Source organism: Oryx dammah, unplaced genomic scaffold (assembly GCF_014754425.2).
Source record: "Oryx dammah isolate SB20612 unplaced genomic scaffold, SCBI_Odam_1.1 HiC_scaffold_28, whole genome shotgun sequence".
NCBI classification, from domain to species: Eukaryota; Metazoa; Chordata; class Mammalia; order Artiodactyla; family Bovidae; genus Oryx; species Oryx dammah.
In genome coordinates this window covers 3071386-3133010 of record NW_024070212.1, presented here as the reverse complement: position 1 = coordinate 3133010, position 61625 = coordinate 3071386, and the positions used below count along the sequence as shown (strand labels likewise).

The window sequence follows — 61625 nt, the reverse complement described above, 5'->3', positions numbered from 1 at the left end:
AGAGAGAGGACCCTGCGTGCAAGTATCCACCGAGAGAGGACCCTGCGTGCAAGTATCCACCAAGCAAGGACCCTGTGTGCAAGTATCCACTGAGGGAGGACCCTCTGTGCAGTTATCTATCAAGAAAGGCTGATTTAACTGTTCTCATCCTCTAATTACAGGGTTTTCCCACGACAGTACAAAAACAGATGCAGGCCCAGTAACAAGAATCATCCCTCATCTCTTAGCTACTGTGATGATTAATTTTATGTGTCGGTCAGACTGGGCTATATGATGCCCCAATGTGTCTATGAGGGCGTTTCCAGAAGAGATCGGCGTTTGAACTGGTGAACTAATAAGCAAAGCAGATGGCCTTCCCCACTGTGGGTGGGCCTCATCCAATCCATTCAATGCCCCAACCAGAACCCAAAGCCAGAAGGGCGGCAGATCCACCCTCTGCTGGAGCTGAGTGTCCGTCTTCTGCCCTTAGACGCCAGCAGCACTCCTGGTTCTCAGGCCTCAGGACATGGACTGAGTTACACCACTATCTTTCCTGGGTTCCAGCTTGCAGCCAGAAGACTATGGGCCTTCTCTCTCAGCTGCCATAATAATCTCATGAGCCAACTCCTGTAAGAAATCTTTGCTTACACTCACCTGTTCTACTCTTGGTTCTGTTGCTCTGGAGAACCCTAATACTATTAAACCTAAATTACTCCCCTGAAGGATGGTAAGGCAGCAAGGTAGTGATTGCTGCAACAGTCTGAGAAGTCACTGTGAACTGACAGCCCTTCTAAGACAGGCCCTGTTCTTAACACGGAGCCCAGAAGCCTGCGTGGGCCACTGAGAGTTCGTTACAGCAACAGAAGCCTGCCTGTGTGTACTCACTGCAAAGAATGTCAAATCCTCTGTCTTAAACATTTAACTTGGCCTATCCTGTGTCCCCCTATAGCCCTAAGATGTGTTTAGCTTCAAAACACGACACTGAGAGGACTCTCGGTGTGATTTATTTAGTTTCAGTATACTGCAGTGGCATCCAAAGGATCTGTACATTTAAAAGGAAACCTTTCCATCATAAGAGCGCAAGCTGTAACTCAAGGACTGGAGCTGATTCAACCATCACCACCACACGCTGGCTCTGGCCAATCAGCGTCCACGCCCCACTGACCCGCCTGTTAGCCAGGCCCGCTCTCCCGACTATCAGCCTTCTCTGTGGAATGACAAGGGACCATGGACTTAAAAACGCCAAGGAGCAGAAATCTCTTCTGATATGCCCAGGAACCTCTAAAGGCAAGTATTCTTTAAAGCATGCTAAAATGAACCCATAAGTGGGTGGGCTCCATGGAAGCCTGGAGAGCTCCTGGTCCTCCCCCTGTTCTCTGGAAAGTTGTTAGTGATTCTCAAAGATTATTTACAGAAATCTGCCTTGAGGAAAATCAAGCTTTCTTGATTAGCATATAAAAGACACTGAGGCACATTTTCACTTAGGAAACTGACTGAGCCATGCACTGAACCATTTTCTTTTCCTGAATGACCGATATTCTGGGTCTGAACCAGCAGGCGGCTGCACTGCCAGTCTTGACAGCTGGCTCTCGTTATTCACTGGGGTCACTGCGTGTGTTCAAAAAGCAGACTCCACGTCACCCATCTCCACACACACAGTCTTCAGCTGCGAATAGTACTCAACTGTCACCCGGCCGTTCTCTCTGCCGAATCCTGAAAGAGAGAGACAGGGTGAGGATGCATCACGGGCCCGGCAGCCTGCAGAGACGCGCAGGGCCGGCTCCCGGGCTGGGGGAGAGCGCAGCGGCACAGGATCTGGGAGCCAGTCCTCCCCGCAGGCTGTGGCTGTGGAGCCAGACGTGCGGAAAGGGACCCACTGGCCTTCAAGGACAGGGGTGGGGAAACACTTAGGCTTCATTTCTTACCAGGATGAACTTAACTTCTAGTATCTACTCTTCTGGGCTAAGGTCTAAAGTGTTCAGACTTCCTCATCAAACATTAGAGCATTCTCTACAATTATCAACCTGATGCCTTGAAAAGTCAGTGCTAACTTAAAACCTAACTCTACACAGTACACTTAGTAACCTCCTCTTATACTGAATCTTTAGGAGCACCGATTAGACTCTGCCCACTCATGTGGGGAGTGGACGCTATAGGCCCTCAGGCTACTCAAAGCCAAGACACCACCCAATCACTAGTGGATGAGGTTACGTGCTACAAGGACAGCCTTCCTTGTGCTCCTGCCCCAGGCTGAGGCAGGCTCTGCATCCAAAGGCCTAGGCCCAGTCTCCACAACTGCATGTCTCCAGGGAGCACCATCCCAAAGATGACATACTCAAAGGCCGGGTAGGGCCTTCTCTGGCCTTTGTTCCTTTTCAGATCCTGTCTGCATGGAGCTCACTGGGCATGTTAGGCCAGCTTTCTGTCCTCTCATTTCATGTAGAACTATCCATGGGGACTGATGCAAAGATGCAGATTACGGAAGGGAGAGCTGGGTGCAGAGGCCCTACTGAGGCCAAAGCTGCAGATTCCAAGCAAACTGAGGGTTAGGAATGCACAAAACAGAGTCCTGATTCCTACCCTGCATTTGAGTCTGTGTGACGGCTTCTCTGGGTAACCCCACAGGGACAAGAATCTAGAGATGTATGAGTAGAGAACGCCAGGGTGATACCAAACATAATAGCAAATGAAACTGTCAGATTAACACCCACCATCTCACCATCATCTGTCAGTATTTATGTGTTTGCCAACACTGTGACGGCTATAAATACCTGCTGAGAGACTAGGGGTCAGCCTCTTAGAAAGAAAGGTACATCTACAAAGTCCAAACCGATTTTCATATAGTCAAAGTGTTTAGTCGCTCAGTCATGGCTGACTCTTAGCTTCCTCATGGACTGTTGCCCACGAAGTCCCTCTGTCCGTGGAATTCTCCAGGCAAGAATACTGGAGTGGTAGCCATTCCCTTCTCCAGGGGATCCTCCTGACCTAGGGATTAAACCCAGATCTCCTGCACTGCAGGCAGATTCTTTACCATTTAAGCCACCAGGGAAGCCCAATTCACAAAACTGGTGAAATCAGCAACAAGTGCCAAAGAAAAGAACCTCAAAGTAATGGCTATGTTCCTGATGCCTCAAATCTCCCAACAGACTCTTATAAACTTGCTATGGTTAGGACATCTCGAAGTGGTTTTATGCTTACAGCAATTATAGACTGTGAGGGAAAAAGTAATGCTACTGCTCACAAGCCAACTTATACATCAGAACCTTTGGAGAACTTCTGGGAAAAATAAAGATGCTTGGCTTTCCTTCTCATGGATAGTGGGCCTGGGGAGGACGAGGAATTTACATACATTTTGGTAACTCTGATACACATATAAGTTTAGGAACCTGGTCTATTATGACCAGTGTCTCCAGAGACAAGAATTTCCCACAATTCCCAACTCCTCACCTGACTTCTTATATCCACCAAAGGGCAACTCCACTGGACTGACATTATAGTTGTTAATGAAGCACATTCCAGCCTGGAGCTCCGCCACCACTCTGTGGGCACGCTGGATGTCCCTATGAAGAAATAAACTGCATTGGTTAGTCATAGTTTCTTTTGCTGCAACTTTAACAGGAAAAGTGAGACTATCACTTCTAAGAGTTTCAAAACATTGCCAAATTCTTATTTCTTCACAATGTGTCTTAAAATCTTATACCATCCAAGCAAAATAGGTAAGAATTTGAATTTTGTAGTTTCATCCAAAAGCATCTCTAAAATACGTAGCAGCAACAAGGGTGCTAAAACAATTCAATGGGGGAAAATAGTCTTTTCAGCAAACAGTGCTGGAACAACCAGAGGTCCACATGCAAAGGAATGAAGGAAGAGCCAGCCCTTTCTTACACAGTGTACAAAAATTAACTCCAATGGATCACTTAACTAAAATATCAGTCTGAAAACCATAAAACTCTTCGAAGAAAACAGGAATAAATCTCCATGACCTTCCGTTAGACACAACCTTCTCAGACAAGACACCAAAAGTAACAGATTTTAAAAAATAGAATAATTTTGATCTATAAAAATTTTAAAATTTTGTATTGCAAGTGAGATTATCAGAAAAGTAACAAGACAACTCATGGAAATGCAAATCAAAACTACAAAACACTGTTGCATATCCACTAGGATGGCTAAAATCAAAAGAACAGATAATAGCAATTGCTAGTGACGACGTGGAGAAGCTGGAATCCTTAAACACCGCTGATGGCAATCTAAAGCACTGCTGCCACTCTGCAAAACAGTTTGGCATCTCCTCAAAAAGTTAAACAGAGAGTTTCCATATGACCCAGCAATGCTACTCCTGGGTTTATACCAAGCAAAAATGAAACATACACACAAAGAAATTTTCACACAAAGACTCATATATGAATGCTCACTGGAACATTATTCATAATAGCCAAAAAGTAGAAATAGCCCAAATGTCTATCAATATGTGAGTGAATAAACAAAATGTGATCTATCCATACAACAGTATATTACTCAGTATAGAAAAGGGCTTCCCTGGTGACTCAGATGGTAAAGAATCCACCTGCAATGTGGGAGACCTGGGATCCCTGGGTTGGGAAGATCCCCTGGAGAAGGGCATGGCAACCCACTCCAGTATTTTTGCCTGGAGAATCCCATGGAGAGAGAAGCTTGGTGGGCTACAGTCCATTGGGTTGCAAAGAGTCAAACGTAACTGAGAGACTTTCACACACACACAGTAGCAGAAAGGAATAAAGTAGGGATGCAGACTACAACATGAATGAACTCTGAAAAGAAGCTAGTGAATGAACTCAGTGAAAGAAGCCAGTCATGAAAGGTCACATCCTGTATGATTTCATTTATGCAGAATTTTCAAAATATGCAAATTTATAAAGACAGAAAGTAGATTAGTGGTGGCCAGGAGTGGGGGGAGGGGAGAATGCAGAGTAGCTGTTAATGTTCTTGAGATGACAAAAATGTTCTAAAGTTAGATTATAATGATGGTTGTACAATCTATAAATATACTAAAAACTACTGAATTGTACACTTTAAATGAGTGAATTATTTGGTAGGTGAATTATCCTAACAAAGGTGTTTTTTTTAAAAAAAAAAAAAAAGGAGTTACCGTCCTCTATAACCAGCCTTTGTATTTTGGTGGTGCAAAGGAGCAGGAGAGACATAATCCACGCTCTCCTCACATAAACAGAAGCAGCTCCTCAGAGAGGGCTTTTAGGACAGTGAGACTGCCTTATTTGACACGACAGCACTGGGTCCGTGTTATGCATGTGTCCAAACGCACAGAACACACGCCAAGAGTGACCCTCACGTGAACCATGGTCTTTGGGTGATCATGACGTGTTCACGGAGGCTCATCAGTTCTAACAACGGTACCACTCTGGTGGGCGATGCTGATCATAGGGAGGCTGTGTACACGCTGGGCCAGAGAGCCTGGGAAATCTCTGTACTTTCCACTCAATTTTGCGTTGCACCTAAAACTGCTCTAAAAACACAAAGTCGGTTAGAAACAACAACAAAGGAGCGCCTCGTTCTTTCCTTCACAACTCAACTCATCAGGTCCTCAAGGGAGACTTGGGTCTTCCTCTCCAAGTGCCTCATCATGTTAGGACCAAAAGGAAGCCAGGACAGACTCAGGGGGAGGCTAGGCCGGAGAAAAGCTGAGGCTCTGGGAACTCCCGCAGGCAGTGTAGCTCGACCAATCAGAAAAATCCCCATAGCCCCCGCCTGCGCCAGACCCGAGCCAATCCAGATAGGGATGCGAGGTTTAAAAGTCCCGCACGTGCGTATGGTTTAACCAATCAGCTATGCTGTTACAGAAACAAAGAACCGTCTGTATAAAAGTATATGTGATTCAGAGCTCAGGGCCTTTGTCAGATTCCACTGTGCTGGATGAAACCTAGGCCCTGGCTCGAGCTGGTAATAAACCCCTTTATGCTTTTGCATTGCTGTGGACGTCTTATTCCCTCAGTTTTGGGGACTCGGACTCTGGGCATAACAACCACAAAACTACAAAAAAGAAAAACAAACAAACAAAAAAACCCCAAAACTGTGTATCACTAAAGAAACAGCATATTCCCAATTGTAAAGCAATATTAGAAAACAGTCTACTATTGCCAAAAGATGAATCAGAGTTTGTATATAATCAAACAATCTGCAATCATTTTCCAAGAAATTTTAGTCCCAAATCACTGTTTGCTTTTCAGCGGTTTATGTACCAAGACAGTAATCACATTACTTACAATAGTTAAAATTGGAAACAGCACCCTAAATACACAATAGAAGGCCCACATGTGTTACAATGCATCCCAATTTAGGGACTACTAAAAAGCTATTAAAAATCATGTCTTTGCAAACTACTACCAGTATTTATATGCTTACAGGTTTCTAAATTCCTTGACGTGTATTTTTTAATAGGGACCTAACACAATGCTTTACATAGATCAGAAACTTAAATATTTATTCACTGAATGAATGAAGAAAGAACAGGATGTATCAATAAAGCTAACAGCTTAATTTAAACTCAGCAGCAGGGTTCTGGCTGTGCTGCTACGTTGGCATCTTCTGACTCTACCTGAAGCAGATAGAACATGCTGATACAAATGCAATGAGGGCAGACTCCAGGGGAGGGAGAAGATGAATATCTAAGAAGACACAGCAGCCCCATTTCTTCAAAGCTACGTGGAGTGTCCTTCCCCACCTACCTGGTGAAGACACCGGCAGCTAGTCCAAAAGTGGTGTCATTGGCTCTTTCCAGAACCTCAGCTTCAGTGTCAAATGATAAAATGGACATAACTGGTCCAAAGATTTCTTCTTTCACACAGGTCATGTCATCTCGGCAATTAGCTGCAAACATTATTTTGAAAACCAAACATCAGTGAAGGAATTATCTGAATTCCTTGTAACATTCTGGCATGTTAAAATTCCTTGCTCATAGTAAACAGTGAAATACACAGCTTTAGAGAAACGTCAATGCAACATTTCCAGTGTGATTATAAATCAGAGTATCCTTCCTGCATGATAATTAACACCACCTATTAAGGAGTCATGGCCTTTGTGCTCATCCTAAATCTACTTTTTTTTATATTCATCGTAAGGACATAGTTAGGGCTTCCCTGGTGGCTCAGATGGTAAAGAATCTGTCTGCAATACAGGAGCCCCGAGTTCAACCCCTGGGTCGGGATGGTCCCCTGGAGAAGGGAATGGCTCCCCACTCCAGGACTCTTGCCTGGAAAATTCCACGGACAGAGGAGCCTGGTGGGCTACAAGTTCATGGTGTCTCAAAGAGTTGGACACAACTGAGCAACTTTCACTTTTCAAGGACATAGATAATGAGGTGGACAAGGATATATGTACAAGGATTTCCATCACAACACTCCTGTGACAATGAAAACGAGAAGCAACAAATAAGGCATCCAAATAGATGGGATAGTCATGTGAACAAAACACACCCCAGTGATAAACTTCTATGAAACCTCAGAAAGCAATGTTTTTGAAGAAAATTTAATAAGCAAATGCTTATGATGAAAAGTCACTGAAAAAAATACAAACTGTACATATCATCCCAATTTCTGTTAAAATGTCATACAAGATTAACATTTTTTACACTTTTTCACATTTTCTTAAAAACTGTGATGGTAGAAGGAGAAACAGTATTTTTAAAAAGAAAATACAATGTAAAAACATAAACAGAAATAACTGAATGGCTGTTCAGTTAATATGAAAATGTGCTTGTGATTAATTCCCTAAAATGATTACATTCACACTTGACTTTTTAAAACACACATGTATACCTAAAGAAGCTCATATATTTAGGTGTGTAATAGTGAACCCCAGTGACCTTCAAGAGAATGGTGCTTTTATCTCACTGTGGCTGAAAGACAGCTCATCTCAGTGCTGCCAAGGAGTGAGGTACGCGTCCGTTAGGCTGTGTGATATATGTAAATGCTGAGGCAGAAAAACAGCCTTAGAGCCCTACTATAAATACCAGTTGTACACCAGCCAAAGCTAAAAACCAACTACTCACGTATCTACAAAGACGAGGACTCTAAAATCTCCTCAGAGACAGATCAGAGCTTGTCTATACAAAGTAAAAACAGCTCTCTGTTCCTCTGCATGTTACAGTATACTCTGGGGACACTGAAACTATCTACAAAGGTATATTCAATAATTTTAGGTGGTGACTAAGGATAGTTTATTATGATCTAAATCTTTGCAAACTGATAATCCATGCACCATTTTTAGGGAAACTTAGTCAGAATAGCAAATGATTCAAGACAGTTCATTACCCAGCTGTCCCAGAATAGAGTTCGTCTCACGCAGGTTGCTAACAGAGTGTGGTGCTGTGTGCAGTATGCTCTATACCAGAGTCAAGAGATGAGGGGATAAAGCAGCAGCTCATATGTGAGAAAAGGAGAGGTCCCTGCACTGTACTTTAGCCCCAAATCTAGTAAATGAGTTGAAAGATTGAGCCTGTGGAGTCAGTCTCAAACTTAAGTGTGCATAAAAACAAACTGGGAACTTTCTTTCCCTTTTGAACTTTTTATTTTGTATTGGACTATAGCTGATTAACGATGCTGTGCAGTTCCAGGCGGAGCGTGAAAGGACTCAGCCATACATGTACATGTATCCATTCTCCCAAAACGCAGGTCTTGAGGTTCTAGCCCCTCACAGCTACATTTGGGGTCTAGGGCAGAGACCAGAAATCTGCCTCTACTAGTTTTCCAAGTGATACTGACAACTGTGGACCACAAATCAGGCTTTCAGAATCACTAGGATGAAGTGAAGGTAGTTAGCTCCCTGTTCTTTGCATACGTTCACAGCTTAAAAAAAACTTTTTTTCCCTAATTGCAAAATACACATTCTCAATTTGAGTCTGTTGTAGTGAGAAGGATCAACCTGGAAGCTGTTACACAGCGTGAAGTAAGTCAGAAAGAGAAAAACAAGTATCATATATTAATGCATATTTATGGAATCTAGAAAAGGTACTGAGGAGCCTACTTGCAGGGCAGGAACAGAGGCAGTCATCTTTATGATACAGACTTGCGGACACCGTGCGAGGGTCGGCAGGAAGCAGAGGGTGGGACGAGTTGGGAGACTAGCGCTGACACGCCACGTGTGAACAGACAGCAAGAGGAGAGCTGCTGTGCGACACAGTGGCGTGAGCTCGGTGCTCTGTGATGGCCGAGATGGGTGGGGTGGGGGCGGGTGGGAAGGAGGCTCAAGAAGGAAGGGATGTGTCTATACTTATAGCTGATTCACATTGCACAGCAGAAACCAACACAACATTGTAAGGCAACTATCCTCCAACTGAAAATAAGCAAACAAACCTAATCTACAGAATATCTGTAGTGTTCAGCAATGCATGAAGTTTAACAAAAATCATCTTTAATCCAAGCATCTAGAGAAATAAATCCACTGTCAACATTAGGATGCACGTTCTCTGCTCCTTCTTTGTCCCATGCACATATGTGGTTTTTCAGATTTGGGATAATACCACATACACTATTGTTTAACCTATATTTGCTATTTAGAAACATAATGTAAGTTTTCCCTCTTCTTTAACAGTTACAAGCTAATTCATGGTATGGATGCTAAATTCAGTCTTTGAGCCTCAGCAGTTGCTTTTCTAGCAAGGGCTAAAGGTTAAACTGAAACAAATCAAATACCAAGTGTTGAAAAGTGGCATCTCTATCAACCTCAGGGACAAAAATCAGCTGAATCTTTCTTCAAGATAAGGTGTAAGGAATCATACAGCATTATTCCATCTATACATAGTTTTTTAAAGCCAAGAAAACTGGCAGTATTTTTATAGTAGACAGTGACAACACCAACGTCTAAAACCGTCACCCGCAGGCGGGAGGGAAGGAGATGGATGAGAACAGCAGGACGACCATATGCTTGATTGTCCAAACCAGGAGACTGCTCAGACTGAAAGGAAATGCTAAAAAGTATTAAATCAGTTAAGTTTTAATATTAGTATGCTGTCTGACAAATTGGTTTTATTATATTGATGATCTAAAAGTTCAAAGTAAAACACAGTCTTTACCACGTTTCTTGAGAAAAGAAATTCATTACTTAAGTTTTAACCAAACATGAATTTTCATTTTTGGGGGTGCCTTGCTTCTACAATAACAGGTGTGTACCTAAAAGTCCCAGGTAATTGATAACATCATCCAAGAAGAGGAGGGGCAAACAGGAGGCTTCCAAGGCAACAGAGAACTTCTTACATCTGAGTAGAGGGGAACGCACAGTTCCGACCCTTACCTTACACCATATGTACAGTTTATAAATACTTTTTTCTATCTAACATTTAACTCAAACTGTTTAAAAGCAAACAAGAAGAGGACATACTTAACACACAAGGTCTCATGTAATACCCATCCTTTAATTTGGGGTCTTCAGGTACAAAGATGTCTCCACCACATAACACTTTAGCACCCTGCCAAAAAAGAAAAGAAGAATGCATACTTTATGTTGAACATACACCCTCAATGTGCACTCTGGAAATGCTACCCGTGTCCTGAACAAATGGACACTTAGTCACTCTACTGCAAGTACAATGCAGAATACGGCTCCCAGACGGACATGACCACAGCAAAGGGCGCAGAGCAAGTAAACCCAGGAGGAATTACCCTTCCCCTCATCTCTACTTGTTTCTTACCTGCTCCTTTGCCACTTTAACAAACCCAAGGACTCGCTCCAGATGTGGTCGGTTGATGAGGGGACCCATCCTTGTATCTTCCAGAAGGGGATCTCCAATTTTTATCCTTTGGGTCTGTTTCACCACTTCCTCCGTAAATTGATCAAGAATTTCCTTTTGCACAAATACCCTTGTACCGTTACAACAAACCTAAAAACCAGACACAAATTATATGTAAGTAAGGGGTAAAAGGCTTTCCCAGTGGCTCAGCAGTAAAGAATCTGTACGCAATAGGAGACCCAGGAGACATGGATTCAATCCCTGGGTCAGGTCGATCCCCTAGAGAAGGAAATGGCAACTCATTCCAATATTCTTGCCTGGGAAATCCCACGGGCAAAAGAGCCTGGTGGGCTACAGTCCATGCGTCACAAAGAGTCAGACATGACTGAGCATAGCACAAAGGGGGAATAAAGGAAAAGGGAAAAAAATCCAGCAGCTTTAAATTGAAAAGAAACAGGGGACTTCCTGGTGGTCCAGTGGTTAAGGCTCTGTGCTCCCAATTCAGGGACACAAGTTCCATCCCTGGTTGGGGAACTAGATCCCACATGGAGCAGCTAAGACCTGTGCAGCCAAAAAAAAAAAAAAAAAAAAAAATTAAAATTACAGGAACAGTATACTGTCTTTAAAAGTTAGTTCCATTTCTAAAACATTATCACCATACTGAACAGGATCACACATGTAACTGAAGGCATGCTACCCTACACACAAGCTCTCTGCCCCTTGAAATAAAAGTTAAGCCTTCGTTTTTGTTTAAATTTCTTTAAGGCAATTAATAGATCTACATGACTCATAAGACTTCTCCTCTGTTTTCTCACCTCAGGTGCTCAATTTGGTTGTATATTTTAGAACAGGAGGTTAAGAGTAGAAGGAATTGAAGAGTAGAAACAGATCAAGAACTGAGATCCTGAGTCTAATAAAAATCTAGAGCATTTCATAGTCAATGTTTGTCTTTAAAATCACAAATAATGAAGAATTCCTTGGTGGTCCAGTGGTTAGGACCCCATGCTTTCACTGCTGGGTTCCAGGTTCAATCTCTGGTCAGGAAACTAAGTAAGATCCTACATCCTGGGCGGTGCAGCCAAAAAAATAAAATTATAAATTTTAAAATAAGATCTCAATTTAAAATAAAGTGAATATCATAACCATATTGAAGGGGGTGGTGAAAGAAGAACTGACCCATTAATTTCTGAACACAGATTTTAACTATATACCCTTAGGCTAAAACCAAGAAGAACTATAGAAAGAAGGTTGCAAGCTAGTTAGAAGGTTTATTTTTCACAGTAATGCAAGTACAAATCTGAAACTATTATAAACATATTCTAGGACTGAGCAATTACATGTATTGTGAGTAATGGATGCTAAATGTTTCACTATCAGAGAAGGAAATTATGACCATGGAAGGAGGAGGCTAAAATAAACCTTGTAACACTGGAATGACTGGAAATATCTGTATAAACTTATAGCTATTAATATAAACAGATATACACAGATATGTGTGTGCATACATACACATATGCCAAATATCAATATGTATTCCCTGGCTCTGGACTCTGAGAAGACACAGAAGCGATAATACTCCAGCAGAAACAAGTACATCTGGCACCCAGATCTTCGTTTCTAAAAACCGTTTGCCTTCTTAGAGAAATAGCTCATTCCAGAGTTCGACCACAAAATGCACAGATGTGTTTAGAACACCTTGCTATGCCAGGAAGTAAAACAGTGCTCAAAGAACAATGGGGACATATCAAAAAGTCACAGAAAGAGGCTCCCGCCAGCAGAATCTTCAATTATTTGAGCATCAAAATAAATAATAATAGTAATAGTAACTCACAGAATGAGGTAAGAATCCATGGGTTCATGCTGATAAAAGTAAATGAATGGAAAACAAACTAGGAAGGTGGGGGAAAAGTTCTTTCTTACAACAGGCAGTAGACTAAATAAAGTAGAAGGAATAACAGAACTGGAAAATCACCACTTGGTGACCACCAGGAAAAAACGTTCTAGGGGACATCAAAGGGTGCTACAACTAGTAGATCCAAGTTTGACATGGAACAAGGCAGTCTCACTTGATCTCCCACAAGACATTTATTAACCTCAAAGGAGAAAACAGCAACTTCACTAATAAAGACCCAACTGAAGTGGGTGATCAAAGTCAACGACACCACTGTAAAATACCATTTTTTGTGGTGTTTTGCCAAAAATCCATACAACTAAATCCAATTAAAAAAAAAAAAAAACTAAACAGACCCAAAATGAGGAACATTTTACAAAATAAATGGGTTGATTCTTCTAAAATGTCAAGGTACTGAAAGATCAGAATGACTTTAGAACTATTCCAGACTAAATGAAGTTAAAGAGACACCACAAGTAAATGTAACACATCTTCCTGGATTAAATCTTGAACCAGCAAAAAAGAAGCTATTTCTAAAAGGACATTAGTCAAACAAATGCAGAAATCTGAATAAGGGTTATGATTGAATAACAGTACTACATTAACACCAAGTTACAGATTCTACTAACCATATTGTGCTCATTTAAGAGAAGGCAGTAGGCTTCCCTGGTGGCTCAGATGGTAAAGCACCTGTCTGCAATGCAGGAGACCCAGGTTCGATCCCTGCGTTGGGAAGATGCCGGGAGCCAGCGTGAGGAATCCCACCCGTGACAAGGTCATGTGGCAGAGATCTGATAGGCAAGGCGAATCAGATCTCGGGGTGTCCCCCTGGCATTTCCTGAGCATGTACCCCCAAAACCAAAAAACTACCGGCCTTTGTGCTCTGCTTTTCCACTCTTCTGACACACTCTGGAAAAAGTCAACTCAGGGCTTTAGTCTTCTGCATTTGAAAGGGATGTTTCAGTTAAACCCCCTCTGATAACTCTCTAGCTTGCCTAACAGGTTCCCCCAGACCTCTTACAGCTTGTGAATTGCTTACAGCCCCCCAACTAGAGAGGCACAAAGCTTAAAACCATCTTAAAGATACAGAGCCTTTTCTAAAGAGCTAAAAATCATATTGGTGACGGGTTTCCACTGTTGACTCAATGATTGCCGCCAGGCCTCCATATTCTTTATCTTTTAGGCACCTGGGAGGATGTTAATCAATGTAATCGGGATATGGAAAAAGATATATAGTAGTTTTGATGTTAGCAACACTAGACTTTTGAGTTAATTACTTTTCTCTTTGTTATATATCACTGTACTCCTCTTGTGTCCTTGCTATGTAAGAATATAACTTTATTGTTTTCTGAGAGTGGCACCAGACTTTGGGAAGAACAACACAAATAAGTCTTCTGGTTGACAAACCCTTATCAGAAAAAAGGCTGTAAAATGTTAATTGGCCCTTTTGGCCAGAAGATGATGTAAATCACCTAAGACTTGTGTATACAATTAGGTATGCAGAGAGAAAAGCCTGGTTTTGATAAGAGTCTGGGCTGCTAACGCTGCATAACTTTGTATTACCCATTGATCTCTATGTACAATCAAAAAGGTATAAAAGGCCTTTCTAGGCAATAGAGGCCAGGCCAGTCATTGGAAGGACTGGTTTCCCCTGTGTCTCCTCTTTGCTCTAATTTCAGGCTGAATTCCCATCTGGGGCGTGGAGGCTCACCATGTCTACTTACTTGTCCCGGCTTCTAAGATCTGTAAGAGAGAGAGCCCAAGGCGGGGCACTCTCTGATATTCAAGAGGATGCCGGTGGCCTAACGTAGATGGTGCAAGCTTCTTGTCTGGAACTTTATTGGCTTTTCACGTAAACCAAGTTATTCAGCCTCTTTTCTCCACTTAATTTTCCTACTACACTATTTCTTCCTAATCTAATCTTATATTTATAAATAAATAAGTTTATTCCTCGCCAACGCCTTCCCCACTTCAAATTCCCTGGATCCACCGGGACTGGAACCCGGCAGGAAGATCCCCTGGAAAAGGAAACGGCAGCCCACTCCAGTACTCTTGCCTGGAAAATCCCATGGACAGAGGAGCCTGGTAGGCTACAGTGCATGGGGTCACAAAGAGTCAGACACAACTGAGCGACTTCACTTTCACTTTTTCTGAGAAATACACATATGAATGGAGAGGTTACAGATCTTTTGTCTGCAGCTTTCAAACAGTTCAGAAAAATATAGTAACATACATATGCATGCGCAGACAGCAAGTGAAAAGTGAAAGTGTTAGCTACTCAGTCGTGTCCAACTCTTTGCAACCCCAGGGACTGTAGCCCACAGGGATCCTCTGCCATGGCATTCTCCGGGCAAGAACACTGGAGTGGGTTGCCATTCCCTTGTCCAGGGGGTCTTCCCGACCTAGGGATTGAACTCAGGTCTCCTGTATTGCAGGCAGATTCTTGACTGTCTGAGCCATCAGGGAAACCCATGAAAAGACAGACAGAATGGTAAATGTGACAAAATGTTAACACTGAAGAACCTGGTTCAAAGGTATATGGGACTTCTTCGTATTATCCGTGCAACTTTTCTGTAAGTCTGCAATTCTTTCAAAATAACAAGCTTTAAAACAGGCTGTGGGAGGGTCAAAAGGGAGGGGATATATGTATACCTATGGCTGATGCATGTTGAGGTTTGACAGAGAACAACAAAATTCTGTAAAGCAACTATCCTTCAAATTAAAAATAAATAAATAAATAAATAAACAACATGCTGTGACAGGGAAGGTGAAGACTCCCTCTAAACCTCTTTCAGGGTCAGGTACAAACCTCGCCTTGAGTAAGGAAGTTGGCCATCAGTGCCCCCTTTACAGCATTCTTCATGTCACAATCTGAGAAGATGATAAGTGGAGACTTGCCTCCAAGTTCCAGGGTAACAGGCTTGATTCCTTTAGCAGACGTCTCCATGATCTTACAGAAGAACAAAAGCATCGAGAAGTTTAACACCAATGAGATTACAGGCTAGGTTAACTAGACTGGGACCCTGAAAAGTCATGCTGAACTACGTGTGACCTGCAGCCTTGCTCTCCATATACTCTGTCCTTAGTCTGCTTGAAGTAGTCTTTTCCAGAACACTGAAGAGAATCTACAGAACTGCATATTCTTAAGAGGGAGTTCATTTAAGACAACCTGTCAATTCATCTGTCATGGGCGGAAATTCTTTTGAACTGCTGTAACTGTATTCCAGGCTGACAGAACTCAGAGCACAAATTAAGGTCAAAACGATGAATCTGAACAAACTGGTAAAACACCTTTTATTCAGAGGCGGCAGCTACAGGTGAGGGAAGTCAATGAAGAATACAAATTGCAGCCCAGGGTCTGACCTCTCAGACACAGGCAGAAGACGACTCCCGTCCCCAGCGGGCCTAAGACACTGAGCGGCTCTAACTACTCCTTCACACTTCTCAAGTACACTTCAGACCTTGGCCCAATAATAGGTACAGCCTCCCTGCCAATACAAGCTAGGTAAAATCAGAGGCTAAGCCTCCAACACACGCTCTGGGGGGCCTGGCATGGCCGCATCGAGATGTCATAACCAGATGCCCCTACTGTTCACTCTCACCTTTGAGCCAGTGGGCACGCTCCCAGTGAAGGAGACTTTGGCCACATCACGATGCTGACACAGGAACTGGCCTGTGGCAGCCCCTCCTTGCACCACGTTGAAGAGCCCAGGAGGGACTCCAGCCTCAGTATAGATTTCAGCCAGCAGCAACACGGACACGGGCGTGAAGGGAGAAGGCTTAAAGACCATGGCGTTACCTGCATTACCGAGACAAAAACACAGAAAGATTTTTTAAAACTGAAGACCCTCTGAAGACAGGACAAGGAGGACATATCAACAGCAACTCCAGTTGAGAAACACTGTATGACATCCCATACATGTGGAATCTTAAAAGAAATGATGCAAATGAACTTATTTATAAACTAACAGACACAGACTCACAGACTTAGAAAACTAACTTATGGTTGCCAGCGGGGAAGGATGGAGGGAAGGGACAGTTAGGGAGTTTGGGATCAACATGTACACACTGCTGTACTTCAAACTGGTAGCCAACAAGGACCTACTGCAGAGCACACGGAACTCTACTCAATGTTATATGGAGCCTGGATGGGAGGGGAGTTTGGGGTAGAATGGATACATGTATACGTGATTGGCTGAGTCCCTTCACTGTTCACCTAAAACTATCACAACATTGTTAATCAACTATATGCAATATAAAATTAAAAATGAAAAAAAACCAACTCTAATTTGTTTCCTGTTCCCCATCAAAGGCTAGGCCAAAAATTATTATTAAGTAAACCTATCTTGTTCTTCCCTCCTTAGTTTCTCTCATGAAACAGACCAAGCCACACACTTGCAATGTCTCAACCAGTAATACCTTATATATCTACAGCTTTTCACATATATTACCCTCATTTAACATTTGCAACAGTAGTATGAAGTAGGTATGATTAGATCCATTTTATAAAAGCTGAAACTGAAGATAAGTAACGTTAATTATTTTGATGAGAGTCCGCAAGACTAGTAACTTAATTCTATTTCTCCTCTATCACAGAGAAATGTGTAAAACGAACATGAAGCAGCAACAAGAAAAAAGCTGCATTTCAATACAATGTTTTAATACTAGAGCTCTTTCAACCTGAGAGTTTTTTCTAAGACATAATGTCTTCTTTTCCCACAGATTCTTCTCTTTAAATAGTGCAAGAAATCTTTTTGTTAATCAACCAAAGCTTCTCTAATGGAAACCTTGTCTTTCATTTCTCTTAAGACACAAATGAAAAAGTTTATCTTCTGCTTTCTAAATGAAGTCAAACTCCCAAGTGCTACCTGCTACACAGAAATTGATGCTCAGAATTCTTGTCCATAAAGGAAGAGAACTTTCAAGTAGCACAAATCTAATTCATTTGACAGTAAAAAAAATAATAAAAATAAAATCTCCAAGACCAAAATTAACTTTCTTCCTTCCCATAAACAAAAATAAATAAAAATGGGAATAATGTATAACCTCAAAGCTCCCTAGGGGGCAGAGCAGGGGTGAAATTATGCCAGGGAGAAAGAGTAGCTCACAGGCGGAAGAATAAGCCATTCTTACCACAAGCCAGAGCTGGAGCTGACTTCCAGCAGGCAATCTGAAAGGGGTAGTTCCAGGCTCCTATTCCAACACACACCCCTAGTGGTTCTCTTCTGGTGTAACCGAACGATCCACCTGGGAGCTGGATGTGTTCACCTAAGGGGGAAGAGAGGGCAGAGAACAGTGTAGGGCCGCCTGCCCCAAGGGTTCACCAGCGCCTGGACTCACTCTGGACTCTAGCCAGACCACCCACCGCTCAGCCCCCAGCCACTGGGCTCACCGCCTCTGGTCTTTCGTTCATTCTAGTTATTCTCACACTGCTTCTGCATGTTCTCTCCACATAAAGAATGCTTATTATCCTTCAAGCTAAAGTTCATTCAACTCAATACAATCCTCTAAAAATTTACCAAGCATCCACTAATAACTCAGATGAAATGGAGCAGAAATGGGGAGAGACTTGGCGGCTACACAGCCCCAGGACCCTCAACCTCAGCCTTCTCACCCCACTGACCTCCTGGGCCTGGCCAACCCAGCCAACATGTGAACTGATGGACACTTCCTAGACAGTAAAAGAAAATCTGTTGCTGTGTAAGTAAAACTAATAAATATGATGCCCTCACTGACTCTTGCAAGAACTGGTTTTTGCACAACCTTGTCTACACCTCAGCTACAAGATCAGGTGCTTTATATACTGGGCTAGGCAAAACGTTTGTTCAGGTTTTTCCACACAATGTTATGGAAAAACTACAACCCAATATATCATCTCATCTAATCCTTCTAATAAGAGAGGGACAATCTCCCGTTTAAATAAAGTAATTCTCAGTGACACCCAAGCAGAGAGTGTTAAGTCCAAGATTTTAACTCAGGTTTGTCTTAGTTCCAAACTCTGTACCCTACTCCACCAGGCTCTGCTCCCCTGCTTCCTTTAAGCTGGTCACAGAAGGCCAGGTGTGGGCTTACCGGCCATGGATCCCGCCAACCCTGCATAGTACTCCAGGCACTGCCAGGAAGTGTCAATGTCCCAGCGGGCCTCAAAGATGGACTTGCCATTGTTGATAGTCTCCATAGTGGCGATTTCATCCTTCCGTTCCTTTGGGCAAAACAGAGGACTAGACTGAAGACAAATTACCATACACCTCAACATATTCAACAATCAAAACAGAATACATTGCCTAATTTTTAAAAACAGAAACAGCCTGAACTTCCAACAGAAAGGAATGGCTGTGACATCTGGAAGAGATGAAAGTTATTGCTAAATAGCACCCTGTTCTCCCCTTCAAGTAACTCACAGATATAAGACCAACACTTCATTCCAAGATTAGTGAGAAAAGGACTGTTTTGAGAAATATTATATATGTACACCTGCACAAATATGTACAGATATTTGTGCATGAGATTTTCCTGGTGGCTCAGACAGTAAAGAATCTGCCTGCAACGCAGGACACCCGAGTTCGATCCCTGGGTCAGGAAGATCTCCTGGAGAAGCGAACGGAAACCCACTCCAATATTCTTGCCTGGAGAATTCCACGGACAGAGGAACCTGGAGGACTTCAGTCCATGGGATCACAAAGAGTCGGACAAGACTGGGTGATTAACACACTGCATGTACACAGTAAGAACGAAGAGTCCTTAGGAAAACTGTACAAAACAGCCAAATACACAGCAACACAAATGGGTTTAATTCACCCAAAGAAACGCGGCATGCCAAAATCACAAGATAATTATTTTCTAATGCTCACTACTCATCAATTGTCTTTTCAAGTAGTTTACACAACTTAAAGGTACTACAGATGGCCCAAAAATGAACAAAAAGATTTTGGAAATCCGACTTTTAAAATTAAATAATGTCCCCAAAGGAGGTGAAAAACTTGAATATGGGGGTTTCCCTGGTGGCTCAGTGGTTGCTACAAAAGTAATTGCAATTTTGGACCATGCATTTTAAATAATTATAACTAGGCTCAAATACATCTTTATTAATCAAAATAGGAACCATGATAGTCAACACATTTTTGCCAACAAGAAATAAGTTTGTTTATTCTTGTAGCATAAAAATCCATGCTTCAGGATTCAACAAACTCCTGGAAAGCATTTTCTGCTTCCTGCTAGTTGTGAAAGCATTTTCCCTACAAAAAGTTGTCAAGATGCTTGAAGAAGTGGTCGTCATTTGGCAAGAGGTCAGGTGGAATATGGTAGATGAAGCAAAACTTTGTAGCCCAGTTCTCTCAGCTTTTGCAGCTTGTACAGCTTTTGGTTGTACAGTGCGCAGTCGGGCACTGTTGTGGAGAGCTGGGCCCTTTCTGTCGACCAACACCGCTGCAGGCATTGGAGTCTTCAGTGGATCTCATCAGCTTGCTGGGCATACTTCTCAGGTGTAATGGTTTTGCCGGGATTTAGAAAGCTCTAGTGGATGAGGCCAGCAGCAGACCACCTAACAATGACCATGACCTTTGGTGCAAATCTGACTTTGCGAAGTGCTCTGGAGCTTCTTCTTGGTCTCACCACTGTGCTGGTTGTTGCTGGTTGTCATATAAAATCCACTTTTCATCGCACATCACAGCCTGATCAAGAAATGGATTCTTGTTGCACAGAATATGGGAGGACAACACTTCAAAACGACGATTTTTTAAATTTTTGGTCAGCTCATAAGGCACCCACTCATCAAGTGTTTTCACCTTTCCAATTTGCTTCAAACGCCAAATGATCATAGAATGATCAACTTTGAGTTCTTGTGCAATTTCTCGTGTGGTTGTAAGAGGATCAGCTTCGATAATGGCTCTTATTCAGATGGCCAGCCACTATGTTCCTCATCCTCAAGACTCTCATCTGCTTTGCAAAACCTCTTGAGCCACCGCTGCACTGTATATTCATTAGCAGTTCCTGGGACAAACACGTTGTTGCAAGTTGTCTCCACTTTTTTATGACCCATTTTGAACCCTAATAAAAAAGTCACTCGAATTTGCTTGTTGTCTAACATCATTTCTATAGTCTAAAATAAATATAAAATAAACAGCAAGCAATAAGTCATTAGCCAAAAAAAAGAAAAAAACACAGAGAGAAATGTGCATTAAAATGATGTATAACATAACCACATTTAAGAATGTAATCCAGGATCAAATGGCAAAGTTCAACAATGCAAAACTGCAATTACTTTGGCACCCACAGGTGCCACCCTCTCCTAGACACAGGTTCAGTCCCTGATCTGGGAAGACGCCACGTGCCATGACACAACTAAGCCTATGCGCCGCAACTACTGACCTAGGGTCTAGGGCTGGGGAGCTGGGAATACTGTGCCCACATGCCACAGCTGCTGAAGCCCAAGCGCTCTCGAGCCCCCGCTCTGCAGCAAGAGGAGCTACTGACGTGAGAAAACTGCACGCTGCAACGGAGAGCAGCCCCTGCTCACCGCAACTGGGGAAAAGTCCGCGTGGCAACAAAGACGTAGCACAGCCAGAAACAAATAAAATTATTTAGAAAATCTGAGTTTGTAAGAAACAGGTATTTGCTATTACAGATCTGATTTCAATTAAAAAAAAATGTTATCCAAATCTGTACATAAAACATGAATTGACCAATTGACAAGAAAGATGCATCTATTACTAAAACTGACAATCAGTATGGCTGACCAGAAGCAAAATGAAACGGCAACAGAAATTAACACAAGTGTCTAACACAAGAGCTACCAAGTACAGATCTCAGAAAGCATGGAAGGATGAAATACAGGAAACAGCCCTTTGATAATGATAATTGGACATGGTCTATTTCTACAAAGACCAGAGGTATGAAGTGCTTTGATCCGTTCATTCCACATTTGTTGGATTCCAGAAAAGTTGACAGAGTAGGACTTGAGCTCAGCTCCATTCATGAAAACACCAACTAACTGCTTAACAGCCATCAACAAGAAAGAGCCTACCAGAAAAGCTATTCTGCATCCAAAGACAAAGAAGTCACAACAAGATGGTGGGGGGCAGCACACTGCTAATCTAGTCAAATCCCATCCTCACCAGGTAGGTGACCCACAAATTGGAAAATAATTATATTGCAGAGGTTCTCCCACAGGAGTGAGAGTCCTGAGCCCCACATCAAGCACCCCAGCCTGGAAGACTGGCATCAGGAGGAGGAGCCCCCAGAGCATTTGGCTTTGAAGACCAGCGGGTCTTAATTATAGGGACTCCACAGGAGTGGAAGAGATAAAAACTTCACTCTTGGAGGATGCACAGATCATCTCATGCACATCAGAACCCAAGGAAAAAGCAGCGAGTGACTCCATAGGAGTCTGGGTCAGACCTACCTGCTGGTCTTTGAGTGTCTCCTGAGAAGATGGAGGGTGGCTGGCTTTGGTTTACAGTGGGGACAAGGACATCAGTGGCAGAGGAACCACAGAATACTCATTGGCATGAGCTCTCCTGAAGGCTGATATTTTGGCACCAAGACCTGGCTCCCCCAACAGCCTAGAGGCCCCAGTGCTGGGATGCCTCAGGCCAAACAACCAACAGGGCAGAAACACACCCCCATCCACCAGCAGACAGGCTGCCTAAAGTCTTCCTGAGTCTAAAGCCACCTCTAGACACATCGCTTGACACGGCCCTGCCCACCAGAGGGCTAAGACCCAGACCCACCCACCAGTAGGCAGGAACCAGCCCCTCCCTCCAGGAAGCCTGCACAAGCCTCTTAACCAGCCTCATCCATGAGGCGGCAGATACCAGGAACAAGAGGCACAACTCCCCTGTGGCCTGCAGGATGGAGACCGCAAAAAGAGAGTTAGACAGAGGAGACAGCAGAGAAACACGTTCCAGATGAAGTAACAGGAGAAAACCCCAGAACAACAACCAAGTGAAGTGGAGCTAGACAATCATTTCACACTTTGTACTAAGAAAAAGGACAGATCCAGTCTCTTCCTTCAAGGAGCTCACTTCCTAAAAGGGAAGTTAGTAAGTTCTAAACAAATTCTTCAATTATTGAATAGACAAGTTTCTTCAGAAAGGATGATTTGTTTACATCCAAACACAACCTAAATTAAATTGTCTTTCAAACCAACAATTTACCTTCTCTTTCCTGCTTCTCTACTCACCAAAACAACTTTTTAACAATTAATTTGTTTCCCAGTTACTGATACTGGAAAGAGGGTACCTAGGAAAACAACAAGCCATTAGTTCTGATGTAACAGTTCTTTAACCAGGTATGAATCATCCCACTTCTTGGATGTGTTGAGTATGATCAATGTAAAACACATTTTCAAAAGGCATGATCAACCATAAGTAACTTAAACTTCATTTCTAGAATGCAAGAGGGGAACTAGTCCCTGAAGAGGAAGTAGGTCAGTTCAGTTCAGTTCAGTCGCTCAGTTGTGTCCAACTCTTTGCGACCCCATGAATCGCAGCACGCCAGGCCTCCCTGTCCATCACCAACTCCCAGAGTTCACTCAGGCTCACGTCCATCGAGTCCGTGATGCCATCCAGCTATCTCATCCTCTGTCATCCCCTTTTCCTCCTGCCCCCAATCCCTCCCAGCATCACAGTCTTTTCCAATGAGTCAACTCTTCGCATGAGGTGGCCAAAGTACTGGAGCTTCAGCTTTAGCATCATTCCTTCCAAAGAAATCCCAGGGCTGATCTCCTTCAGAATGGTCTGGTTGGATCTCCTTGCAGTCCAACGGACTCTCAAGAGTCTTCTCCAACACCACAGTTCAAAAGCATCAATTCTTCGGCACTCAGCCTTCTTCACAGTCCAACTCTCACATCCATACATGACTACTGGAAAATCCATAGCCTTGACTAGATGGACCTTAGTCGGCAAAGTAATGTCTCTGCTTTTGAATATGCTATCTAGGTTGGTCATAACCTTTCTTCCAAGGAGTAAGCGTCTTTTAATTTCAGTTCACTAATCAGCATAAACACACTGATGAAATCAGTATGTTACACTTCAAACACATGAAGAAATATTAAACTGACAAAAGTGAAATGCTGTTGTCTTCCACATTAATACAAGCGTGGACGGGAATTAATCTATGACTATTGCTGAAAAGCCTTGGAATATTTACTAAGAAAGGAAGTTTCATTAAGATTTTTTTTTTTTTGGTAAAGAATGGACAATTAGTTTTGAGGACTGTTTCAAGGTTTCAACTCAAAGAGAAAATTCACTCTATTGGCTGGTCTTTTGAATTTTTTCTTGTCTTATTCCAGCATCCTCTATCCTCATACAAAAGGTTAATTTCTAAAAAGCCATTGTGGGGCCTTTTGACGTATCTTACAAGGATCATAAAAAAAGACCCTGATGAAAACTATCAAGCAGTCCAAGTGAATCTCTAACACTTAATACTGCATTCAGGGAAATGGGATTTCTTTACCCTCCTGGGATAAGGAGGGCGGAAGGGAAAGGGGAAACAACGTAAGCTTCCTGCCCCTACTAGCTACAAGAGCCACCATAAAACAAAACTGTCCACCCTGACAATGCCCTGCGAGAAGCATCTCTTGGGAAACATGTGCTTCACATCTACCCCTATCCCTCTCTCGGCCACCCCGCTTCTCATGTGACCTGACCACGGGTCCACTGGCTGAAAGGAAAGAAGAAAAGCCCCATCCCCCTCCTTCATTTCAAGCCGCCAAGCAAGCGTAAGTGTCTAGCTTTTTTATAGGAGAACCGCATGAGCAAAGACATGCCTGTTCAACTCTAATAAGCGTGAGCCCCTGCTTGCTTCAAGAGGCAGAGCTGAGCAAAAGAACGGCTGAAGGCAAGTGCATAACCTACACACGCACTCTTTTCTATATGTAAATAGTGGTAAAATACATTATAGTTTTAAAATACATTTCTCTCTCCTTTTAAAGCCAAATGACAGCAACTTTCCTAAGGAGGCTCCAACTTAGAAATGATTGGCACCTACCATTAAGATCTTTATAATTTGATAAAAAGCATCAAAAGATTCAAAGACTAATACACATACAAAAAATTGTTCATTTCACTTAGGAGTCAATGGGCTTCCAGCTAAGGTAGAGTAACAAGGATCAGATTTAGGCTCCATCCTTAAGCAACTAAAAATACCAGACAAAATACACAAAACAACAATTTTTACAAAACAACAATTTTCAGACACTGGACATTGGACAGCTCAGGACAGTGATCCCTGAGAGAAGGAAACAAATGAGGTGAGCCCTACATGTGTTCCTGCCTGCTGCCTGGAAAGAGTCTCTATCAGAGAGCCAGTAAGAGGGCCTTAGGTGGGGCCCAACAGATACTCTGAGTTAAGGAAACAGGTTGGGAGTTTAAAGCCTATGTGATGGCTACAGTATGCACTCTAGGGATAGGAGAGAAGAGAGCTGCACAGAAGATCCCAGAGATCCCCCTTAAGTCTTCATCTGAGAACTGGTCAGTGTGAGGACCCTACCCAAGGCTGGGAAAAAACTAACCAAGAACGTGAACACAAAACAAAACAAATCCCTAGAACTCACACAGGGGCATGAATAGTTCACGTTCCCACCAGCTATGTTAAGAAAAACCTCACTAGTACACAGAGCATCAAGCTAGGTGTTCAGAAGGGTATTCAATAGTGGGGGAAAATTAGCTGTTCTGATCACACCTAACAAAGCACAGAAACAAGTCTTGCAAGGATCAAACTAATTCCAAGTAACTTCACTGTGTCCCAGAACAAAGCTCATTAATGTTTTAAAGTACAAGAATATTCAGCATCCAACACATAAAATTCACAATGTCTAGTGATAACAAATTACTAGACATGCAAAAGATAGGAAAGTTATATAACATTTAACCAGGAGGAAAAAAAAAAACAGTCATGCAAAACAGCAAAGTTATATAACACCTAACCAGGAGGAAAAAGTCAATCCATAGAAACAGACCCAGAACTGGTACACACAATTAGTAGATGGGGATATTAAAAGTTATTATTACTATAGTCCATGTGTTCAAGAAAGTAGAGGAAAACATGAACATGTTAAGGAGCAACATGGAACAATAACAAAAAAGACTCAAGTTGCACTTCTAGAGAAGAAAAATACACCAGACGGGATTAACAGCAGATCAGACACAATGGAAGAAAAGAAAGGGGGGGTGAGCTTTATGCATAACAATGGAATTACCCAAAATGAAACAGAGAGAAAAAATGAGAAAAAATGAACAGATCATTAGTGAGCTGTAGAACAGTTTCAAGTAACCCAAGGTATATGTAATTGGAGGCTCTGAAGAAGAGGAAATAGAAGACTGGGAGCAGAAAAAACATCTAAAGAAATAATAGCCATAATTCTTCCAAATTTAACTATATATGTACAAATTCCAAGAGAAACTCCAAAGAAAAGAAATATAAAGAAAACTGCATCAAAAGACAATGACTTGTTTAAAACTGATGATAAGAAGAAAATCTTAAAAGCAGCCAGAGAGATAAAAAATATTTAATAGAAGGGAACAAAAATAAGAATGACAGCAGACTTCTCTTCTGAAACAAAACAAGCCAGAAGACAGCAATGCAACATCTTTAAAGCACTGGAAGAAAAATCTGTCAATCTAGAATTATTTATCTAGAACTCTTTTTGAAAATGAAAGCAAGGACATCACTGGTGGTCCAGTGGTAAAGAATCTGCCTGCAATTCAGGGGATATTGGTTTGATCGCTGGTCCAGGAAGATTCCATATGCCTCGGGGCAGCTAAGGCCATGCGCCACTCCAGAGCCCACAAGCTTCGAGTACTGAGCCCTAACAACAGCAACCACTGAAGCCTGCAAGCCCCAGAGCCCGTGATTTGCAACACAAGCAACCACAGCAATGAGGAGCCTGTACCCTGCAACTACAGGGCAGCCCCTGCCTGCAGCAGCTCCAAGCCCACCCACAGCAGCGAGGACAGCATGGCCGAAACCAAATAAGGAAAAGTTTAGGACTAATATAAAGGGATAATGAAAGTGAAATGAAGACTTTTCAGACATACAAAAGCTAAAAGAACATCTCTAGCAAATCTGCACTATGAAACATGCTAAGGAAATTTCTTCTAGCAGAAATAAAAATGGTAACATAGAAATCTGGGCCTTCCCAAAGGAATGAAGAACACTAGTTATGTTAAAAATGTGAGTAAATATAAATATTTTTATCTTATAGAAGATAATTGTGCGTAGTTTAAAAATGGAAAGGGCAAGGAACTATAGACCATGATTAACTTGAAAAATCACTGAAAGAAAACAACCAAGGGCTAAACTGTAGGTTGTGGTCAGAGGGTGGGGTCTATTCAGTTATAGAATAATATCAGGTACAGGTAGATCCAGGGATTCCCTGGTGGCTCAGGGCTAAAGCATCTGCCTGCCAGTGCAGGAGATGCAGGTCTGATCATCAGTCCGGCAAGATCCCCTAGAGAAGGAAACGGCAACCCACTCTAGAATTCTTGCCTGGGAAATCCCATGGACAGGGAAGCCTGGAGAGCTAAAGTCCATGGGATTGCAAAAAGCCAGACAGGACTTAGTAACTGAACAAAAACAACAACAGCAAAGGTTGACTCAGGCCATGATTATCAGACAAGAGCTTTCGAGAAAGACAGTAATATATTTTTGACTGTAAAAAAATTATATAAAATATTAAAGAAAACAGAATGAAGAGTTTAAAGGAAAAGAAAATTAACATTAGACAGTTGATTTCAGAGCAAAAAAAAAAAAATAGGTACTACTCAGGATTTTAAAAATAACTTTATAATAATAAAAGAGCCAGTTCTTAAGAAGGTAAAACAAACCAAATGCTTATGCACAAGCAAAAGTGAGAGGCAAATAAGAATAATAAATTATTTTGATAAAAGAAAATACCCTGTTGGGAGAAAATTCTGTGGGAATATCTTGACATTACTGCATGGTGTAGGCTTTCTGCAAAGGCCACTGGCAAGCTGACTGAAAAGCAAAGTCCTTGGAAGGCAGAGACAGCATCTCCCCAAAGACGGAGGTCTCTGAAGAGATGTGGAGATAAAAAGCTCTCTACTTCCTGTTCTTGGAGACATCTGCTTACATTCCAGGATAATAAATCCAGTGATACCTTTCCCCTTAACCTTGGAGATCTGCTCAGTGAGTAACATCTCATTAACCTTAACAAGTAACCTTTCTCCAAAGGAGAGAATGGGCAGATGTACCCCTTATAAGTTGAGTCTCTTAATTTTGGGGTTCCTCTCCTACAGCGCAATCCACTGTATGCAACATCTGGGTCTTACTGCATCACCCCATGGGGACTGGAGCTCAGAAAACTAGTGCTAAAGTATTTTGCTGTGAGTAATAAACTCTCTCTCTCTAACCCAGAAAACTTTGTTTCTTGTCAAAATACCAATATAACCTTGTAAACAGGGTAACTCTCAGACCCCCAGTTTCTGACATACACACTGATAAGGAAAAAAGTCATCACAGTCCTACACTGAGAGACATCCCTGATTTATATTTTGGTGTATGTCCTCTGAATTTTCTAATTTTCTGTAAAGACAATCTAGTACTTTTGCCTTTTAAGACTGTAAAAAACTAAACTTTATTTCATAAGAGGGGAACAGGAATGAATCTATGAAATCTTCTAGGCAACTAAGGCAGAAAATTAACCTGATAAAGAAAAGTGAACTTAAAAGTCATCAGAGGAAAGAGTAATAGGGAACAGGAACAGATAGTTAAAAAGAAAAGGAGACAGGCGACAAAGGATACATTATCATAACAACAAAGAAGGAAACGAAAGCCTGCCCAGGGAGATGTCACAAGGAGCCAAGAGCCAGAAAGAAAATCACTGGAGGAAAGCTTGTTGTATGTATCAGGTGAGCATATGGAAATGTTTTTGGATCTCATCAAAAGGTATCACTTAATAATGTATCAGTCTAATTGCAAATCATCACACACACACACACACAAAAATCACAGAGCAATGCAAGAGGACTTTTCTGGAAGAGATTAAATTAAAACATACCCTTATTATCCTGGCAGCCTCCAAAAGGATTCGGCAACGCTCCATGCCAGATTTTTGACTCCATATTTTAAAGGCAGCCTTTGCATCCTGAACAGCCAAATTTACTTCCTTTTCTCCCGAACATGTGAAAGTAGCTATCACTCTACCTATAAATACAGGGAAACTGAGTGTTAATTTCAAATGTTTGCCACATATTTTAAATAAAGTATTGTGTTTCCATTTTCCTTTTAGTGATCCTCTTCCTGTTTTTAAGTATAGTTTGATTTAGTGACTACCCCTAAACCAACAGCTTATCTTTTAAAGAATCTAATAAAAGTTGAAGACTTGTCTTCAGAAAAATGTACTGACTGTCTCTTGCCTAGCACACCTTGAACTTTGGGGTAAGAACTCCTGCCCTCCTTACACTTGGGTTTACTAAGGTTAACTTCCTATCAATTATTTCACAATGCTCCTTAACAATGTTTCAGAATCTCAGAGGTCTTGCAAAATCAAAGTATTCAGTCTCCTGGGTTATGAACTCTGATTTTAAAACACTGGTCTGTGTTCTTTGTAAGTCATATAATACTACTGATACTTGATGAACATGGTTAATAAATAGAGTATCAAGAAAAGATATTCCTAAAAGCAAGAAAATTTTTTTCCTTACATATGAGGGAAAAAAATCCCAATCTCTCATTTTCTTGTTGTTTTTGTTGTTTAGTTACTAAGTCATGTCTGACTCTTCGTGACCCCATGGACTGTAGCCTGCCAGGCTCCTCTGTCCATGGGATTTTCCAGGCAAGAATATGGAGTGGGTTGCCATTTCCAACTCCAGGGGATCCTCCAGACCTAGGGATCCAACCCTCATCTCCTGCACTGGGCAGGTGCATTCTTTACCACTGGGCCACCTTGGAAGCCCATTTCATTTTCTTACTTCAATCCTATTCCCTACACTGGGCAAAATATGAAATGATCAGTTTTTCTAGACCCAAATCCTAAGGGTTGTGACTGACACTACTAAAAAGAAATCTCTAGGATGTCAGTTAAGGGTCTCCCCTCCCACAAGAACATTTGGGACTCTGCTTTTTCCAGAGATTTCACAAACCTGTATTATAAATTTGAGTAGCCAATTGATAGAGGCAGTGGCTAAGAATCACACAGCACACAGTGTAGGCAGTTAAAATAAAGAGCAATTTTTCTTTCTTTTGTATCAGTATGGGAGTGGGAAATCAAGAGGCCTAAAGGAGAGCCTGATGGTGACTGTGGCCCCTTCCTGCTCTGACAAGTCGCTGCTCTGTGGTTTTCTGTAATTGATCACACCTAGATTCTCCAGTCTCTTGAAATTCAGTTTTATCCGTCTGGGGATATAATATTTGGTTTGCACAAATATTTATATTTCTCTCCTCGCAAACATTAAACCCAGCAAAACAAACAAACAACAACAACAACAACAACAACAACAACTCTTCCTCATTTGCTTTGTGATCTTTGGACTTCCCAAGGCCTGGCACAGTGCTTTGCACACATTAAACACTAGATAAAAGCAGAATTTTTTATTTCCCTTTCCCAGCCCTAGTTCGTGTCCGGAAATACTTTAACACTAGGGGATGGCAACAAAGTAGTCATTCACGCTCATTACAACCATCTGTGCATGCTCCTCCATTTTGGCACAAGTGTTTCTTTTCACCCTGTTCTAGAACTCTTCTAAGCGCACCGTTGAAGACATTACTGAGGTCCTACCTTTAAAATTAATAATTAACACAAAGACACTACCTTACCCACCGGGGCTCTGTGGACTCTGTTCAGGCTGTTGTGAAATTAACCCTGATCCCACCGCGCAACTCACGAGCTGCTCCCCTTTTCTACGACTCCTTCCTGCCCCGGTCCAGAAGCTCTCGTATTTGCGCAGCATCCTTAGCCGCCTACACAGATAACTTTATACTCTACACCATCACTTACCCGTGCTCAATAAACGTCTGTTCAGTGCACTACACGAAGCTTCAGGAAGTTAGAATAGGGTTCACCCCTGGGGCGGAGGAGCGTCAGTCCGCGCCACAGCCTCGCCCCTACCCTGGCCCCCGCAGCGTCCCTCCGACCCCGTTACCGGTTGCTGGCTCGAAAGCCTTCTCGGTGCCGGAGGCATCCACTGGCTCCACGCGGGCCCCGCCACGGTAATTGAGCGGCTGCGACACAACGAAGGTGCCAGTGCTCATGGCGGCGATCGGAGCAGAAGCAAGCCTGAGGGTGCGGGAAAGCGTAGACAGTGCAGCCAGGCCAGCTCGGAGATACATGGGGGGCAGAAGCGGCAGAGAGGGCCAAGCCAGAGGGGCGGGGCCGCGGGAGGACCGGCCCGCGGAGAGGACGGGCCCGCGGAGAGGGGAGGGGCCGCGGGCGGGCGGGGCAAGACGCGGGCTGAGGGAGGGGCGGGCTGAGGGGCGGGGCCGAGGCAAGACGCGGGCTAAGGGAGGGACGCGCCGGGACTAGAGTTGAGGGCCCTGGGGCAGGAGGAGACGGGGTCGACAGAGGATGAGATGGCTGGATGGCATCACTGACTCGATGGACGTGAGTCTGAGTGAACTTCGGGAGTTGGTGATGGACAGGGAGGCCTGGCATGCTGCGATTCATGGGGTCGCAAAGAGTCGGACACGACTGAGCGACTGAACTGAACTGAACTGAAACAAGGGCCGACCTTCCGGGGCGGAGTTTGCAAGACTTTTCCGTGCTAGTTGGCTAGTCAGTGGTCCAGGCCCGCCCCTCGCTTAGCCTAGAGGCTGGGTGGCACACCAGAGTCTTACACATAAACGCACGCACGCACTCGCTTTCTCCCCCTCACTGTCTCGCTTTTCTCGTTCTTCTTCCAGAAAGTGAAAATGAAGTCGCTCAGTCGTGTCCGACTTTTTGTGCGAGCCTCAGTCCATGGAACTTCCCAGGCAAGAGTACTGGAGTGGGTTGCCAGTTCCTTCTCCAGGAGATCTTCCCAACCCAGGAATCGAACCCAGGCCTCCCGCACTGCGGCAAACGCTTTACTGCCGCAGACGCTTTACCGTCTGAGCCACCAGAGAAGCTCAATATATAAAACAAGAGTTTTCAGGGACATCACTACATGTAATCAGCCTAGGGTCTGTCTTCTTCTGATCATTCCGTCTAAGGAAAGGGGAGGATTAGATCCAATGATTAGGACTCCTCGTTTCCACTGCACTAGACACCGTTGAACCCATGATGGAGGAACTAAGATCAAAAGATCACACATGCCATGCCAGGGCCTGTGTGTGTGTGTGTGTAATGAAAGAAAGTGAAAATGTTAGTTGCTCAGTCCTGTGTATGTGTGTGTGTGTGTGTGTGTAATGAAAGAAAGTGAAAATGTTAGTTGCTCAGTCCTGTCTGACTCTTTGCGACCCCGAGGACTGTAGTCCGCCCGGCTCCTCTGTCCATGAAATTTTCCAGGCAAGAATACTGGAGTGGGTAGCCATTCCCTCCTCCAAGGGATCTTCCCAACCCAGGGATGGAACCCAGCTCTCCTAAATTGCAGGCAGATTGTTTAGCGTCTGAGCAACCAGGGAAGTATATATTTATTTATCTATTTATCAATATTTCCTAGCTGAGCATAACTTTCTTAGATTATCTGGTACACATCTCCCAAACCTCAATCTTCATACAGATAATGAGGTTTACATTTCTTTCTTCTTCTAGATCAGTGTTTAAAACAAGAGTTTTAAGTTCAAATAGGTAACACAGACTTTGAAAAGAAAGTTGTTTGTTTTTTTTTTTTTTTTTTTACTTTGGCAGGAAAGCGCAACAGAGAAATCTATTCCATGTGATAAACAACAGAGTTAAATTAACCACACCATAACTAGTCACAAAGTGACTTTGTGAATTAATTTTACTTCTGAATTAATTCTCTTTACCTCTGAATTAATTAGGTATCATGTTTGGTTGGGCTTCCCTGGTGGCACTGGTAAAGAATCTGCCTGCAGTGCAGGAGACCGGAGTTCGATCCCTGGATCAGGAAGATCCCCTGGAGGAGGGCATGGCAACCCACTCCAGTATTCTTGCCTGGAGAATGCCATGGACAGATTCTCCCATGACAAGGAGCAGACTACAGTCCATGGGGTTGCACAGAGTCAGACACGACTGAAGCAACCAAGCAGCAGCAGCAGCAGCAGCGTGCTTCATTGTATTATCGAAGGCAAAGATAGTAGATGCTTATATAAGAAAGACATTTATTTCTCTATCATAGAACATGCTAAAGAGTGCAGCAATAATACAGTGGCCCTAAAGTGTTAGAAAGAGGCCCCCTCGGTTCTTCTGCTCTGACACTCTCACATGTTAATTTCTCCATGTTCTTTCAAAGACCGCTCTCCCTTATCTTCTCGTAGAGGAGCTTCAGACATATGGAGACATAGCTACCATCTTGTATTGTCATAAAAAGCATCCAGACAATTCTCATCCAGGTGACTCATGTAGTCCTCGGACCACACTCAAAACAACTAAGTTTGTTTCCAAATTATGACTCTTGGAACACTGATTTTGCAAGATGTTCCTTATTAAAAAAAAAAAGATTCTATTTAATATAGCCTTCTCCTGGAAATTAACAATAATTATTAGCACATTTAGAGCCCAAGTAAGTGCTGCAGTAAAGAAATCTGTTCAAAACAAGTGAGGGAGATTAAAAGTACAAACTTCCAGTTACAAAATAAAAGAGTCACAGGGGTATAATGTACAACACAGGGAATACAATCAATAATATTGCAATAACTTTGTATGGTAACATATGGTAACCAGTCTTAAAGTGGTGATCATTTTATAATGTAGAGAAATATAGAATCACTCTGTTGTATACCTGAAGCTAATGTAATATTTTAAGTTGATTATACTTCAATATAAAATAATAATAGAAGAAAGAAATTTGTTCAATGTTATAACCTATGATTTCCCTATCTTATTTGAATGCGGCACTGTTTTTTCAAGTGACAACTAATGAACACTTTGGAAAATGTTTTGAAGTCAAGTTGGGAGATGAGACAAAGTTTAGCTAGTAAGGAGTCTTCGAGTGCAATATGTGGTAAGTTGCTTCTGTTGTGTCCGATTCTTTGCAGTCCCATGGACTATAGCGCACAGGCTCCTCTGTCCATAGCGATTCTCCAGGCAAGAATACTGGAGTGGGTTGCCATTCCCTCTTCCAGGGGATATTCCCTACTCAGGGATCAAACCCACGTCTCTTGTGGCTCCTGCATTGTAGGCAGATTATATACTTGTGAGAAGCCCCACATTTTTCTAAATTTTGTGAAAATTATAAATTTTGCAATCCAAGAAGTTCAATCAAGCTCAAACAGAAGAAATACTAACAAAAGTACATCAACACACATCCTAACCAAAATTCTAGGAAACTGTGATAAGTACAAGTTCTAAAATAGGTGTTACAGAGTCCTTCTTCGAGGATTATTCAGCTTTTGCAGCCTTATTTCACAATCAGGGAGCCCAGGGTTTGTTTTAACAAAACTTTTTTAGGCCAGGCTTTCCACAGTTTCTTCAGGATTCTCTCACTTCACAATTTTCAGTTCAGTCACTCAGTCATGTGTGACACTTTGAAATCCCATGGACTGTAGCACACCAGCCTTCCCTGTCCATCACCAATTCCCAGAGCTTGCTCAGAATCATGTCCATCGAGTCAGTGATGCTATCCAACCATGTCATCCTCTGTCATCCCCTTCTCCTCCTGCCTTCAATCTTTCCCAGCATCAGGGTCTTTTTCAATGAGTCTGTTTTTTGCATCAAGTGGCCAAAGTATTGGAGCTTCAGTTCAGCATCAGTCCTTCCAAACAATATTCAGGACTGATTTCCTTTAGGATTGACTGGTTCGATCTCCTTGCAGTCCAAGGGACTCTCAAGAGTCTTCTCCAGCACCACAGTCCAAAAGCATCAATTCTTCAGCACTTGGCTTTCTTTATAGTCCAACTCTCACATCCATACTTGACTACTGGAAAAACTATAGCTTTGACTAGACAGATCTTTGTCAGCAAAATAATGTCTCTGCTTTTTAATATGCTGTCTAGGTTGGTAACAGCTTTTCTTCCAAAGAGCAAGCATCTTTTAATTTCATGGCTGCAGTCACCATCTGCAGTGATTTTGGAGCCTCCCAAAATATAGTCTTTCACTGTTTCCATTGTTGCCCCATCTATTTGCCATGAAGTGATGGGACTGGATGCCATGATCTTAGCTTTTGGAGTATTGAGTCTTAAGCCAGCTCTTTCACTTTCATCAAGAGGCTCTTTAGTTCCTCTTTGCTTTCTGCCATAAGGGTGGTGTCATCTGCATATCTGAGGTTATTGATATTTCTCCCAGCAATCTTGATTTCAGCTTGTGCTTCATTCAGCCCAGCATTTCACATGATGTACTCTGCATATAAGTTAAATAAGCGGGGTGACAATATGCAGGCTTGACGTACTCCTTTCCCAATTGGAACCAGTCCATTGTTCCATGTCCAGTTCTAACTATTGCTTCTTGACCTGCTACAGATTTCTCAGTAAGGCAGGTAAGGTCTGGTATTCTCATCTCTTGAAGAATTTTCCAGTTTGTTGTGATCCACACAGTCAAAGGCTTTAGCATAGTCAATGAAGCAGAAGTAGATGTTTTTTTGCAATTCTCTTACTTTTTCTATGATCCAGTGGATGTTGGCAATTTGATCTCTGATTCCTCTGCCTTTTCTAAATCCAGCTTGAATGTCTGGAAGTTCTTAGTTCAGGTACTGTTGAAGCTTAGCTTGGATGATTTTCAGCATTACTTTGCTAGCATGTGAGATGAGTGCAATTGTGCAGTAGTCTGAACATTCTTTGGCACTGCCTTTCTTTGGAATTGGAATGAAAACTGACCTTTTCCAGTCCTGTGGCCATTGCTGAGTTTTCCCAATTTGCCGACATATTGAGTGCAGCACTTTTACAGCATCATCTTTTAGGATTTGAAATAGCTCCACTGGAATTCCATCACCTCCACTAGCTTTGTTCATCGTGATGCTTCCTAAGGCCCACTTGGCTTCACTCTTCAGGATGTCTGGCTCTAGGTGAGTGATCACTCCATTGTAGTTATCTGGGTCATGAAGATCTTTTTTATATAGTTCTTGTGTGTATTCTTGCCACCTCCTCTTAATATCTTCTGCTTCTGTTAGGTCCATACCATTTCTGTCCTTTATTGTGCCCATCTTTGCAGGAAATATTCCATTTGTATCTGTAATTTTCTTGAAGAGATCTTAGTCTTTCCCATTCTATTGTTTTCCTCTATTTCTTTGCACTGATCACCGAGGAAGGCTTTCTTATCTCTCCTTGCTATTCTTTGGAACTCTCCATTCATATGGGTATCTTTTCCTTTCTCTTTTGCCTTTCGCCTCTCTTCTTTTCTCAGCTATTTGTGAGGCCTCCTCAGACAACCATTTTGCCTTTTTGCATTTCTTTTTCTTGGGGATGGTTTTGATCACAGCCTCCTATAAAATGTCATGAACCTCTGTCCATAGTTCTTCAGGCACTCTATCAGATCTAATCCCTTTAATCTATTTCTCACTTCCACTATATAATCATAAGGGATTTGATTTAGGTCACACTTGAATGGTCTAGTGGTTTTCCCTACTTTCTTCAATATAAGTCTAAATTTTCAATAAGGAGTTCATGTTCTGAGTCATGATCATGTCACAGTCAGCTCCCGGTCTTGTTTTTGCTGACTGTATAGAGCTTCTCCATCTTCGGCTGCAAAGAATATAATCAATCTGATTTCGGTGTGGACCATCTGGTGATGTCCATGTGCAGAGTCATCTCTTAGCCCGGGTGTCCCGCATTGCAGGTAGACGCTTTAACCTCTGAGCCACCAGGAAAGCATTGTGTTGTTACGAAGCAGTTACTCTATCTGCTTTTATTCAGTTGCATGTGCCAGGGGCCATACTCAGAGGTCTTAGACAGAGTCCTTAATCCATTTCAGCAGTTGCTTCCTTGCCCCCAAGCTTCTTTTTCTCGAGTTAATGGTAGTTGCCTTGAACTCATCTGAAAGAATTGCAAATTGAAATGAGCTTTTGTCTGACTAGCTGTCTTAATGAGAGGCTTCTAAGCAGCAAGTCTTGTCTCTTGCTATTTATGGTTCTGAAGCAGTTGGTTTATTAATATCTACAAGGTCCAAAATTTCTAGGTTCTTTATTCCCTTATTCTGCCTGCAAATCAGTAGATTCTGGTGTGAGCACATTTCTATTTTGTAATGCCTAGATAAAAACAGCAAGCAGCATTACAAATAAATGCTGGAGAGGGTGTTGAGAAAAAGGAACTTTCCTATGCTGTTGATGGGAATGTAAATTAATGCAGGCACTATGGAGAACAGCATGGAGTTTCCTTTAAAAACTAAAAAAAAGGGCTACCACGTGAATCCTACTTCTGGCCATATATCTGGGGAAAATCATCATTTCAAAAGGTACATGTGCCCCAGTGTTCACTGCAGCACTATTCACAATAGCCAAGAAACAGAAAGCTAAATGATAATATATGAGTCCAGAGATGGATGGATAAAGAAGATGCAGTAGGTTTATAGGATGGAATACTATTCAACTATAAAAAGAATGATGAATTAATGCCATTTGTAGCAACACGGATGGATATAGAGATTATCATATAATTATGATATCGCTATGGGTAGAATCTAAAAAAAAAAAAAAAAAAAAAACAGAGGGAATTCCCTGTGATCTAGTGGTTAGGATTCTGCAATTCTTCCACTGCAGGGGGCCTGACTGACTCCTTAGTTGGGGAACTAAGATCCCACAAGCTGTACACTGTAGCCAAAAAAAAAAAAAAAAAAAGATACAAAGGAACTTATATACAAAACAGAAGGAGACCCACAGACATAACAAACTTATGGTTACCAAAGAGAAAAGGGGGGCGGGGAGATATAAATTAGGAGCTTGAATTAACATTTAACACCCTACTATACATAAAATAGATAACCAAAAGGACCTACTGTATAGCATAAGGAAATATAGTCAACATTTTATAATAACTGTAAGTGAAAAGAATCTGAAAAATATATATATATATATAACCTAATCATTGTGCTGTACACCCGAAACTAACACAACATTGTAAATCAGTTATACTCCAATTTTTAAAACATTTAAAACTTTGGGTGACTCATACATTCTGGATCATTCTGGCAGGTGAGTGTATGCTCCTTGGTTTTTGTCTTGTCACAACAAAGATTTGGAGTGACGGGTATTAAAGCCCCCTCAGCGTGTCACAGCTCTCGGGTCTTGGATAGACCGTGTTACGGCTCTCAGGTCTCGAATGGACCGTGTTATAGCTCTTAGACAAATCAGTGTTGCAGCTCACTGTTACAATTCCAACCACCTTCCCTCACACTACTGGCACAGTAAGGATTGTGTCTGCCTTTCAAGTTATCACAGCATCAGTCTTATCAAAAGCTTTGCCGTGGCAGAAGAGGAGCCACCGTATTTTCAGCCAGTGATACCAGTTTCTAACTTCCTGCTATGCATCTACTAAGCCAATGCCCGTATTTTATTTTTCTATTTTATTTGTCACACCAGCGCAGCTCGTAGCATTTTAGTTCCCTGACCAGGGATCAAATCCCAGCCCTTGGCAGTGAAAGCAAGGAGTCCTAACCACTGGACTACCAGGGAATTCCCTAGGTGTTTATCACTTCACTTCAAGGTACTGATTTCTCTATTGTATGTTAGTCGCTCAGTCATGTCCAACTCTTTGTGACCCGATGGACTGTAGCCTGACAAGTTCTTTTTCCATGGGATTTTCCAGGCAAGAATACTAGAGTGGGTTGTCATTCCCTTCTCCAGGGGATCTTCCCAACCCAGGGATCCAACCTGGATCTCCCACATTGCAGGCAGATTCTTTACCATCTGACCCAAGGTTGGGGAAGCATATGCTAAATTAGTTTATGAAACAAATCCAAAATGTAATAGCTTGAACACAATAGAAATTTATTTACAACTTACCTAATAGTCCAGGGGTATTTAGGTTAGAATGTTTAAGATCTGTGAGGCTAGAGGCAAGGAGGGGGGCACTTGGCTCCCTACAGTTACAGAAGGACCCAGGATGCCATTTGCAACACATGGTTTCCAAGGATGCCCTCTGTGTCACCTGGCCAGTCATCCAGAAAAGACACAGAGCAAGGAGGTGTAATGGGTCAGGCATGGAAGTCACTCATATTACTTGTCTTCTCACTTCAGTGGAGAGAATTTAGCTGCATGGGCACACCAAACTGCAACTCATCGTTGGTTACCTAGGAGAACAAAATATGGATTTGTGAAGACAAGTATCCACCCCCGTCACAGATATTCTATTAGTCAGGATTCTTCCTAGAAACTGTCAGGGGAGTATAATCTCCTTGGTTCTGTCTCGTCTCAACAAAAATTTGAAGCGATGGACATTAAAGCCCTTGGCGTGTCACAGCTTTTGGACAGACCGTGTTATAGCTCTTAGATCAGTGTTACAGCTCCATGTTACAGCTCAGTTTTATTTAGAAAATAGCAGGAAAATACATCCTCAAGGCATGAGGGCATGCTGACCCAAAAGATGCGAAGAGAAGAGAGAGCCCCGGCCCTTTGGCTCCTCTTTTTATATGTTTTTTCCTCCCCCTGGGCCTGCCCCATGTAAATTGGGTCAGCCAGGAGGGCTGTTTGTTCTACCTGAGGTCCTCGCTCTAGTCCTCGGACCTTCCTTTGTTCTATTTTTGCCGGCTTTTCCCTTCCTTGTCTTTTAGCCACTGCCACTCTGGACTCCTGTTTCCTATTCTAACTACCTAACAAAACAGAATCAAGGTTATACTTAAATAGATAAAGTGAGACAGAGAGGGATTTTAAGGAACTGAGTTAGGTCAGAGGATGAAGGGGCTGGCAAGACTGAAGTCCTTAGGCAGGCTGGCAGGTAAGAGTTGATGTGGCATAAACTATAATGAAAAGAATATGAAAAATGATGTGTATATGTATGAATAACTGAATCACTTTCCTGTACAGCAGAAATTAACACAACACTGTAAATCAACTATACTTAAAAAAAACAAAAGAATTGAAGATTGAAGTGGTGGTCTTGAAACCAAATTCCACAGGGCAGTAAGCTGGAAACTCAGGCAGGGTTTCTATGTTGTCGTCTTAAGGAAAATTTCCTCTTATTTGGGAAACCTGATTCTTTGTCTTCAGCGGTCTGGATGAGGCTCCAATCACATTATGGAGCATGATCTGCTTTACTCAAAGTCTACTAACTGTAAATGTTTATCACATCTAAGAAGTATCTGCACAGCAACATCTAGGTGTGCCTTGTCCAAACAAGTGGGCACCATAGCCCAGCCAAGCTGACACATAAAATAAACCATCACAGATATCCAAGTGTCAACAGTCGTTATTTTGGAATCGGCAGCGAAGGTGAAGGACAACATAGGGGAGGGAGGCATAGACTTTTGCTATTTTTATAGCTTTATAAATATTAGATGTTTTACTATGTGAATATATTACTTTCTTTTTTGAAAAATTATTTTTTAAGGCGTGACATAAGACATTAGACTAATAAGTCTGAAAAGAAGACAGGCTTCTTGAAAAATAGAGGGCATGGCAATGGGAAGCTAAGAGTGTATCATCCTATCCCTTGGTTCTCAGATAGGAGTGTCAGGGAAACCGTAGTCTCTGCCCAAGAGAGTTTTGAATTACCATGTACTACCAAATGCATGTATGTAATCATATTTATATTTCCCTCATGAGAAAGTCTTCCCTGGTGGCTCAGACGGTAAAGCGTCTGCCTACAATGTGGGAGACCCAGGTTGGGAAGATCCCCTGGAAAAGGAAATGGCAACCCACTTCAGTATTCTTGCCTGGAAAATCCCCTGGACGGAGGAGCCTGGTAGGCTACAGTCCACAGGGCCGCAAAGAGTTGGACACAACTGAGCAACTTAACTTTCACTTTCATGAGAAAGTCAGGTTTCTAGTTACCGTGGCTGGGGTATTCTGTGATAAAATTGAGGCTGCAGCAAAGTCTAAGCCAAGAGCAAGGCATCAGAGGATTCGATGGACAGGAAAGAGGAAGCAGAAGGAAGAAGGGATGGGCAATAAGAGAAGAAACAATGGTCGGGCAGCCAGTAGGTAAGGGGAAACTTTATGGGTCCACTTGCTCTCGTTCTCTCCTATTTTACCAAGTCAAGTCAAGTGACCAAGTCAAAGAAAAAACAAGTCTTTTGGGAGTATTATTATTGTTTTTTCTTGGAAGCACGTTGAGAGGTTTGAGGAGTGGTGGAGAGTCTAGGAGGGGGAAAAAGGTCATACTTGCCATGCGTTTATGAGATCTATGCCTTCATGCTCAACTACAGGGAGCCTCCCGGGCCCTATTTGAGCAGCCATTCCAGAATCTCTTCAGTGTGTGGTCCCTTCTGCTGTAGAGGGGCCAGGAGGCTCCAGGGACACAGCAACTTTCTGCAGAGCCTGCAGAACCCATTCTTACCACCAGGTGGCACACACACATAAGCCTGTGGAAAGAATAAAGTTAGACAAGTAGAAAAAGCGAATGCACACAGCAAAGAAGGAATCCAGGAATGAGGTCCACAGATTCAAATATCTATTGCATTTCTTAAATCTTGACCGCCAAGTGGCATTTTCCGGAGTCCCCAGGACTGAGGCTGGATTCTTGGTCAAGATGGAAAGAAATATCTTTGTACATGTGCCTATGCTCAGGCGCTCAGTCGTGTCTGACTCTGTGACCCCCATGGACTGCAGTACGCCAGGCTCCTCTGTCCATGGGATTTATTAGGTAAGACTACTGGTGTGGGTTGCTATTTCCTTCTCCAGAGGGTCTTCCCGACCCAGGCATCGAACCCACGTCTCCCGCATTGCAGACAGATTCTTTACCCTTGAGCCACCTGGGAAGCCGTCCCTGCATCGGGTGGCAGCAAATAGCAAGATACAGAATAAAAGAAGTTGATGACCCATTTAGGGCCACGTTGCCCCCTCAGGCAGCCCAATTCTACCTTGAATGGCCTCCCTGAATCATTATCCATATTCTTAACTATTTGTATCCCACACAAAGCCATTTCTCCCTTTTCCCGGGCTTAAAGATCCTGGATTTTGTTCCAGTGTCTAACTCCTTTGCCACATAACTAGGGCAAATCATGAGTAGACTAAGCCAGCCAGGATTGTCTTATTCCCTTTGGCACTGATGGGCTTGGGGGTGAGAATGTGACCCAGATCCAGCCAATGAACACTACAGAAGCCAGGAATCTAATGAGAAAAAATTTCCCAGCTCTTAAACAATCCCCAATATGGAAGTTGGACAGCTTAATGTAAATCAATAAAGTTAGAACACACCCTCACACCATGCACAAAAATAAACTCAAAATAGGTTAAAGACTTAAGCATAAGACATAACACTGTAAAACTCCTAGAAGAGAGCATTCACAAAACATTCTCTGACATAAACTATACCAATATTTTCTTAAGTCAGTCTCCCAAGGCAATAGAAATAAAAGCAATAAGATAAAATGAACAAGTGGAACCTAATCAAACTTACAAGCTTTTTCACAGCAAAAGAAACTATAAAAAAACAAAAACCAGAAAGACAACCCACAGAATGGGAGAAACTATTTGCAATGATGCAACTGACAAGGGCTTAATCTCCAAAATATACAAACAGCTCATACAACTAAACAATGAAAAAAAACCAACTCAATCAAAAGAAGAGAAGATCTTAATAGACATTTCTCAGAAGAAGACATACAGATGGCCAAACAGGCACATGAGATGAGTTCAGTGTTGCTAATTATTAAAGAAATGCAAATCAAAACTACAAAGAGGTATCACCTCCAGTCCGAACGGCCATCATGAAAAAGTCTACCAATAACAAATGCAGGAGAGGGTATGGAGAAAAAAGGAACCCTCCCACACTCTTCGTAGGAATATAAGTTGGTGCAGCCACTATGAAAAACAGTGTGGAAGTTCCTCAGAGAACTAAAAATAGAAGTACTGTAGGACCCAGCAATCCCACTGCTGGACACACACCTGGACAAAACTACAACTCAAAAAGATACATGCATCCTTGTGTTCACAGAAGCACTATTCACAATAGCCAAGACATGAGAACAATGTAAATATCCACGGACAGGTAAGTAGATAAATAAATAAGATGTGGTATATATATGCAATGGAATATTACTAAGCCATGAAAAGAGTGAAATAACGCCATTTGTGGCAACATGAGTGCAACTAGAGATGCTCATACTAAGTGAAACAAGTCGGAGAGAGAGAGAGACAAACACCATATGATATGATATCATTTACGAAAGAGACTGTTACTCGCTCCGTCACGTCTGACTCTTTGCAACCCCATGGACTATTATAGCCTGTCAGGCGTCTCTGCCTATGGAATTCTCCAGGCAAGGATGTGGAGTGGGTAGCCAATCCCTTCTCCAGGGGACCTTCCAGGCTCCCAGGAATCTCTTGCATTGCAGGGGAATTCTTTACCATTGCCCAAGCCACCAAGGAAGCCCAATCTAAAACATGACACTCATGAACACATCTCCAAAACAGAAAGAGACTCGCAGACACAGAGAACAGACCTGTGGGTGCCAAGGAGAACAGGGGGATGAGAAGGGGGTGAACCTCGAGTCTGGGCTTTGGTAGATGCAGACTATTGTATTTAGAATGGATAAATAACAAAGTCCTACTGTATAGCATAGGACACTATACCCAAACTACTGGGATAAACCAAAATGGAAAAGAGTATAAAGAACGCATATGTGTGTATAACTGAGTCACTTTTCTGTACAGCAGAAACTAGCACAACATTGTAAATCAATTACATGTCAATTAAAAAAAAAAAAGAGAGAGAGAAAAGCCCTGATGCAATAAGAGCCTTCATTCTTTTTCCCAACAATAGGGAAAATAAGTTTGTCTAAGCAAGGAAGAGGTTTATCAGAAAGTCAAAGAAAGGGGCAAAGGGGAAGAAAGGGAAAGAGGAGAAAGAGTATCCTTTTGTTCTTAGGGGGTGGGAGCCGGGGAGCAGTGAAAATAGGGATGCTCCCGGACACGGATAAGCGGCTGTAAAGCTCCCGTGCCACTTCAGAGCTGAGCCCGAGCCAGGGCTGGGCCCTCTTCCTGTCCCCTCTGCTTCTATTTCCTAGATTTCTTCATGTGGGTAGATGGGAGCCTCAGCACTGATATAGAAGAAGCTGAGCAGGGCTGGCCCCACAGAGCCCCTCTTGCCTCTCCCCTATTCTAGTTGCTTCTGAGGTGCACGGTGTAGAGCGTCCCAGCCGTGTGGCTCCATGCAATCCATGGACCCAGGTGCCACACATGAGCTCAGCCAGTACTTGAGTTACTTCTTCAGCCTTTAAACAAATCCATGTTCCTCTCATCTAAAAATAACAGTCCCCTTCCATCCTAGCCGTGTCTCTGTCTAGCTGCAGACCTGTATGTCTCCTTCCTTCAGAACCAGGCTGATAGGAAAATAGTACACCTGCTGTCTCTACTCCAAGATCTCACACTCACTCCCTAATCCACGGTCCTCCCCCTGCCACTCTGTTGAAGCCTCTTTGAATAATGCTGTCTTTTTAAATTGGAGGATAATTGCTTATCAATGTTGTATTTGGTTTCTGGACAAGGTGTCAATAATCTCTATCCTGCAAAATTCAATGGATGTTCCTCTGACGTTTTCATATTGACCGTTGTTGTGTGTGACATTTGACTCTATTAACTACTTACTTATTTGTTCAGTAAGTGTTCATTAAGCCTCAACCATACAGCAGTCATTGTTCTAGGTTCTGAAGATACATTAGTGATAAAACAGTCCCAAATGCCTGTGTTCATGAAGCATATATTCTAGTGGGAAGAGATGGGCAATACAATAAATCAATAAGAAACTTATATGTACATCAGAATGTGTTAAGAGAAAGTGTTATGGTGCATCAGAAGGTGTATGGAGAAAAGTGAGGCACAAAATACGATAGAGGGCTAGAATGATTTGAATGTAGAGGGTTTTAAATAACGGGGACAGAGAAGGGCTTGCCGAGATGATCCTTGAGCCGAGATTAAAAAAAAAAAGTGATAAAGAAGTCCACGCAGAAAACTGGGGGGAAGACTTTTTCAGACAGAGGGGACAGCAAGTGCAAAGGCGCTGAGGTAGAGTGTGCGCTGTGTACAGAGAACAGTCTGGAAGGCCCTCCGTCAGGATAGGAATGAATAAGAGAGAGAGAATAGTAAGGGAAGCTGTCAGAGTGTAAGGAGAGGTGGTGGGGCTGCGGAGAGGGAAGAGGAGGGGAGGACACATTTGTAGAGTCCAGTAGGATCTTTGCAGAGACTTTGGACTTTACCCTGAATTGGAAAGTGTTATGGGCTGAATTGTGTCCCCTGGAAAAGAGATATATTGGGATCCTAACCCCGTTACCTCAGAATATGACCTTATTTAAAGATAGGGTCTCTACAGAGATATCCAGGTATTAATAAAATGACGTCATTAGGGTGGGCCCTGGTCAGGAAGATCCCCTGGAGAAGGGAATGGCAAACCACCCCAGTATTCTTATCAGGAGAACTCCATGGACAGAGGAGCCTGGCAGACTATAGTCCATGGAGTCGAAGAGCTGGACACGACTGAGTGACTAATGCTTTCACTTTAATCCTATATGACTGTATCCTTTTTTTTAAAAAAGGACAAATTTGGACACAAAGACAAGATAGGCACATAGAGAAGAGGTCTTGTGAAACATGAGCTGTGTTGCCACAAGCCCAGGAACTACCAGGAGTTAGGAGAAAGTCCTAGAACACGTGCTTCCCTCGTGTCTTCAGGGGCAACATGGCCCTGCTGGACTTCTAGGCTCCAGAACTGGGATACAACAAATTTCTGTTGTTAAGCCACTAAGTTTGTGGTACTTCATTATGGTAGCCCTAAAAAAACTAATACAGGGTGAAGTGGAGGGCTTGAAACAGAGGAGCTGCTGACTTTGTAAAGTAATCACACATTGCTGCTGTATTAGGACCAGAAGAGTGGAATCAAATGGACCCATTGCGATGCTAATGAAACAGCCTGGGTGAGAGGCAATGGTGGGCCACTGTTACAACCTAGGTAGAAGTGATGAGAGAATGCCAACAGAATATGCTGGTTGATTGCGTGTGAGGAGAGAGAACCTAGAATGTCTTCCTGTTAAAAACTTGTTCATCTTCAGCTCAGATAGCCTCCTGGGTTTCCTCTTTATTATTCTGTATAGGGCATCTTTGCCTCTGTCTCTTCTGTAAATGATAATGTTCCCCTGTATTTGTTCTTCTTTCTCAATCAGTAGATTCTCCTTTGTAGTTCACAGCCAAACTTGACTTCACTCAAATGCATAGCTACATCTTTGATTTCCCTACTATGCACCAGAAACACACATCGAGACCCTATTAGGCATTTCCAGCTAGCCTAGCTATCCACCAACTTTTTCCATTCTTTTTGTCTAAAGTTGGACTCACTTTTTCCTTCAAAGCATCTTCCTCCTGTATTCCCTTCAGTGAGGCTGGAAAGTTCAAAGATGGCTTAAGCTTTAGGCATAGTTAGATATAGTGGCCCAAATAACATCGCCAAAGCCATTTTTTTTTTTTTTCTCTCTCTCTCTGCTCTATTTCCGTAAGTTTATTGGATCCAGTCTCTGGTTCTCTATATTTATGAGGAAAGATGGTTCAAGCCATTGATCCAAAAGAATAAGAGGCTGTCCCTCTCCTAGCATCACATATTCAATATCAGAGTAGTTACTGCTTGGTTTTGTTTGTCCATATGCCCAGCCTGGAGCCTATGCCCTGGGGCAAGGACAGAACATTCTAATTGGTTAATCCTGGTTACGCACCCACCTTCTAGGAAGAAGGAACAATGTGACTGACATATCACATGGAGTCGGGAAGGTATGGTTGCCCAAAGAAAATTGTGAGAAGGAAGAAGGAATGTTAGGCATGAGCAACAGCAGAGATGGACCACGGTCGCATTGTCCTACTTTATCACAGTGATTATGTAGCATAGTTATATTTTGTAATGGAGAGGAAAATGGCGACCCACTCCAGTATTCCTGCCTGGAGAATCTTGTGGACGGAGGAGCCCAGTGGGCTACTGTCCAAAGGGTCGCAAGAGTCGGACATGACTGAAGCAACTGAGCATGCTTCAGTGTGTGCATATTTTGTAAATAGGCATTCTTTTGACACCTACTGACCCCACCAGAATGGAACTCCATGAAAGTATAACCATGTATGTTTTTGATAACCATAGTGTCCTGGCCCACAATAGATATTTAACACACACGAGAGGAATGGATGTCTTCCTAACTTGTCCACAGGCTTTGTCTTCTGAATCTCCCTTCACCCTGTACCAGAGTGAGCTTAAAATGGAAATCTGATCATGAAAATTCTCCTCTTGTAATCGATGGCTTGTGTTTAGTTGTGCTTGTTGCTCGGTCATGCCTGACTCTCTGCAACCCCGTAGCCTGCAGGCTGCCAGGCTCCTCTGTCCATGGGATTTCCCAGGCAAGAACACCAGAGTGGGTTGTCATTTCTTACTCCAGGGGATCTTCCCAACCCAGGGATTGAACTCACGTCTCCTGCATTGGCAGGCGGATTTTTTTTTTTTTTTTTTTTTAACCACTCAGTGGCTTAGAGCTTCCAAACTACACCCTTAACTGGTCAGGAATTCGCTTCACGGCTGGCCAGTTCCCTGGGCATCCCAAGGCTTCAGTCACCCCAAACTGCTTACTCTTTCTTGCTTCCTTCCTTCCTTGTACATTATCTTTCCAGTCTCCAGTGGTCTTCCTTCCAATTGTTGACCAGCCAACTCTACTAATGACTTCAGAATCTGGTTCTTGTCGCCTCTCTCAGAACCCCATCCTTGGCTGTATTAGGCGTCCTCTATGTCCTGTAACACATCATGTTCGTCTCTGCTTGCCGTGCTTGGTTGAGTCAATCAAACGCTACCCCACCAATACTGTAAGCTCTTTGAAGGCAGGGCTTTTGCTTTACTACTTTTTGCTAACCTGTTCCCTCAAACAGAATCAATGGTCTCCTCTCCATGTAGCTACCTCTATTGCAATATACACCACAGTCATCAGTGTTATTCATCCTTGCTTCTAGAGGATACTATGTATTAATCCCTGCACCTCCCTGGTGCTGTTGAGTTGCTCTGATGTGACTGACAAAAATCACATTGGGGAGGTGACATTCACATTGTTAGAACCTTTAAGGATTGAGTATTACCAGAGTTATACAGATTATGACCTCTATCTGTAGTCATACACTTTTCTGAGAGCAGACCTAGAGTATTTTATTTTGAAGACTGCTGGGTGTTTTTTTAAACACATTGCTGGGTGTTTTATTGTGTATCAATAAATCCTATCTACTGAGATAAGCAAGAAATTGGTTTATTATTTTTTTATTGGAAGACAAGATTTTTAATTATCCTATAGATATGGGGTACAACCAAGATTAGAAGGAAATGAAATTTGTTCATCCACAAGTCTAGTGCTTTTTATCAGCAAGATTTCACTAAATACAGTTACAACTTTTAGGCAAATGAACTTCAGGAATCTAGAGTTATATTACAAGTTGATGATTACAGGGGAAGAAAAACAAATTGTCAAATGATTGCTTAGTATCTATAGAAATAAAACAAACGACCATTTTACTTAATGCTTTTTATTGATGTTCCCTTATAACTTACAAAGTATATATCTATTCCTCATTTCATCTCTGTAACAGTTTGTGAGCAGCAGCCCACTGAAGGAATTATCATCCTCTTTTGTTAGATAAGGTAGCTGATATGGTAGTCACAAATTGTCAGTTGTTTGAACATAAAATCCTACTCACCTCAACTTTGTAGCCACTGTGTTCCCAGTCTTGCAAAAAGATGGTGCTGTTTGTGTGCTTGGTGGATGGGTGAATGAATGTATATATCTTGATGTTAATTTCAGGTTCCTCTGTTTTCTCATCTTCCAGAAAGTGTCATTCTATCATCCCAGCATATTTGAGGAAAGAACTCATACTTTGGCCAAAGTCTTTCTGGGAACTTGATTGTTCTTCATTTTAAAGACCCAATTAGTGATTAACATAATATAGTCAGAAAGTCTTAGATGAGCCCAACAATATCTAATTTGAGCAGTGTTCTTCTCTATTACCCCAAATTTGGCTTCAAATTTCCTAATTCAAGTTCTAAAAAGATCTTTCTCTGTGTCTTGTTTTTTTGTTTGTTTGGGGTTTTCTTGTTTTTGTTTTTTTTTCCTTCTTCTTCAAACTTCTTGGTACCACCTACTAGTAGGTGGTAAAAATTAATAGATTGAGACCCAATTTTTTTGTACATACAGTATCTTTATAGATTAGAAAAACTGATGTGGACATGGAGAACAAACAAAATTTTAGAGGGATTTCTTCAGCAAGCTTTTTAAATGGCATTTTTATAGTTTAAATATCACCCCTGAGTCAAGGGATATAAATGGAAATAGGGAAGCCAGTGGAATTTCCATTTTCCTGCCCAAGCTAACTTTACTGTTTATATCTGAGTATTCTTGGAGCAGTGTTACCAAAAAAGAGCAGAATTGCATTTAAAGAATGTGACCAATGTTTTTGAAAAATGAAACAGTATGAAATCATCAAAGAGCATATAGGAGGTAAAAACTGTTTCATGAAACTTCAGTGTATGGGTTGCATAATGGTATTCCTCACCATGGATTGTGGTCAAAGAAAACTTTCAAAATCACTGCTCTAAAGTTATCATCTTATTTTGCTTAAAAATATGAAATTTCCTCTAAAATGGAACAGTCTGTCACCAGCTCAAGCAGGTTTCAGGCTTTTTCAACCTTCTTGGTATGATCTCTATTTATGATCAATGACTTTTTTCAGCAAATGGTTGCAGCATTAATTACAAACCTAAAAATCACGTGTATAAAACAGCCTTTGATTATGTTCACAAGCAGCCATATGGGCCATGGATCCAAATATAATTTTCTGAATTTAAATATGTGTTTAGCTTCCCATCTGCAGAAAGCAACCATTCAAAATATCATCTCTGTGATAACCCATAATGGAAGAGAATATGAGAGTGTATATATTTGTATAACTGAATCGCTTTGCTATGCATCAGAAAATAACACCTTGTAAATCAACTACTTCAGTAAAATAAGTTTAAAAAATTAAAAAAATTTAAAAACAATTTTGAAATTAAAAAAAAACCAAAACAAACTGTATCTTAGACTTACATTTATCCTCTTCCACATTCATCTGTGACAGCTGGGCAATTCCTAATTGATTTAATAATCTAAAAATTTCTTCTAAGATTCACAAAGTCTTGTCAATATGCACCATTCAGATGGTGAAATAGGAATATGGGGAAGGTTTCTAAAAATAGAGGGAAAAGAGATAGTGATAGTCACTTAAACAATACTCCCTGGGAAGCCCAGCTTGCTTTACATGAAGACATCTTGCACACAGGGTACAAGTCCAGCAGGATTCCAGCTCAGCAGTCTCATACTGTAGATCCAGTGGAGTCAGCCTACTGGGTGCTCTGTAGGCTGAGAGTATGAAAGAGTATCCATACTCTGAAAGAGTGTGGATCCTGAAGCCTAAGGTTCTTCCTGGTTCTGCCACTTGTGATCTTGGAAACACCATAACATCTCATAACCTGATTTGTCACAAATAAAATCTGGATAATAAAAAGATATCCTGTCTACCCTATAGGATTGCTGTGTTTGAAGATCAAATGTTTTCAATATGCTAGGCATAAAGTCAGTTGCTTTATATAATCCATCAGAAACACTGTGAGGGAAAAACCTACATGGCTGATGTGACTAGAACCAGTAATCTGTAGGTTAATCTAAAAAGTTAATTACAGAATCATGCAAAAAATATTCTTATATACTTCAGAAACTTTTATTTTAACTTATAATACATATATACCTCTTTACTTTTGATACAGAGCCAAGGCCTTTTACCTGAATACGAGTCTATTGCTTGGAGTCTCATTATTATTATTATTTTTTGTATATACCAAACCCATATGTATCACCTCTTGTTTGATTCATCATGATTGACTCATTTATTTCAAAGAAACCTCTTCTTTGTTTTCCATGAATATTTTCTAGCAATAAAACAACAAAATCAAACATTTGTAACTCAAAGCTTTCAAATATTAGAAGAACTGAAACAAAATTTTGCTTTTATAATTAATTTATTTTTCTATTTTGTTTTTTTGGCCATGCTATGTGGCAAGCAGGATCTCAGTTCCTCAACCAGGAATTGAACCCAAGCCCCATGAAGTCAAAATGCGGAGTCTTACTGCTGGACTGCTAGCGAAGTCCCTAAATAGAATTTGTGATGATGAAAATTCCATGTTTTGTGGTTAGGCATTCTCACATAGTGAAAATTCCATGTTTTGTGGTTAGGCGTTCTTACAATGTTTATGAGACCAAAATGTATTGCCTCTGGGGACTTCCCTGGTGGTCCAGTGGCGAAGACTCCATGCTCCCAGTGCAGAGGGCCCGGGTTCCATCTCTGGTCGGGGAACTAGATAGCATATGCCACAACTAAGACCCATGCAGCCAAGTAAATAAAATAAATATTTTTAAAAATGCATCACCTCATTTCCAGTTTTGGTGTGTTTAAAGTGAGGTATGGACTAAATAAAACACTAAGAATCAATATGAGTACTGAATCTTTCTAAACTTTTATCACTTTTTAGTTCCGCAATTTTACCCATATGTAAGTCAAAGCAATTATTTTTAGCAATTTGCTTTTATTGATTCATTTCAAACCATTCAAATCAGTTTTCATGGACACAATTCTCTTTTTTGCTTCATATTTCATTAATTTACATAATACTCAGTCAACATATATAAAATTGACAAGTAAAACGAGTAATGTTTTACAATTCCCTGACAAGAGCTAAAGTGCATAAGCGCAGCTGATAGCATCCAGTGTGCTGCGGGCACCAGCCAGCAGGCTTTTCAGAGGGAACTAGAGAATCTAGCTGAGGATTCAGAGAAGTGATGGTGGACATGAGAGTTTTAGTCGGAGTACTCATCTCATTTTTCAGATGAGGCCATTGAAGGTTAAGAGATGTGCCATTTTTTTTTCCTTAAAAATTTTTTTAAAAAAATTTTTTATTTAACTGAAGGTTAATGGGTGTGTACCTATGACGGATTCCAGTCAATGTTTGACAGAAAACAACAAAATTCTGTAAAGTAATTAACCTTCATGAGATTTGCCCATTTTTTTTTTATCAGTGACTTGTATATGAAATATTCAAACAGATACAGGGAAAAGAAACCTAATATGATCACACAGAGACCAGAGAAAACATTTAGGAGGAGGAGATGCTTAAGCTGAGTTGAGAAGAAAACATGAGAAAATCAGGCCAATAAAAGGAAGAACAATGCAGGCAGAGAAAACAAAGGTAGTAAAGGTTTAAAAGAATGTGAAAAATGCAGAATTTAAAAAATAAATTGCTTGACTAGAGCCTAGGATATAGGCAAGAAAGGAATAGGAGAGGGGTTGATCCTAGGAGTGAGGAAGGCTGGAGATCCAGGACAGGATGATTTCCTATGTTAAATAGCTTTTGAGTTTACTTAGAGGCTACTGGGAGCCAGTGGACAATTCTCCTTGGAGGAGCAAAATAAATAGGTTTATATTTTAGAAAGGTTATTTGCCTTTACAGGGTGAATGCTGGAGCAGAGCCAGGAGAGACCTGAATAATGGAGACTAGGTGGGAGGCTATTTCAGAGAAATTGAGGGGACAGTGCTGAGGACGTGAAAAAGTGAAAGCATTAGTCACTCAGTCACATCCAGCTCTCTTCCACCCCATGGATTATAGCTCACCAGGCTTGATCCATGCAATTTTCCAGGCAAGAATACTGGAGTTGGTAGCCATACCCTTCTCCAGGGGATCTTCCCGACCCAGGGACTGAACCAAGGTCTCCCACATTGCAGGCAGATTCTTTATTGTTTGAGCCACCGGGGAAGACATGAATGAGAAACTGAAAAAAGAAACTATTTCTATAACTTGAAATCTCAGCAACTGCAACAGTGGGATGTATTTTAAAGAATCCCCTTACCACAAAAGAACTTCAATTATTTTTCAGTAATTATATTGTTGATTGATAGTAACATTGGTATTGATACTCTGAGACTTTTGGGTGGATATTGTGGAATTATGCTAATGACTAATTATATGGTATTCCATCATTTTTAGCAATGAAAACTGGTATTCTTAGCATAAGAATTACAAGACATAGGTCAAACAAATTAAGGGAAAACTGTGGCCCTGAATTTAAGTGAGACATAGAATATTGGCATAAACTCATGATGTATTTTATCTTAAAACTCAAAACATATTACCTATCTTAGTCCACAAAAAAGGCCTAGAAACCTAGTAACCCAGTCTCTAGGAGAATCTTTAACATTCTGATTGCATTCTCTAAATACCATTCCCCCTTAAAAAGAAACAGGCCTCCCTGAAGAAAGCATTGTCTTCCAGTCAGGCAGGGAACGTGAGGTGATACTGAAACATCCTATCCCTTAGCGAGGATGCCACCAATGAAAACTAGGGTCATGTCAAACAGCCCCAGAAGCCAATTTAAAAAGCCTCTCACTAGCCAAAAATAGGACAATTTGAGCATCCATAAGAAAAATAACTTCAGTGAGTTGAAGTGAAGCAAGTATGTCTAAACCTGTGAACTGCACACACACACACACACACCTTGTTAACCCCTGGAAGATCCTAGTAAACAGCTCTTTATTTTGAAAACTAGATAATCACGCACTTATTCTGTTCTTCCTAAAAAACTTAACCCCACACAGAGACTACATGAAGGGACATTTCTATCTATAGAGGTATTTTACCTAATAAATGAAGGGATACTAGATTATTATAATTTTTCAACCCCTAATTATTAGTAGTTAGTGATTAGCAAAGCTGTTAACATTACAAAAAGAGACTATCAACATTGTGTAAAACAGGCATGCAAGCAACAAAATTCTGAGAGGAAGTTTACAGGGGAAACAATGCAGTTTCTTCAACAAATAAATTGCAAGGCACGACTGAGATATGCTCCAGGAAATAGCAAAGAATGAATGAGCAAGTGACTGAATCTGAAAGCTAGGGTATGTTCCACAGGTAACTAACTTAATTTCTAAGAGATACCACAGGTAACTCTTAGGAGAAGTATTCAAAAACACATAGGTGGGTTTCAACTTATGTTTATCATTTTAATTAAATGTAGTGAAAATATTGTGATCTACACAGTCAAAGGCTTTGGCATAGTCAATAAAGCAGAGATAGATTATGTGGATCACAATAAACTGTGGAAAATTCTGAAGGAGATGGGAATACTAGACCACCTGACCTGCCTCTTGAGAAACCTGTATGCAGGTCAGGAAGCAACAGTTAGAACTGGACATGAACAACAGACTGGTTGCAAATAGGAAAAGGAGTACGTCAAGGCTGTACATTATACCCTGCTTATTTAATTTATATGCAGAGTACATCATGAGAAATGCCAGGCTGGATGAAGTACAATCTGGAATCAAGATTGCCGGGAGAAATATCAATAACTTCAGACATACAGATGACACCACCCTTATGGCAGAAAGTGAAGAAGAACTAAAGAGCCTCTTGATGAAAGTGAAAGAGGAGAGTGAAAAAGTTGGCTTAAAGCTCAACATTCAGAAAACGAAGATCACAGCATCCAGTCCCATCACTTCAAGGCTAATAGATGGGGAAACAGTGGCTGACTTTATTTTTCTGGGCTCCAAAATCACTGCAAGATGGTGATTGCAGCCATGAAATTAAAAGACACTTACTCCTTGGAAGAAAAGTTATGACCAACCTAAACAGCATATTAAAAAGCAGAGACATTACTTTGTCAACAAAGGTCCATCTAGTCAAGCATACAGTTTTTCCAGTGGTCATGTGTGGATGTGAGAGTTGGACTATACAGAAAGCTGGGTGCCAAAGAATTGATGCTTTTGAACTGTGGTGTTGGAGAAGACTCTTGAGAGTCCCTTGGACTGCAAGAAGTTCCAACCAGTCCATCCTAAAGATCAGTCCTGGGTGTTCACTGGAAGGACTGATGTTGAAGCTGAAACTCCAATACTTTGGCCACCTGATGTGAAGAGCTGACTCATTTGAAAAGACCCTGATGCTGGGAAAGATTGAGGGCAGGAGGAGAAGGGGGCAACAGAGTATGAGATGGTTGGATGGCATCACCGACTCAATGGACATGGGTTTGGGTAGACTCTGGGAGTTGGTGATGGACAGGGAGGCCTGACGTGCTGCAGTTCATGGGGTTGCAGAGTCAGACATGACTGAGCGACTGAACTGAACTGAAGATATATTCTATTAATGATTCTTTCCCATATATTATTGCATAAGTGTTTCCCAACACTATTAAAATTCTCTAAGCATATTTCTTTTAAAATTGCAAAGCAGGAAATGAAAGAGAGATGGTGCAGAAGTAAAATGTGAGTGGACTTTAAACTAGCCAACATCAGTGTCACCTTGGAATTTGTTAGTGCAAATTCTCAAACTCTATTCAGAAACTCTGCAATGGGGCTCAGGGGACTGTGCTTTAACAAGACTTCCAGGTAATTCTACCGTATTCTTGTCAGAACCACTACAATAGAAGAGATTTACAACACTTACCAACCAACTACAATATGGCAATCTAATATTTGCTCCAGATTAAAAAAAAAAAACTGTAAAAAAACTTGACATTTATCCTATCAAGGAATTGCGAAATTTTTAAAGTGTGAAAATGGTACTGAGATATAGAGATATAAATGTAGATATATATATATATTTTAAAGCCTTGAAATATTTGAATAAAAAATACAATGCCTAGGATTTGTTTTAGAATAATGTAAGAAAAACAGAAGCAAGCAAGGGTAGATCTAAGATTGGCCACGAATGTCATCTCCATTAACTTGGTGATGGTCTGGATTTAGAGTCATCCAAATGACTAGTCTTAAAAACTTTTCGGGGCAAGTAATTAAAACAACAACAACAACAACAACTAACTGTGAGGCTCCAGTAGCGCTTAAAATCTCCTTGAATTTACATTCCTGTGATATAACAGCTTTGTTTCCTGTGTATACATCCTTGCTATTGCTTCCTTTTAGGAGGCTAAGTAGATGTTATCTTCCTTCCTTCCTTCTCCCTTTTTACTTCTCCCTCTTATTTATCCTCTTCCACTGAAATTTACTTTATAAAAACCTCAACATCCATTAGAAATCAGACTAGAAAGCATCAGCTTCAAAACCTAAGAGGGTGAGTGGTAAGATTATATATTTTCATTTTACCAGGTGATGGCAGAATTTTGAGTGTGGTTTCTTTATCATTTTATGTTTTATTTTAGATATTCCATCATTTGTCATCGTTATTATGATCAACATTTCCTTCATTGTCACCTTTAAAATTTTTAGTTTGCCTGGAACAGTTAGTGATATGGGGAAAAGACCATTAGAAGTCATCACCATCCATTATCAGGCAGCTTTTTTGATAAGTGTTAGTCGCTCAGTTGTTTCCAACTCCTTTGCAACCCCATGGACCACAACCCGCCAGGCTCCCCTGTCCATGGAATTCTCCAGGCAAGAATACTAGAGGGGGTCGCCATTTCCTTCACCAGGGGATCTTCCAAACCCAGAGACTAAAGCTGCATCTCCTGTGTCTCCTGTATCGGTAGGCGGATTCTCTGACTGACTGAGCTACCAAGGAAGCCCCCTTTTCTGATAACAGCAGCCTTGAAACAAAGATTTCTGCTGCATTTCATCTGCATCTAATGAGTTCCTGCAGTGCTCTCTCCCGCCATGTGATGTGATGGCTTCGAGGAAACAAGATCAAAAAAAGACAAAGTGCCAACTTTGGAACTCGTATCTTCTGAGGAGATAAGGTAAAGTGATGGGAAGAGACTCACCATATACTATATGGGGAAGTTATAATGCAACACAGCATTTGAGAGCTTGGGCTAGATGGCTTTTAACTGCTTGGGTTCAAATCCTAACTCTGCCACTCACTAGCTCTGTGATGCTGATCAAGTTATTTAACCCCTCTTGCCTCAGTTTCTTCATCTGTTAAATGAGTGTGAGAACAGTATAACCTTGTGGTGTTGTCTTGAGATAATCCCTAAACTAGATAATCCATGAAACATTTAACTTTATCCATAGATTTTTTCAATTTCTGTGTTGACCATTGTTGCTTATGTCCCACACCTTTCCCCTGGTATTCTTTTTTGTCTCTGTAAATACATCCTTTAATAGTTCAACTATCTTAGATACCGTAGCTGTCAAAATACTGTCCACAGTTTTGCCCCCAAACTTATGGTTTAGCTGTACATAAAATTCTAGGTTGATAATTATTTTGTCCAGCTTTGAAAATATTATCCCACGGTCTTCTGGATTTTATGCAATTGAAAAGTCTGATGTTGGTTTACCAGCTGTGACTTTCTCACTGGTAGAAAACATGCGTCTAAGGACACTACTGACATATGTAAATATTTAAGTAACTAGGGCTATCACTCCACACAGGATTTCCAGTTCCACAGATTAGGGAGGAAGATCATGGTATAAGCATTCTCTCATCCTTTATAAAGAAGCACAGCAGGAACTAAAGGCCATTGTGACTACAAGGAAGCTCCGCAAATTAGCCACATGCAACTATAAACTTGCCTCCAGAGGGAGAACTAAGAGTGCGATCAACTTGAATCTTCTCAAGAACCCAACAGATTGTACTGGGGTAAGGAAACTGCTGAGGAGCTCCATTGTTATACTCCCATGAGTTACTACTTTCCTTTCCTTTCACGCTTTCCAATTCCTATAACAGGGCAACTTTATATTTGAGCATATGAAGCAAGAGTGATAAAATATTACTCTCAAACACGGCCTCATGGTGAGGGGAAGAGGAGAGAAAGAACAAAAACAAAAACAGTATTGCCCCTTTCTGGCCAGTGTTTACCCTTATGTTCAGATTACTAAAAATATGTATCGAGAAATATGGCAAAGCAAAACAGATGTCTCCTTGTAGATGAAATAAGTATAATTCTAGCCTCTTTTATTAGATCTCAGGTCATGTATTTGGCTTAAAAAAAAACAAAAACCACAAGATACAGTTTCAATTAAGAGTTATATAAACTAAATTTTTCTTCCAGATCTCAAAATGCCCATTGAGAGTCAACTTCCACGATACATGGCACACAGCACATACTTGAAAGCTGACCCCACAGAAATATTCATGTAAGCAAAATATGAATTTGTTTCTTATTACATAAACATCACCTGGGCTTATTTAATCAACACACTTGTTTAAAAAAAATTAATCTATAACCAAAAGCACTATCACGTTTGTTAGGTACCGTTCTTATTCAAATTATACCCCCTCAAAAGCCTACAAATAACTCAAATCTAGAAATTAGCCCAAGTGCTAAGGCTGCCTACGGCTCTTGCTGTAAAATAGTTGCTGGGTCTGATTTGAGTATCTGAAAAGAATGACAGAAATACAGGGTTCTTCTTGATTTCAAGAGAACTTCCCAGAAGGAGGTGGAGGGCCAAGAAATCCACCTGCCTGCTTGGTGGCAGCTCGCGAAGGGGCAAGGCCAAGAATCTTCTGGATGTTCTGTGAAGGAAACAGAATAAAAACTGGGTTTTAATGTGAGATATAGAGAAAAGTATTTAAAATACATCTCATAAAGAGAAGCCTTACAAATAAAAAGTACTGATATCACCTAAAATAGAATGATTACTACTGTGTTATTTTTCTGCCTTTTCTGAGTCTTATAGCTGAATTCAGTCATTACTGCAATACCTGAAGCTAAAACTGAAATAGTCAGTATCAACTTTTTCAAATAAGTGCAAGAATTAAGAATCTTGCAAAGAGATCTGAGTCCAGAATCCACCTATATTTTTAGCACAGCCCCTCATCTTTTTCAGTTGTCCCACTTTTTTTAGGAACTCAACTTTATGAAACTAGAACTCATAAAAAAATATTTTTATACTCAGATGTCATCAGTTAATATAACATTAAATTAAATCACATAAATACAACAATGAGTAAAACTAACACAAACTGGGAATAAACACATTTGGCTCTTGAAGGACAAGGACTCAACTAGTGGGAGCAGAGAGGTGCAGGCGCTCTAAAGAGCAATCAGGAGTGGACGGTGTGATGTGGGGAGGAATTGGTTTGCTTTAAAGGTGGAGGAAAGAGGTACATGAATTTGGAGGGGTAAGTGAAGGTCAGTTAAGATTTGGTACAGCATTTGTAAGAGGGAAAAACCTTAAAGGTATCTAATTATGCTTGCTAATTCCTTCATTTAATATTTGAGAAATCAAGTAAAACCTGGAAGAGTAGAAAAGTGAAAGTGAAGTCACTCAGTCGTGTCCGACCCTTTGCGACCCTGTGGACTGTAGCCCACCAGGCTCCTCAGTCCATGGCATTCTCCAGGCAAGAATACTGGAGTGGGTTGCCATTTCCTGTCCAAAATTATTGATAAAGTCCCACTAGCCTCAAAGCATGGCCATAGAGAAATAAATAATAAAAACAAATCTAAAAACAAGAAGAAAAAGAACCATTAGTAGTTCAGGTAAGTTTTCCTCAGTAAAGTTGGAGAATATTTGTATTACTTTCATAAGAAAAGTAGCTCCTTCATGCCCCCTTTAAAAATCCATTGCACAAAGCAGAAAGGAGACCAAATAACAGAATGCCACTCCTGTTTAATCAGTAAGTGTTCCCTGACCACCTACAATGTATCCAGCAAAGCAAGGCGTGATGGGAAATTAAAGATAAAATCTAAAATAATAAGACATTACAGAATTAGCTACTGATAAACACATTTGTCTAGCTAACAAATACAATAATATAATCTAGACAAAATGTACAAAGCATCCTTGCTCCGTTTTTCTGTAGAAGGGTCAATTAAGTGAGTCCTTATCATTTTAGAGATAAAGACCAGTGTAAAAACCTCTGATGCCCTTTAAATCACAGGTCTACTGTGATTTAAAGAAGACCAGTAAAAGGAAAGTAGGAAATATTTCAAAGCGCAGACTGAAAGGGTAGACTGTTGACAATCTCATTATGAATTAAAAACATATAAATGACTACTGGACACAAGCCACTGTTCTACATGGAAAACAGCCCTAACAGCAATGACCACAATAGCAACAGAAATGTTTAAACAAGGCACTTTAGTAGCCAGGACTGAAGTTCATGTATATCCAGGCAGGTTTATGCTTTGTTCTCCTTGTGGATCTCATCTCAGACTCCCTTTGTAAATACCAAATCAAGTTTATCAGTGGTACATTACTCAAGTATTTGTATTTTAATACCAACGCTCTGCGTTTACTATATGCAATTTTATCTTTTAGTGAAATTCTAAAAATGAGTTTGAATTCCTATCCTCTCACAACTGAACCCACAATATTTTATTTTTAATGTTTACTTACTTATTCATTTATTTTTGACTGTGCTGGGTCTTTGTTGCTATATGAGCTTTTCTCTAGTTGCAGTGAGCTAGGGCTACTCTCTGGGCTTCCCTGGTGGCTCAGATGGTAAAGAATCTGCCTGCAATGCAGGAGACCTGGGTTTGATCCCTGGGTTGGGAAGATGCCCTGGAGAAGGAAATGGCAACCCACTCCAGTATTCTTGCCTGCAGAATTCCATGGACAGAGGAGCCTGGTGGGCAACAGTTCATGGGGTCGCAAAGAGCTGGACACCACTGAGTGACTAACACTCTCACTTTCAGGGCTGCCCCCTAGTTGTGGCGCACAGGCTTCTCACTGCACTTGCAGTGGCCTCTCCCATTGTGGAGCACAGGCTGTAGGGCACGTGCGCTTCAGTAGTCCCGGCTCCTGGCCACTAGAGAACAGGCTCAGTAGTTACGGGTGCATGGGCTTAGTTGCCCCCCAGCATGTGGGATCTTCTCAGGATCACAGATCGAACCCGTGTCTCCTGCATCGGCAGGCAAGTTCTTTACCACTGAGCCACCAGGGAAGCCCCTCCGTACCTTAAAAAGAAAAAAGGTTTATTTATTTTATGGACTAGTTTTTCTTAGATAAAATGTTCCCTGCTTCTCTGTCTAGGAGGTCTTTTCCTCTAAAACACATGTAGAAACTAACTGGTGGTCTTAGATGCAAAAGACCCTGGTAAAAGGCTCCAGGCCATGGTTCTCTCCACAGTAGTAACATTCTACGCTTCTATAAATTCTAAGTTTGCAAATAGTTTTAAGGACTAGACATCAGTCCTTAGTTATCCTTGGTTTTGAGATGAGAAAGCTGGCACAGATGGAGGATATAACTCAGGCACAGTTTTTCTCTATTAAACCACAACTCTCTAAAGGATATTTATCTTAGAAGTGAAAAACCTTATAGCAGGCCTGACCTGTTAAAAAAACTTCCAATTATGAAGACTATATAAGAGCACACCATAGACAGAATAAATACATTACACTGTTAAGTGAATAAGTGCATATAAATAAAAACCCGTAGAATGTGCAACATCAAGAGTGAACACTAATATAAATTATGGACTTGTGAATGATGATGTGTTAATGTAGGTTTACTGACTGTAAAGAAATGTACCACTCTTTTGTAAGGTGTTGACAGTAGAGGAGGCTATGTGCAACTGGGAGACAAGAAGTCAGATAGGAAATCTCTGTACAGTCCATTCAGTTTGGCTGTGAACCTAAAACTGCTCTAAAAAAGAGTCTATAAAAAGACTTAAGAATATATGGAAAAATAATAATTGTATTAAAATAGTTGTAAATCACTTTCTCATTCCTTGTCTTCAACTTTTTACAATATTGCTGAACAGGATAATTTAAAATGAGAAATATTTCCATAGGTGCTATCTCAAAGGGCTAGACATTGTTCTAAGCACTTTACATGTATATTCACATTTAATCCTCACAACAACTCAGTGACACATATTATCCTTATATGCAGATAAAAAAAGGAGATCCAACTGTCGGGTTGTAATTCAATAAATGCTCACTGACCTTCACACTGTATAGTAGGTTCATCTATATATATT

At 41.4% G+C, this 61625-nt stretch overlaps 2 protein-coding genes across 2 annotated transcripts in view; both read right to left on the bottom strand.

The window, feature by feature from the left end:
* Positions 1 to 965: 965 nt before the first annotated feature.
* ALDH9A1 (aldehyde dehydrogenase 9 family member A1) lies at positions 966 to 30910 on the bottom strand. The gene is made up of 11 exons (XM_040229969.1): positions 30692 to 30910; positions 28609 to 28754; positions 18663 to 18792; positions 17724 to 17858; positions 16193 to 16389; positions 15400 to 15540; positions 10661 to 10849; positions 10351 to 10438; positions 6702 to 6843; positions 3427 to 3539; positions 966 to 1692 (listed from the first exon to the last, which is right to left on the bottom strand). The coding sequence occupies exons 1-11, from the start codon at positions 30876 to 30878 to the stop codon at positions 1598 to 1600; spliced, it is 1563 nt and encodes a 520-aa protein (XP_040085903.1). The 5' UTR covers positions 30879 to 30910; the 3' UTR covers positions 966 to 1597.
* Positions 30911 to 57623: 26713 nt separating this feature from the next.
* Positions 57624 to 61625, bottom strand: part of TMCO1 (transmembrane and coiled-coil domains 1) — a 64188-nt gene continuing 60186 nt past the window's right edge. Inside the window, exon 7 of the mRNA XM_040229985.1 lies at positions 57624 to 58214. Coding sequence (XP_040085919.1) covers positions 58116 to 58214 — 99 coding nt within the window. The 3' untranslated portion in view covers positions 57624 to 58115. The remainder of the gene's footprint in view (positions 58215 to 61625) is intronic.

Coding starts and splice junctions, on each gene's coding strand:
- ALDH9A1 (XM_040229969.1), bottom strand. CDS start 30,878: ATGTATCTCCGAGCTGGCCTGGCTGCACTGTCTACGCTTTCCCGCACC. Junction 28,755..30,691: donor GGCTTTCGAGCCAGCAACCG/GTAACGGGGTCG, acceptor CTGTATTTATAG/GTAGAGTGATAGCTACTTTC. Junction 1,693..3,426: donor TGGTGGATATAAGAAGTCAG/GTGAGGAGTTGG, acceptor TCTCTCTTTCAG/GATTCGGCAGAGAGAACGGC.